We start from the raw sequence: 72,089 nt of genomic DNA, 5'->3' as shown, positions 1-72,089 counted from the left end.
TGTTCAGCTTTGGCAGCTTTACCTATATAGCTAAAATATACAATGACTGAGGAAGCCTAGTGACGAGTCCATAGCAACCAGTTTGTGTGTTGAATTAATTACCCAGTGTGCTTTGCTGAATGGTCTCAATGTTTTATTGTTTTATTTCAGGTGAATACTAGTTAATTAGAGGAGTAACTTAGTATTTGAAGTAATGCAGAAAGTGTGCATTTAGTTTCCATGCTTATTGTGTTTCCACAACAACGTTAGTGAGTAAATCTACTGAAATGGCCACCACACCATAACAGAGGAGTGTGATGTATAAGATGAGAAGGCAGAGGTTAAATCATGTAAGTCATGACTGTAAAAAATAAAAAGCATCTGTACATCTTTGCCAAGTGCTAACCGGTATAGAAGGCATCCATAAGTTGATGGAGAGGGTCATGCCTCTTTTCACAATCATTTTGGAGGGTCATAGAAAAAAAATGTACTGGCCAAGGGAGGGTCAAGTCTAATTTTATTAAAGATCCCAAAACTCCTCTGGTGGCTCTTTATATAAATAACGAACAGTCCTTAATAGGTTGATAACCTTTAAAGGCAAAAACACAAAAGATTTTATTCAAACATTTTCAAATTAAATATGTAATTTTATTGTAGTCATTGTAACCACATTATCAATAGCAATCGGAATTAACTAAGTTTAAGGAGAAACTTCTCCCAGCAAAATCAGACAAACACAGATAGGCTCAAGTTTCACCAACAATATGGCATTAATATATTAACTGAAAACGATACATTTCCAATACAATATGAAAGGAATCAATTGTCCATTAGATTGCCATCAATCATTGTTTCTCAAATAGCATTATTAAATCAGACAGACAATTCTCAAATTTCAACACAAATTAAAGCTGCAAGCAGTGTTGGACAGGCCCTTGTGCGCACGTCGGAGTTACTCGCGGACGCCCCTCCTTGCGACCGTGCATTTGCACGGCACTCAGACACCGCAAATCATCAGCAATGAAAGGGAACTCCCTCACACAAGACTCTACGTCAAATAGGTCATTAGTTATGAAAAGGGGCATGGCTAACGCATAGGGGGCGGGTCAAACCATCATCAATCAAAAAGGAACTCTCTGCTGAGTTCAATGATACCTCACACATAAAAAGGGCGTGGCCGGAGTACATGGGCATGGTTAAAGTATAGGGGGCGGCTCAGTATCACATGTAGACCACACATTCTAAGTTTCATGTAAATTGGATGATGTTTGTCATATAAGGCTGATTTCCTGTTGCCAGTGGGGGGCGCTATGACCAAAAGTCAATATTGGCCTGTATATGTCCTCAGGCCTGGACTCTTGTTGATTGTGGGAAATTTCAAGCAGATATGACAATGTACACTGTAGTTACAGCCACTTTCTCGCTCATCGCTAAACACTCAAAATGGCCGCCACGCCATGCCCACACCGTTTAATGAAAAGTTTTTTTTAATAACTTTTCATCTGTAAGGTGTTGAGATGGGACAGTCCATCGGATGAAATTTCTAGGAGGATTCGTTAAAGTATAGCACCTTGACTTTTAGGTCTACTTCCTGTTGCCACTAAGGGGTGCTATGACTTTGAGCCAATATCGGCCTGTAGATGTCGTCAGGGTTGGACTCTTATGAATCCTGAAAAGTTTCGAGCCAATTGGACAATGTAACCTCAACTTACACCCACTTCCTGTTTCGATGGCGAAACGCACAAAATGGCTTTCAATTCAAAATGGCGGACTTCCTGTTGGGTTTAGGGTATAGCTCCAATGAGTTTTTTTGTACGTCTTGACATGCTACATATGTGTACCAAGTTTCGTTAGTCTACGTTAAACGTACTGCAGGGGCTCAATTTTATCTTGCAAGGAAGTTGAAAAGGCTTTGTTGTTTACTGTCTCTTGACGCAACAACTACTCAAATGCTCCTTACTCGCATGAGGAAACCTTTGTCATTGCTTACTCACACAAACTGCTCTTCACTTAATTTTAAGGGTGAATTTGCAATATTTTGGCATTAGCTCAATATCTTTTGTGGACACAGAGCAATTCAATTCAACTTTATTTACAGTGTCAAATCACAGGAGTTATATCAGGGCATTTGACAGATAGAGTAGGTCTTGACCACACTCTATAATTTACAGATACCCAACAATTCCCCCCCAAGTGAAAGCATTTGGTGTGACAGTGGGAAAAAAAAGTCCTTTAAACCTCGGACAGACCCTGGCTCTTGGTGGGCGGCCATCTGCCGCTGCGAGAAATATGATGCATAATAGATATTTCAGTTGGTATGATAAATATTGGCAATTATAGTAAAAATATAGATACTATAACTATGACTATAAATAATAGTAGTAGCAGTGCAGGGCGTAGCAGGGTGTCAAGCAGGACCACGGTAGCAGCTGCAACGACGACCCGGGTGTCACCACGATCCAAGGAAATCTGCAAAGCAAGAAAACAAAAGGACTCTTGGGAATAAGCTCCCTGGAACTAAGTTAAAAACAAGCATTACTGGGACATGAATGCACACAGGCAGTCTGAAACTGTAGCAGCATAATTAAGAGCTGGTCAAAGGCAAACCTGCGCCAGCCTACAAAGGGTTGTTAGATGAATCCGACAACTATGAAGAGTCCTATTAGTCCTTTTAGAATTATCACATGTATTGAATGAAAACTGAAAGTAGTGGACGCCACTCCTAAAGGCAAACATTTGATATGATCACATTCCAGTCACATTTCACTGGTACTTATGAATGTGCCACTACATCCTCCATTGGCACTAAAAGCTGTCACTGAACATAAATCACTGAGGCGGAAAAGTTGCATGTGAAACTAATTCCTGGGAGACAGCCCTTTATCAAACTGTCACAGCATGTATGTGTAGTGGACATGTGTACACATGCATACAAAATCAGATGTTCCCAAACAGAACAAACTGTTATAATGGTATTCAGTCGTCTCTGTGTCCAGTACAGCACTATTGTCATTCATGAAGACACACAAACACTGATGGCATCACTGGGTCATGGTGGAACTTCATCCCTCTCTTCCTACCCTCCTCGGCTAAACTCATGTTCTGTCAGGATTAATGAGCTTGTTGAGGGTTGAGTGATGGATCAGAGCAGTGCTGCAGGGAGCCTGCTGGATCCAGCTCCACTGCTTAACAGCCACTAAAGGACTCCTGAATAATGAACAGAAACTCAATTTCACAATTTAGTTTTATTCATGCTGACTGAACACACTGTAACTCCACAGCTTCAAAATAACACTAACTCTATATAGCTCTTTTCACCAGTTTAAATCCACAATTGATCTTGTTGTGTTGTAATTACTTCCAAGTTGGTATTGTAGGGTGTTGGAATACAAGTAGAAGACATACTTTATTGATCACCCAAGGGGAATTTACATTACATACAGGCCAAAAAATACACACAAGCACAAACAGGACCTATACATGCATTAATGGAGAGATGACAGAGGGAAGGGACTGCTCATAAGTGGGTTTGGTGCCTTACTCAAGGGCACTTTGGCACTGCCAAGGTAAAGAACTGGCTCCTCTCCAGCTACCAGTCCACACTCCATACTTGGTCCAAACAGGGACTTCAACCTGCGACCTTCCCAAGCTAAGTCCCTACGGACAGAGCTACCCTCTTAAAGTCCTCTGGAGAATGCAGGCACATTCCACTACCTCTCACATGCTAAGCGAGCTAATCATCATCATGCATAATCAGAATTTGTGTGTGTGTGTGTGTGTGTGTGTGTGTGTGTGTGTGTGTGTGTGTGTGTGTGTGTGTGTGTGTGTGTGTGTGTGTGTGTGTGTGTGTGTGTGATAACCATCTTATCGCAGTGATTTCTGTGAACATGCATGCTTGTGTACATTTGTTGGGGCCTCCTCTGTTTTTGTGATCTTGTATCTGTATGTTTCCTGCTGCTTCAAGCAGCCAATATTCTTGTCTTCCCATATCAAACAAGTCAATGTCTATTCACTGTTCCAGGGCTGATTTATGGCCTACTATTGTTGTTCCTCTCTGATATTGTTGAATACTGCAGACTGTGATTGCCTCTTCAGACCCCTTGCCACTCCATACTCTGTACTGTCACTGCGGGGGCCCCCTGAGGACCTTACATACACTCTAATTGGTTTGGGAAGGATTTGTCAGCCTTTGAACTAAAGAGAGACAGAGCAAAGTGGAGAGTGAGGCAGAGAGATGGAAAGAAAGAGAAAGGGGAGAGGTGGAGACAGTGTTTGTGTGGATGGGTGTGTATATTTTCTGGGCAATTCTTTGTCTTTAATCCAAAGAAAACAACAAAAACACATGCAGGTATAACACTGACATGTAAACAGTATGCATTTTACTCTTGAATAAACATTATTGAAATGCGCAGTAATGCCTGTCGCATGCAAAGTAGCCCTCAAATTGGACAGATTGGGGTGGAGTGAAATGCATTCACATGCGGACACAGAAGGGGCAGATAAAACGTGTCAGCCAGACAGAAAACTGTCAATTAAAAATGATCTCTGAAAGCCGAAGCTATTTTGAAGTCAGACCTACTACTGCCCTCTCCCAATGTAAGTCTGATGAGCAGAGTAAGTTATATGAGACACACATTTCTGTTTTATCATTGGAACCCTTTTAAAGTAATATAGAGTAAAAGCACAATTTCGGAAAATTAGTCAAACACAGTAACACAACCGTCTTTAGCAGCATGCAGAAGACCTCTGAATGGGATTTCATAGACGAGGCGCCAACAGACATTTTGAGGGACAAGGCTGGTGAAATGCCACACAGTCATGCTCACTCTGTCTCCGAAAGTTCCCTGCTTCAATGAGCAGTGAACTGACCATTTTCAGAATGATCCAGTACCAACATTATACTGGATGTTCAGCTTCTGGTAGAATTTCCAGAATACAGTGAGATTCTTTGGGAGAGAACCTTTCGGAAGTCAGTAAGCTCAGTGAGCACTTTGGCTTCACTTCACTTGTAACCCCTTCACTTGGAACACCCTAACCCTAACCCTAACCCTTCACTATACCTAACCCTAACCCTGTCACAGTCTAAGTGTAAGCATACACTATGTACTATCAACCCAGTCTCACGGCAGTTTGTGAAATGGTCACGTTATTTAATCTATTGATTCGTGTACACGGGGACGTTTTTCTCGTTTTTTTCGTGGTGGCCAGCATGAACATGTAAACTAATGTATTTCAATGGGAAGCATATATTGTGATCACAGCACGACTACGGTAGCGAGCAGTATGAAATGCCGAAAATCCGCATAAGGAGGTTGGTTGGGGTGGTGGATGGGTCAGACAAGGACTTTCACCCCGGAGATCGTGTCCTGTGTGTGGCGTTTTGTTTGCCCGTTGTTCTAATCGATTGGGACTCAACTCTTCTCTTCAGAGAAAAAAGGGGGATGTTGGGACTAGCAGTTGTGTTAAACCTGACCCCCAAAAAGGCCTCAGAGCATCTGTCTCTGAAAGACAAAGACAAAGAGATTTTCAGCCTACATGGAAAATTCCAATCCATGTCTCCTCAGAAAAGGCATTTCACGGCAACAAGCAGCAAGTCACACGTAGGCGTTACTGCACAAAATGGCCACAGGTCAGAGAACTGTGATCTCCCATTGGTTCCTTGAACCTTAAAACAGCATGGAGCCAGGTCAGGGGACCTGATCTATAAATAGCCTGAGCACCCAAACATCCCGGTCTTCCATCTGCAACATCCGTTGCTACAGGGAGCGTGCAAGTGCTTGCGCTAAAAAAACTTCCATTTCTGAACAAAGTGGATTTAATTAAGGGGATCCTGGACACACGTCGTGTTTCAACGCTGCACTCTCTACAGCGACGTTCTCTAGAAGAAAATCGGACACGGACACCGTTGTTTCTTCAGGCTTGTTCCCCGCTGTTCTGTTTTTCCGTGGAAATCTACAGACTGATGGACAACATACAGTAAGGCTTAGTGTTCTGGGCAGAGATAGAACATAGTATGTGTATTAAAGGAGAATTCCGGCCAATTTTTACGTTAATCTTGATCGCTATAGCTATGCAAGTACTTTCGATAGAAAAAACCCTGACCCAAAGTGCAGGTAACACGGAGAAGCTGCAGCTATGTACTACAAGCGTCCCCTGAGCTAAAACGGCAGTGGTCGGGGCAAGTTTTAGAGTGCCTTTGTGCCTCTTAACAGACACAAAATGCAATTAATATGTCTGTGCCACATGAACAGGGCCCTTATGTGTCAACAAAATGCGTTTTCAACTCAGACACTGTTTAAATTCACCTTCCCTGGTCCTTCCCGATCCTGCCGGTAGCTAGCTTGCCCTGCTAGCTGATAGCCATTAGCCGTTAGCTGCTAGCTGCCGTCCAGTGAGTGTATTCAGACAGGCTTCTGTAATAATCATCCCAATAACAATCCACGGAGCAGTGGTGGTGTGGATATGTCCTCCAGAGGACAGGTCATGTCACGTCTTGAAGTGTATTCCCCCCTAAAATAAACAGTAGTGCGGTAGTAGCTATTAGCTGCTAGCTGCCCTCCGGTGAGTGTGTACAGCCAGATAGCCGTTAGCCGTTAGCTGCTAGCTGCTGTCCGGTGAGTGTATTCAGCCAGGCTTTTGTGATAATCATCCCAATAGCGGCGGTGGTGTGGCTATGTCCTCCAGTTACTGAAGGCTAGCTTTAGCTTGCGTTTGGAGCATCAAGTTCATCTGCCTGTTTCCCCTCTGTCTGTCTCGTTCTTTCCAACTCTTGTGAAGCTAGTTCTTCGTCTGTATACTCGGGTTCAAATAAATAAGGATGACCATTAAACTCAAAAGGCTCTTCCGTGTGTTGTATATCTGCTATATTCTCCATAGTTACGTTACTCCAAGCTTCTTCCCTTATAAACAACTCTGCTCTTCACACACTACGCTCCAATCTGCACACTACTGTTTACCTTTTCCTGCTACAACTGAATTCCCAGGAGACAACGCGATGCTACAGCTAAGCTTCAGTAACGCTATTACTGTGCAAGCCACAGACATCGTTTATCCCATTTCCATGTAGTTACATAGTCACTGATATGGTCATAACCACTACAGTGCTCAATTACCTATTTTGAGGGGGAAATAATCTAAATCTTTCGCTGCAAAGGCATGATCTGTCCTATGCAGGACATCCACCAGACCACCGGGCGCTCCGTGGATTGTTATTGGGATGATTATCACAGAAGCCTGGCTGAATGCACTCACCGGACGGCAGCTAGCAGCTAACGGCTAACGGCTATCTGGCTGTATACACTCACCGGAGGGCAGCTAGCAGCTAACAGCTACTACCGCACTACTGTACGCTTGTAGTACGTAGCTGCATGTTCTCCGTGTTACCTGCACTGATTCGGGTCGGGGTTTTTTCTATCAAAAGTGTTCGATTAATAATGTGCTACTGGTGCACGTCTGATTATTAATCTGTGATCGGGACCGTGTGTCCCATTATTTTCTTTGAATGTACTCTGATCACGGTGCATTTGTTGATATGTTGTGTTGAATATGTAGCTTGTTCAGACTGTAAATGCTATTTGTGCTTCTCACACTGCTGAGGAGTTTAGTTACCAGCAATTTCCACTGGATGCGTAACGGCTGCGGATCCGCTCCGGAACTTCGGCGGAGTCATTAGGTTTCCATTAAAGTCAATGTGTGTATTTCCACTGACTGCGGAATGGCTGCGTTCCGACTGCGTCCCAGCTCCGGCGGTCCGCAGCCCTCCGGAGCAGATACGCAGAGCTTCTATTTTTGCTGGACGCCGGAGAGCTCCGCAGCAATTCAGCACACGGCAGATAGTGTGGGACAGGAAGTCGAGCACAGAAACAAAAAAAAATCTGGTTAATTTTCAAAATAAAACACACCATGCTCACGGCGGCTCACATTTCCCTGCACTACATCTTGAAAACACAGCACAGAGTTGTTTCCCCTCTACTCCTCGCAGAGTGGTTCTATTCTACGTGAATTCGCGAGATATTGTGGGTCCTCTTGACTACAGCTGTAAGTCATGGCTGCAGCCGTGCCGCAACAAATCAGGACCTAGTGGGTATTGACGGACGGCGGAGCACGCAGCTGTTCCGCAGCGGAGCCGACCTGCAGCGGAGCCGGTCTGCAGACATTCCACATCCAGTGGAAATCTGGAGTTACTGTTCGGCGAGATAATAATCTCCGTCGGTCTGTCACAGCCGCGAGGCGACAAGAACGCCACCCCGCGGTCTGTGTAGACCGGCAGAGCCGTGTTATCTCCGCGGAGAATCAACTGTTTAGCGCACCAGAGTGGTTATAATGAACGTCCCCTCAGTCAGAAGAAATTCTCAGAGTCTGCTCTAATTTCACGTTAGTCCAGACCTGAGTGACTGAGAGGGCTGGTCATTATCGATAACTAAGATCTAAGTGTGTCTCTTTCTTTCCCCTTTCTTCTTTCACTAACCTCCATACACACACACACACACACACGCAAACACGTGTGTGAATAGCTAAACCGCTAGCCCATAGCAATTGATTTAAATGTACCGAAACACAGGATGAAATGTGTGTTATTGTGCATTGTGAAACATACAATATGCAGCAATTCTGTAATGATACAGTGCAGGTTGTGTAGGATGTTACAGGTGTCTGCCAGTCAGTTGCTTAGCCCTGAGAAAAGAGACCAAGTCCACGTGCTCTAGCCACAGCGGGGCGGGGGGGATGAGGGTGTGTGTGTGGGGTGGGGGGGGGATGGTGATGGATGGCAAAGCCCAGCTGAGCATATTGCTCCCTTAATAAAAGCTGCCCTGCAATCCACATGCAGCTAAGGGTGTATTTTCTCTCGGTGGCTCCCTCAGCCGTCCTCACTCCACCATCATTTTTAAGAGTGAAAACTGGTTTAAGTGTCAGAAAGAATGATGCCTCTCGTCAGACTGCGACTCACCTCTGAGCGCCATCCACAGCTAGATTCACATCAGGTGGCTCTTTATTGGTGCACGCTGTTGTCTTTTTTCGCTCCTGTTTTTTACCAAGGGCCCAGAACAAACAGGAAAGGCGGAAGACATCATCAAACTTTCACCTGGTGACTTCAGACCCAAAATGAAGTTTTAGTTTTTATTTGGCTGTTAGTAGACAGACAGAGCCACAGCATAGACTTGAAAATAATACATGGTGAGTTGGTGGTCATTACTTGAACAATGGCTGTAACCCTATTACTTCAAACCTCTAATATTGATTGTTGTGTCTATCATACTGTCTACTTTATTCCCTTATAATGCCCATATTTAATGCTGTCTTTTTTTTTTTAAACCTTATCCTTGCACTGCTATAGTTTTTATATTACTATGTTTACATTTTTCTCTTATATTGTCCATATTTAATGCTGGTCTCTAAACTTTATCCTTGCACTATTGGACTTATTTGCCCTACCACCATGACACACTCTCATAAAGCACCTTACCATGCTTATACATCCCTTAGTACATTCATGTGGATTTTTTATTTAGTATCTTTTCTTTTATTGTCCATATTATTCATGTGGATTTGTTATTTTATCATCCTGTGTATGATGTATGTATGTGTATGTTGTGTGTGATGTCTTTAAGCTACTGGGACCTTGAATGTCCCCTTGGGGATCAATAAAGTATCTATCTATCTATCTATCTATCTATCTATCTATCTATCTATCTATCTATCTATGAACCAGGAAGATTGAAATCATTCATAAACACAGAAGCTGGACCCTTCTTTATACGTGGAGAACTGAGATCTAGCTTGGTTTGATGGTTAATGATGTGACACACACCTGGACTTTTCACTTCTTCAAACCTGGAGCTGTTGTCACAGCAACAAGTTCTGCCCCCATTTCCCATTATGCTTAGGGCTAAACTGATTAGCTGAATACCTTTGCGGTTCATAACTGTTTTAGAATGTAAATGTTGCCTTTTCTTAGTCTCCAGTGTGTTTGTTCACTTCTCTCTCAACCTCTGCCGTACTACAACAATCAAAAAACAAAATAGTGCGTTCCATTTACCTCGGAACTTGGAAGCTGGGAGTGATGTCACACCAGAGTTGAATGCTTCCCATTTACAAGTCAGATTTTCATTGTTTTCATTAGCTCTAGCCAGGTTAGCCATTGTTAGCAATGCCAGTTGATAACCCATTACGCTGATTTTGTGCATACAAACAGCATAACAACATGTCTACAGATAGAAGTTGGACAGGACTGTGTGTACGACTGATTTAGTGAGACACAAATAACACAGAAGGGCTTATAACTGTATGTTACTACAGCTTTCACAACTGCTGATGCATGGAGCAGCCATGTTGGATTTTTAGCTTGGGATACTCTGTGGTCGTCCGAGTTCCGAGCTCGGAAAGCCCAGGTCAGGGGGCGTGTTTCCAAGTTTGACCTCGGAAAATCTGAGTTCCGAGTACAAATGGAATGCCCCAAAAGCAAAATGATATGACAGTATCACAGTAGCAGGCCTCCAGATGTTCTCATACACCCCAAAACAAGTTCTGGACTATTCACAAAGAAGAGAAGTAGTCACTGGCGATAAAAATCCTAAGCCTCACCTCCAAAAATTCTCACTAAATGACTAAAAAGGAAAAGACTCAGGTAAAAGCTAAATCTGAAACTAAGACAAAACCAACAAGTTCAGAAATACGGAGCAGTATGTCCTGTATGTCCCTTACGGGTTAACGTATTTCAAGATGGCGCATGAATATGGAGCGTCTACCCCAGTTCATGCAAAGGCAAATGTAAAATTTCAAGCCAAAAGGAATACTTGGAATTGATGGTGTTGGTAAATATTCATGAAAAAGGACAAGGTTGTGAATGGGCAACACAGATTTTGATAATGAACAACTAAACACGTTACACACTGGACCTTTAAAAAAGTCCCTTACATTGACTTTTAGTTTCACACGGGACATGAACACCGGTCGCCCTAGTGAAAGTCCTGTGTTTGTTTGATATATGTAAATATATTTAAAAAAAACAGTTCTGAAACAGAAAGATATGTTTTTAACATTTGACGGGAATTGTCAGAATTTGTGCAGGTTTTGACCCAAAAATGCAGAGAGTTAAGACGAGGAGGAAGCATAAGGTTTTCTAAAGGTTTAATTTAAATGGCTACAACAAAAAGTGTCCTGAAGCAAGGAGGTAAAAAAAATCAAAACACTAGGAACAAAACTACACAGGAAGGGACGCAGGGAATAATTCGGAACTACACAGGAAAAGTGTCATGTAATTACAATGATCAGACAACAGAGAAAGAAAGCACGGGGAGGGGGGGGAATGTTAAACAGTTCATTCCACATTTCTTTTGTTATGCTTACATTTTTTAGTTTTTCGTTTAACACCCCCCTGTAAAGCATGCCTATGGACACAGGAGAAACAGAAACTACAAAGTAAAACAGGAAACTGAAGCATGAAAATATGTAAGGAAACAAGGAACAACAAGGAAAACCAAACAGAGAACACAGAAAAAACTCGGGTAACACATAACCATGAAAGAAATAACGGGGAAACATTAACCCACAGGGAATGAATACAAAAAAACAGGAAAAATCACAACATAGAACCACAACTATGACAGGAATGTCTTATATAAACCGCCTGCACTTGGTAGTTACTATTAATTATATCTGAGTCAGTCTTATAATCATACGTTATTCTAAGGGCCTTTCATAATCTGTGTCAGCTAATTGGCTAGTTTTGTTGAATTTCTGGGTGATTCTATACGGATTATTACTTCAGCCTATTCATTTTTTGGGTTAGATACTGTGGCAAATTGTGATAAATAATAGTTTCTTTCATGTATGTTAACCAAAATAAAATTAATCATCATCATCATCATCATCATCATCATCATCAGGCAGATTTCATGTCATAGTTGGAATATGTTTAAGCTAGTACTTTAGCTTAAATGAACTTAGTATTGTATAAGAATACATATGAGTATACATTACAAGTCTTTTTAAAACTAGTGAATAAGTGATGTATTCATTGTGTATTTATTGCATAAGGAAAACAGACAAGAAAAGTAGCAATCAGGTAATGTCTGTTTTGTCTTCTTCTAGCCATTAAAAGAAAATCAAAACTTGTGTTACCAAGGGTTTTTTATATTGCCAGGTTTGGCTGTAAAATAAAGACACGGGCTTCCAATGCCGGAACCAAGACAGCATTGCACCTTCACTTTGTTCAACCACAACACAGTCAACCGTCAGAGAATACAACACTTTATCCACTTGTGTTTTTCCTGTCACAATAAAAGCTATATGTCTACTGTAACTTCCTCTTAACCTTCAACTGAGAGGTTCCACAATAAAATACCTTACACTTGTAAATTGTAAGTGATTACTCTTGATATACTGTGATGCAGAGGTGAAAAGAAATATTCTACTGAAGTAACAGTACTTTACTTTGATTAACTTTAATTAAAGTAAAATTACCAGTATAAAAGTCTACTCAAGTAAAAGTAAAAAGTATCTCATTTAAAAATTACTCAGAGAAACTGTTACTTATTTAACAGCACAGGGGAGATATACTTTTTTATATTTATACTTAATATGTCATTTTGTTATTATACTTTAATAAAATCGCAGTCTGTTGTGTCTTTTGTGCACAAAGCCATATTGGTTTCAGTTTTAGTTTGTTTTGCCAAAACAACATTAGAGAGCTTTTTTATTTTCCTTTTTTTTAAACTCAGTAACGGATGTGATTTAAAATGTAGCAAAGTAAAATACTTCAAACAAAACATACTTAAGTAAACATGAAAGTACATGTTTTAAAAACTACTTAAGTAAAAGTACACTAAAAAACTTCTCAATTACAGTAACATAAGTATTTAATTTGTTACTTTCCAACTCGGCTGTGATGGTCTCTGGTGATCCCAGATATTCAGTCAGTAGACGGTGCAGTTAGCAGAGGAGCGCTGGGTACACAGGAAGTCACTGGTGACCTCTTTATAACCTCTGGCTTCAGTTAGACCACTTCCTGTTCAGCAAATGACATGACATGACAACGAGAAACAGGTATGAGGAGCATCACTCCACAGATGAAGACAATAACTGGCAGAACTGTACAAAAATGAGTAAATGTGAATGTCATACTGTATGTTCAAATAATAACTTTTATTTATATCGCGCCTTTCACCAAACCCAAGGACACTTTACAGAATTACTGGGGCTAAGCTAAGCTAAGATAGGTTGTAGGCTGTGGTGAACAGGTGGTGTTTGAGGATTTTCTTTTTTTAAATATGTCCAGGGATGTAGCTTTGCACATATCTGCAGGAAGGGTGTTCCAGAGGGATTGGAATGCAACACTAACCCCTATTTTCCACTCGGCTCAAAAATCCACCGGACCACACCGGAGGTGCCACAGCCCCCGTGAGCAATCGCGGCCATTCAAGACAATAATTGATATTCCACCAGCCGCATCACGGCACGTCCCAGAAGCATGCGTGAAGTGGCTCTCTGCTCCGCTAAAGATACGCGAGCCACGGGCCGTTCAGACAGTCATGCAGGAAGGGAAACAGCGAGAGCATCCAGTCAATTACCAAAAGACCCCCCCCTCTAATTTTGTTTATGTCTCCTCTACAACACCACTGACAATGAGATATTCATCTTGATAGTGGAAAAACATAATAGACATCTCAGATTCTTTTTATCAGGACACCAGAAAAGAGAAGGCATGGAGTTTAACTGTAGGAGAACTTGGAGTGGAAGGTACATACTAGCTTAATAAACACCTGATTGTTCTGTAAAGTACTTGTAGAGACAATGAAATCTACGAGTTGGGCAGCAAGAAGCATTGCTTCTGAGCAATCCTGGTGTGGTATGGCGCGTGGCGGAGGACGGAACAAAACCGGAACACAGCCTGAATGCAGAGCAGATGCCCCCGGTGGAGAATCGGAGTAAAGGCTGTGTCTCTGAAGGTACAGAGTCTGATGTGGGGAATGGAGAGCAGGCCAGTATCTGAGGACCGCAGGTTTCGGGGTGGGGATGGAGGAGGTCGGAGAGGTACTGTGGGGCCAGGGCATGGAGGGATTTGTAGGTGAGAAGGATGATTTCATATGTGATGCGGGACTTGATTGGGAGCCAGTGAAGATGGATGAGGGTTGGGGTGATGTGCTGCAAGGTCTTGGTGTGGGTGAGGACCCTGGCGGCAGAATTTTGGACATACTGGAGCCTGTCTAGGGTTTTTCTGGGGACCCCAGGCAGGACTCCATTGCAGTACTCCAAACAGGAGGTAATGAAAGTATGAATGAGGGTTTCTGCACGGAGTCAGAGAGTGATGGTCGGAGTCTGGAGATGTTTTTAAGGTGAAAGAAGGCTGATTTGTTGAAGGATTTGATGTGAGTATGGAAAGAGAGGGTGGAGTCCAGGATTACATCAAGGTTGCGGACCTCAGAGGATGGGCAGATGGCGCACACTGATAAATGGTAGCCCTTTTCAGGTATGAAATATACTGCTGGCTTCATGAAGTTTTGAAATAATGTTTTTTGTCATTCAGACATAATTGAATTTTATGTAAATATCCCTTCATGGCTTCATTCTGACATGACAGCACCTTTACGGAAAGAGCTGTGTGTTTGCATGAAATAAGGCACCCGGTGGTAAAGAAGAAGTAGAGCAGTGATTCTGGAACGTATGTTGCCCTTGACGCCTTAATCAATGATCAATGAGGGAAAGCATAAGTTCTCACTTCTCACTAGTAAATCTCTAGATACATTTTCTCATCAGTTTCATCATTCATAAGATGAATGCCTACTTTTTTAATGTCCAACAGTGCACAAACAGAATGACAAGACATTCGTAATTGCCCCCATGCTTGCATGCACCTAAAGCATTTAGCCTGATATTCATTTATTTGTCCATGCAGTTGGTACAGCATGGAGTTGAAAATATAATTAGAAGACAGCTGGGACACAATCAGTCACTTATTGTTCAAGTTTTCCCACTGCGATACATCAACCAATGTGTCCCACTTAACCCCTAGTTGCTCCAGGTGTGCGACCTCTGACATATATAGCAATTGTAAGTCGCTTTGGATAAAAGTGTCAGCTAAAATGACACTTAACCCCTAGTTGCTCCAGGTGTGCGACCTCTGACATATATAGCAATTGTAAGTCGCTTTGGATAAAAGTGTCAGCTAAAATGACATGTAATGTACTGGCCAGTAAGGTAGCCATTATGGTAGCCATCCACAAATACAGTTGAGCTTAAAGATTTACTGTGCCTTCCACATGTATGTTTGACATTAAAACATGATGATATATGAATATGTCGCTTAGTATCATAGGGGACAATACAACGTATGTATAAAGGCTTTAGGTCACCCTACTAGGTACAACTCATTTCAGTTCATGGGCCACATCCCCCTAATTTGATCTCAAGTGGGCCAGACCAGTAAACCTCTCCAGAAAGATCAGAAACTTTATCTGCCACAGAGTTTCTTGTCAGCTTGATGTTGGCAAACGCAAGTTGCTTCTGCTACGACAGCGTTCTAAGGCCATTGTAGGAAAAAAGAATAATGTTACAGACCCGGCAGAGAGGGGTAATATTCTGAGAAAAACTAAGATTTCTAAAATTAAAGTTGTAAATTTAAAGAAAAAGATCTTGGATATTCTCTGAGATCAAAGTGGTCAATTTGGAATTGGAATTACTTACTTCTCTGCAATTTTCATTCTTTGCAAAGTCATCCAGTGGGCCAGATTGGACCCTTTGTTCACCCCACGGGCCATATGTTTGACACCCCTGCCCTTAACGTTATTGTAGGCCTAGTTTATTATCCAACTCAATTTTATACAATATATGTAGTAGGGGGTCCCTGCTCCATCTCTCATTCAGGTTAGGGGTCCTTGGCCTAAAAAACCCATAAAAAGACCCCTGGTGAATGGTTAGTAAAAGGCTGTCAATTGTTTTAATCACCATACTGTTGTCTGATCTTACCTTCTATGAGGTTGTAGAGGTTGCAGTAGTTGGTGCCGTGGTCTTTGATGGCATACCAGGTCTCAGAGACGGACATGGCCTACAGACAGATGTACAACTATATGTGTTACATAAAAGACAAAGCTGCACAGAAACAGATAGCATGAAAGGAAAAAAAATGTTACAGTAAGAGGTTGAGACAGAGAGTAAACCGATGGTGACAGAAATAGAGAGAAGAGAAAGTGGTACAGAGAGGACAAGGAGGAAGCATTGTTTCCCATTAGTTGTCAGTGGTTGAATGAAAATGGACAATTAGCTAGTTTAGTTGGATAATGAACAAGAGGAGAATGAACACCTACCGAAACCTGACAGCAAGTGAAGAAGTGATAGGAGACCAGCCGGAAGTTGATGTCGTCCACATACCTCTTAAAGGGCGTAGTGTGTTTAGCTGCTATAAAGTGGACCGAGGCAGACTGCAGCTGCAGAGACAAAACAACATATTTGCAGAAAAGTAAGAGTGTTACATTTCAAAAGAGAAGACATGCATGTAGTCCAAGGGCCCTATTTTAACAATCTAAGCACACGGCGTGAAGCGCATGGCGCAGGTGTGTTTAAGGCATGTCCAAATCTACTTTTACTAGTTTGACTGTGGAAAAAAGCGTCCCTGCACCAGGCGCATGGATCAAAAGGGTTGTACTTAGTGTCTTCATTAATTCATAGGTGTGTTTTGGGCGTAACATGCAATAAACCAATCAGAGTGTCATCTCCCATTCTCTTTAAAAGCCAGGCGCGTTTGTATCTTGGAGCATTGCTATTATGATGGCGGATTTGCACCGTAATATTTTTATTTCTAATCTTTTGCATGTGTGTGCTGCTGTGCTTCCCTGTGTGTGTGTAACAAGCGCATTTCACTAATTTGCTGTTAAAATAACAATGAAATGCTGCGCTATTGACTTTAGACCAGGTTTTTGTTGGTCAATGGCGCGATCACTTTCCGCTGCCTCAAGGCAGCAATACGCCAAGAATGCACCTGAACACACCTCCCTGTAAGACCAGCATGGCACACAGATGGGCGGAGGTGTGTTTGCTTTTTAAAAAACGCGGGCGCTGGATGGGAAATTGACAACTGCGTCGCTCTTAAACTAGCAAAGACACTTGCGTCGGGCTTTGCGTCAGGCTTTGTGCCACGCTGCACCAGGTGCAAGATAGGGCCCAAATGGTTCAAGGACAGCTTTCAATTGACTTTAGGCATGCCTTGGATAGGCGTTTTAGCCGAATTGTACAGGAACGCTAAGGGGTTAAAGAGCCTGTAACATTAAACTTTTATAATTTTTTGTTTTTTTTGTGTTTTTGGTTTAAACCCCCTTAACCAAGCTGACTTCTTCATCCCATCACAATGAGTGGATCCTTTCTGATTTTGACAATACATACATTACATCAGTTACGCTATTTCAATGCATGATAATTAATAATAATAATAATAATTATAATAATAATAATAATAATAATAATAATAATAATTGGTGACCATAGTAAAAGAACATGAGTCCAAAGAAAAAGGGAGTGAGAGAGACTAAATTAATTAAAAAGAAAAAGGTAGCACTTTATAATAACTATCCATAATTCATCATTTATTAAGCATTAGTTACCTATTAGTTAATGGTTTGGTCATTATTATGTATTTATTGTTCATACATAATTTATCATTAATACAGCATTTGTTCACACAGTTCTAAATGGTTTGTTCATAGTAAACAAGCCTATTAGCTAATGGTTTGTTAATCATTATTCATTTATTGTTCATACATAATTCATCATCAGTAAAGCATTTGTTCACATAGTTATAAATGGTTTGTTCATAATAAATAAGCCTATCTAAAAAAATACGTTTTGTAAGATTTATACTTAACAAATAATGAAACAACCATTTATAAATGAAATCATTTTCCCATTATAAACCAGTTGCAAACTATTACTAAATGCTTTGTTCATCATTTGTAAAGCATTGCTCCTATGTTAATTCTTATAAATAAAGCATTTGTATACACACTCATAAATGGTTTGTTCATAGTGAATAAAGCTCTCAATAATTATGTTTATAAATAGAAGTTTGACACTTAATAAGCATTGCAAAACCATTGGTAAATTAAATAATTTTCCCTTTATAAACTATCTACAAACTATTAGTAATTTCTTTGTTCATCATTTGTAAAGCATAGTTCCTACATTCATTCTAATCAGTAAAGCATTAGTAAATACAGTTAGTAAATGGTTGGTCTATAGTAAGTAAGCTCATGTAAAACATTTATCAGTTGATGTTTTTAATAATTCCTAAATGATGCATTAACCATTTGTAAATGAAGTCTTCTTACCATTATTAATTAGGTACTCAGGAATGTATAAGGTCGGTTAAAACTAGGAAGTTAATGATTAACAGACTATCTACACCTATATTTGTTCATGCGTTAAATAAAATGTTATGATTTAGAAAAAGGCCTAAACTAATAGCTGGGGTGTTAACACATCTGTTACAAATACTTACCAATAATGTAATCCATGACTAACTCATGAGTTACTACTGGTTAGTTAAGTATATTGTGTGAGCATCTAAAGTGAGCACTTTCTATGCTTTACAAAGCATTTATAAATGAGGTGCAAAGGCTAACAGAACCTGGACACACATGTATTGTTCTATTTGGACATGCCTTCAGAAATATGCCTATGGATAGTTAGTGTATTAATGCATCTTTAACAAGCACTTACCAACACATCAATTCATGATTAACTCATGAGTTACTACTGATTAGTTGACTACATGGCGTGAGCACATCTAAAAGTGAGGACTTATAAATGAGTTAAAAAGGCTAGCAGATACAACAGAAACACAAGTAAAAACAGTATTTGTAAACCCTATTACGATGTAGTAAGAATGTACATTCATGAAATAGTAGTAGTGTTATTTAGTTGATATCAGTGTGAATTTGGACCAGAACCAGAAGAAAACTAGATTGTTAAGAGCCAGAGAATTGAACATCAAAAAAGAGACTAGGAAACCAGGATGAAGTTTGAGAAGTGTATTAATATACACAGAAACATGGCATACACATATACAGATTAAACACAGGTATGAAAAATAACAACTAAAATAATAAAGTGTGCACATAAAAGAAACCCTTTTCAGTTCTATGAGCTCAATTGTTCTTTAATGACAAGAGTTCAGAGATGTTCAACATTGGGGCCCATATGAGTTTGGTTTCAGTTTGTCCTACCACCATGAAGAAGGAATCCAGGGCAATCTGTATAAGTTCAGAGTCTCGATCTTGTAGCTCGCCACCCAGCCAACTGAAACCCTGGAAGACTCTGAGATCTGAAGAGTCAATGTGATCCAATATCCCTCTCTGGACTGGACCTCCCGTGCGTAGCGCTTCTCAAATCTCCACCTTCTCCACTTGTAGATAAGGCCAAATCAGTTCTCTCAATTACTATTCAGTAAAAAAAAATTGCTTAGGCTACAATGAAAATAAAATGAGCTGATATTTCAGTTAACCCATATTGAAATATCTAAATCTCTATTCAGTTGTACAACCGTTCTTAAATTTCTTCTCTTAAGTATCAAAAGTATAGAAATCCCTTTCAGGTATCAAAAGTACATTTATATTAATAGGTAACCTTTATACAAAAAATACATTTCTAATTCAAGTTGTATGGGACCTACCTTAATAACATTAACACTTCTTAATGTAATTGCATAAATTGCATGTAAAAATCTCTCAAATTGTATTATTTTCCCATAACGTAAGCTACAGTGTTGTAATCTAGAGGCATTAAGACATGCGTGCTTATTTATCCCTCCCTGCACCGGTAATAGTAGAAAGAATGCACTAAAAATTAGCCTCTTTAAAGTTACTTCACCATAAACTCCAGTTAAACAATTAAACTCACAATTTGTACTAACATTCATTCAACAAAATACCCACAGCTAGCAATAGTGTTGAAAAGCAACATTACTTTCCATAACCAATAGATAGAATCATTAGCCTTTTCACAGGCAATACACAGTACTCCGCTAGCCTTTTGTGGCTACTTACCCTATTAGCATATGAATACAGCACCTTAGCTAACCCGTTAACTTTGCACTATTAGCACCGTTCTCTTTATACATCCATGATTAGCACCGATTAGCATCGATGCTAGTGAAACTCCTAGTGCTAAGGAATGACTCACCATTTTAATGGAATTCATTGCCTTTAACTCCGTGACGACAGTGGATTCAGGCACAGCTCCTTTGTTCTATTCACAACAAGGCATAGCCAGTATTAGATAGTATATAGTATGTAGAATTGATTTAATTCACTAAATACCGTTCTTCTTCTCTTACTGAGTGAATAACAGCAGTCTTATACGACATTCGATGCAGCGCCTAAAGGCATGTGAGAGGACGTAAATCTGGCGAGCTAACGTAGCTTAGTTGATAGCTGATTGGTCAGCTCACGGACCCAAGGTCACCCATTGGCTTATTTACAAGCCCATCAAAGTTAACAATAATGGCACCCATATATTTTATTTTATTTTGAGACATTCCTTTTGTTTTCCAAGTTATTAAAATGTGGTCAAAAGTAGTTGGTAAAAGCTATGGGAGAAAATAGCGGAAAATGTTTTAACTTTCACTTACCTTTGATGGGCTTGTAACTAAGCCAATGGGTGAACTTGGGTCCGTGAGCTGACTAATCAGCTATCATCTAGACTACGTTAGATCACTAGATTTACGTCTCCTCACGTCCCTTTTGGCGCTACATCGGAACATAGGCGGCAGTTATTCATTCGTTAAGAGAAAAAGAACGACATTTAGTGAATTAAATCAATTCTGCATACTATATACTATCTAATACTGGCTATGCCTTGTTGTGAATAGAACGAAAGAGAGCTGTGCCTGAATCCACTGTCGTCACGGAGTTAAAGGCAGTGAATTCCATTAAAATGGTGAGTCATTCTTAGCACTAGGCCTTGAGTTCGCTAGCATCCATGCTAATCGGTGCTAATCATGGATGTATTAAGTGAACGGTGCTAATAGTGCAAAGCTAACGGGTTAGCTAAGGTGCTGTATTCATATGCTAAAAGACTAGCGGAGTACTGTGTATTGCCTATGAAAAGGCTAATGATCTATTGGTTATGGAAAGTAATTTTGCTTTTCAACACTATTGCTAGCTGTGGGTATTTTGTTGAATGAATGTTAGTACAAGTTGTGAGTTTAATTGTTTAACTGGAGTTTATGGAGAAGTAACTTTAAAGAGGCTAATTTTTAGTGCATTCTTTCTACTGTTACCGGTGCAGGGAGGGATACATAAGCATGCATGTCTTAATGCCTCTAGATTAGAACACTGTAGCTTAAATTATGGGAAAATAATACAATTTGAGAGATTTTTACATGCAATTTATGCAATTATATTAAGAATAGTGTTAATGTTACCAAATCCCGTCTACGGAAAGCCGTTCCACTCCCTATTCAGCCCCATTGTACCGAATTTGATTGCAGTTCCACCAGAGTTCCACTGGGGGTGATCGCGGTCCAGTGCTAAATGAATGGGACTTTATGGAGCTAGACAACTAAATTTGTCTCTTTCGCCTGATTGTCGTTCAGGCTCAGATTTGATTGTAGTTTTTGCAAGTTCAACATGGATTATAGGTCAAAAGTTGAATGAATGAGTACTTGTGTCCTTTCGATTTCTTACAGGTTGAGTCGTTGTTGCCCATAACACGCTAGCATTCTGCTAATGAATGCTGATTGGTCAGTGAAGGACTGATTACGATCGGAGATCCCGCTTGACGGCATCCAAACCAGAACCAGAATGTCAGAGTGAATATTTCGGCGTGGTCTTTAAAACATTAGCAAACCTCTTTCTAGCACGTGTATTAACAGGGAGAGTCTAACCTGTCAGCTGTGTTGTATTAACAGGGATAGCCTAACCTGTCAGCTGTGTTGTCGAAGGAAGCGACTCAGAGCTTGCCGTAAAGCAGTATCTCTGGCCGTATATGTGTATGACGTCACTGACATTTTAAAAGGCTTTTTAGAACAAAAAAGCCACTTTAAAAAAAATCTAACACCCAGCAGTGTGTATTTTCTTAGCCTCCCCTTTCGAATGCGACATTCAAATTTCTAGACAAAAAATTACATCCTGAGAAAAGTGGATTTTGAGGGGTATTGCTCCATAGAGTCCCATTCATTCTGCACTGGTCTGTGAGCGCCCCCTATATGGAACTCTGGTGGAACTGCAACCAGTTCAGAAGCCGGAAGTAACGAGAGAGTGGAACTTCTTCCCTTATTAGAAATTCTTTGATGTTACTAAGGTAGGGCCCATACAACTTGAATTAGAAATATATTTTTTGTATAAAGGTTACCTATTAATATAAATTTACTTTTGATACCTGAAAGGGATTTATATACTTTTGATAGTTAAGAGAAGAAATTTCAGAACGGTTGTACAACTGAATAGAGATTTAGATATTTCAATATGGGTTAACTGAAATATCAGCTCATTTTATTTTCATTGTAGCCTAAGCAATTGATTTTATTACTGAATAGTAATTGAGAGAACTGATTTGGCCTTATCTACAGGTGGAGGAGGTGGAGATTTGAGAAGCGCTACGCACGGGAGGTCCGGTCCAGAGAGGGATATTGGATCACATTGACTCTTCAGATCTCAGAGTCTTCCAGGGTTTAGAGATTCCCAGTTCAGTTGGCTGGGTGGCGAGCTACAGGATCGAGACTCTGTACAGATTGCCCTGGATTCCTTCTTCATGGTGGTAGGACAAACGGAAACCAAACTCATATGGGCCCCAACGTTGAACATCTCTGAACTCTTGTCATCAAAGAACTATTGAGCTCATAGAACTGAAAATGGTTTCTTTTATGTGCGCACTTTATTATTTCAGTTGTTATTTTTCATGCCTGTGTTTTATCTGTATATGTGTATGCCATGTTTCTGTGTATATTAATACACTTCTCAAACTTCATCCTGGTTTCCTAGTCTCTTTATTGATGTTCAATTCTCTGGCTCTTAACAATCTAGTTTTCTTCTGGTTCTGGTCCAAATTCACACTGATATCAACTAAATAACACTACTACGAGCTATTTCATGAATGTACATTCTTACTACATTGTAATAAGGTTTACAGATACTGTTTTTACTTGTGTTTCTGTTGTATCTGCTAGCCTTTGCAACTCATTTATAAATGCTTTGTAAAGCATAGCAAGTCCTCACTTTAGATGGGCTCACGCCATGTAGTCAACTAATCAGTAGTAACTTATGAGTTAATCATGAATTGATGTGTTGGTAAGTGCTTGTTAAAGATGCATTAACACACTAACTATCCATAGGCATATTTCTGAAGGCATGTCCAAATAGAACAATACATGTGTGTGTCCAGGTTCTGTTAGCCTTTGCACCTCATTTATAAATGCTTTGTAAAGCATAGAAAGTACTCACTTTAGATGGGCTCACACAATATACTTAACTAATCATCAGTAACTCCTGAATTAGTCATGGATTACATTATTGGTAAGTATTTGTAACAGATGTGTTAACACCCCAGCTATTAGTTTAGGCCTTTTTCTTAATCATAACATTTTATTTAAGACATGAACAAATGTACAGGTACTCAGGTAGGTACTCAGGAACGTAAAACCTTTTACGTTCCTGAGTACCTAGTTGATAATGGTAAAATTACTTCAATTACAAATGGTTAATGCATCATTTTGGAATTATTAAAAAATAAACTGATAAACATTTTACATGAGCTTACTTACTATAGACCAACCATTTACTAACTGTATTTACAAATGCTTTACTGATTAGAATAAATGTAGGAACTATGATTTAGAAATGATAAACAAAGAAATTACTAATGGTTTGTAGATAGTTTATAAAGGGAAAATTATTTAAATTACCAATGGTTTTTGCAATACTTAGAAAGTGTCAAACCTCTATTTATAAACATAATTATTGAGAGTTTTATTTACTATGAACAAACCATGTATGAGTGTGTATACAAATGCTTTATTTATGAGAATTAACATAGGAGCAATGCTTTACAAATGATGAACAAAGCATTTAGTAATAGTTTGCAACTGGTTTATAATGGGAAAATGATTTCATTTATAAATGGTTGTTTCATTATTTGTTAAGTATAAACATATTTTTCAAGATAGGCTTATTTACTATGAACAAACCAATTATAACTATGTGAACAAATACTTTACTCATGATGAACTATGTATGAACAATTAATAAGTAATAATGAGAAAACCATTAACTAATAGTTAACTAATGCTTAATAAATGATGAATTATGGATAGTTATTATAAAGTGCTACCAAAAAAAAATCGGATTCTAAAATAGCTACCATGAACCAACACAAACTTGTGGTGTTCAATTAAATGGACTGGAGTGCAGCAAACTAATTTGCAACTAACCAATTCCTACAAAGGAAAAATAAAAGCCAGCGCTAGAGCAAGCGCAGTCTGTATGCAATTTTTCATCGCTTATAATGACTGTATGCATGTATTGCTCAGTAAACCAAGGAGGTGTAGTAAGAGTGGTTTTCTTTGGCATGATGGAGTCCCCACGTTCTCTGGTATGCTGAGGAATTTGATGAATAAAAGTTGTCTAAATGATTCTTGCAATTCTGTAATTGTACAACTGTAAATGTCTGATCTTAAGATCAGTGCTATATATGCTATACCAGTCACCTATGTGGGAGCATTGTTATAGCTGTCTTTTTTTAATTTGTGTTGGTGGTTTTGCTTTTATTGTGTTGTATGCTTTTGAAATCTAAATTGTAAATTAATTGTAAATGTAACAATAAAGCTATCATATCATTATCACAGACGCAGGATCATTGTTTGTGTATTAGTTGGCAGAGGAGCAAACACACAGAACAAATCATAAAATAACTTTTGTGTCAAAGAAAAACCTCTTTCAGTTTGCATCCCATTGTTTCTGCTTTTATGCAGCAACTGCAACACCTCTGCCTGGAAGACCCTGCAGCGGGTGAGGGAACAGCCAAAAGATCATTGCCTGCCCCCTGCCTTCCATTTAGGACATTTAGAAAGAAAAAAAAATCCTCTCACCCCATCCCACTGCCGTCTGGAAAAAGGTTCAGCAGCATCCGGGACAGAAGCACAAGACTGTCTGAACCACTTCTTCCCATAATGCTGCTATAGGTTACTTAACTCTTTACTCCCCCCTGGAGAGCACTGCGGACTCATAAGGCAGATGTATGCTTCTGCATTAAATTGATGCTGTGGCTACGTACATAGGTATGTGGCGATACCGACCCTACGCCATAGTCTGACGTGCACCTCTCAAAAAATTAACATGCACGTCACTCGGCCGTGGCTTAGTAGTGTTGCACTATGACTCTAGAATCATAGTGGAACCTAGGAACCAATAATCAGTCGGGGGGTGGGCCCACGGAAGAATTCCGTGAAATGAACACGGCCCACGGAAGTGAAATGAACACTGCCCCTTAAGTTAAGGAAAAGGTCGTGGGTGGGCTTACGTTTCCATGACACGCGGGATGGTTGGGTTTAGGAAAACAATAACGGGACGCGGGACAACAACAGGACGGTTGGGTTTAGTAAAAGAAAAAAAGCAACGGTTGGGTTTAGGAAACGTGACACGCGGGACACTATCCCCGGTCTCCTGGGTTAAAGTCCTGTGTTTGACCCATCCACCACCCCAACCAACCTCCCTATGCAGATTTTCGGGCATTAATACTACTCGCTACCGTAGTCGCTCCTAATGCTACGTCATCTTCTCATTGACTTTACATTGGAATTGTTTTCCGTGGTGGCCACACAGAATTTTCAGACATTCCGTGCCACCACCACGTAATGCGGTGTTAACAGTTTGTGATAATTTCACAGAATTCTGTGAGACCAGGCTGACCTGAAAACACACACACACACACACACACACACACACACACACACACACACACACACACACACACACACACACACACACACACACCTTGTAAAGGCACCTCTGTCCCCCCATGGTGCAGCCAGCCATGGTTCTCCACTTCTTAATCTGTGAGACCAGGGATTCATAAACCACTTGGCATGGTATCCCAAAGTACCTGCATGAGAGAAAGAAGCACAGTCCACTGTTTAGGTCCATGTGTTGGTTGCCTTGAAACAACTCAAGTGGGCATTGTAAATGAAATGGTGCCATCTAGTGGACATTAGTTGTGAGTGCTGTTCTTTAATAATATGACAGCTTTCTGCTGTCTTTATAACGAAGCGTTTGAAAGGCTGACCTATCATTACTGCTTTTTTTACAGCAGAATTTTAGTGATACTACGGTACTTGGCTGTGCTCAACATAATTTTCAACATTTTGTTTTTTATTGAACTTAATGAATGAAATAAAATCCAAATCTAAAAAAGCTGCACAATTATATCATTTCATAGCACATAGGAGCTTTGTCAGTTTTTGTGTAACTTCTCTTAAGGCAGGTTATCTAAAAAGGTTATGTCAAGATGGCCTGAGCCAATTAAAAAGTGTGTAAAAGTGAGACCAACGCTCTTCATTATGAGGATTACTGTCTCAGTCCAGTCTATGTTCAGGGCTGAAGCTCAGCTGAAGGATATTTTCCATTCACAATGGAAATGACATATCAGTGGCCTGCTCTTTGATTTGACTGGCTGGTTCATTTAATTACATAATAATAAGATGATCACATGACTTCATGTTTTTTCCCAAAATATCCCCAAATGCATTCACAATTGTTATGACTGGGCACATCAGAAATGTCCAAATAAGTTCAGTTGATATAGAAATGAAACAACATGTGTAAAATAAAATAAAGTTCAATATATTGTGTTTATGTTCAGAACGTGTCAGATAGGAGTTGATTTTACTGTAACACAATGATAATTTCTTTTGCAAGTTCCATTTTGCTCATGAGATTAGATTGTCGGGCAATACACATGGCCTCAAGTGGCTTTTGTAGGCCACTGTCCCTACACAATGTGAGTTGTGCATGTGTAGAACGGCCGCCATCTGTGACAGCTAGCTACGTCAACACCACGTGGACAAACGGTGAAAAGAAAGGGTCTATATTTATATATATACACATACATACATACATACATACATACATACAGACATAGGTATATAAATATAGGCCTCTATATATATGTTTTATTTTCCTTTTGTTTTTTTATGGGCAGTTGGTAGTTGTGCTGTTGGTGTTTAGCCGCTACAGAGCTCCGCGACACCGGTTACAGAGCTCTGTTGTCAGTCTTGCCTGGGCCCAGGACGAGATAATCTTAGATGGCACCTACCCCCGCGCCCAGATCTCTCTTTTTCCCTTGCTCTTCCTCTCTTCTGCTCTTCCTCTCCTGTTCCTCTCCTCTGATCTTCCTCTCCTCTCCTCTCTTCTTCTCTCCTCACATCTCTCGCTGAAATTAAGTGTGTGATCAGTCTCCGATCCATCCTGCTCAGACCCTCCGCTCTGGGGCAGCGGGCCGCGAAATTTTTTTTTTCAGAATGATACGGGAAGAACCCACCCTACTCTCTGAATGGCTAGTACTCGTTGCCTACTCTGGTGGGATTGGTTATGTTTAGGCAAGAGGAGTGGGATTTATGGTTAGGGTAAGAAAGTCAGGTTTAGCCAATCAGGGATGAGTTCCCGAATGAATATTCATGAGTCTTCCCCTACCATCCTGCAAAAAAAAAAAACTCTCTCTTTTCTCTCTCACCGGTAGCCTCACTCTGTCCCTCTGTTGCGGGGCAGTGGGCCCCTCCCGCATCACTCTCTCTGTCACCTGACTGCAGCTGGATCTCTCTCCTCTCTGACGGAGCTACCAAACTCAACTGTTTCTGTCAAAGATAACGTGTTGTGTCAGGCTTTTATACAAGCTAATGGACGTTAACATTAGAGCTGGCCTGTTAGGTTACGATACAAGGCTCGTAAACCTTGGCTGCGCTGTTTCTTACCTTGCTCTACGTTACTAGTTCCAGCCTTACCGTCACCACCTTTTTCTAAATATTTGTTTAGGGCCTCTACAGGTGCTGGTCATATAATTAGAATATCATGAAAAAGTTGATTTATTTCAGTAATTCTATTCAAAAAGTGAAACTTGTATAATGTATACATTCATTCCACATAGACTGATATATTTCACGTGTTTATTTCTTTTAATTTTGATGATTATAACTGACAACTAATGAAAACACCAAATTCAGAATCTCAGAAAATTAGAATATTGTGACAAGGTTTAATATTGAACACCTGGTGCCACACTCTAATCAACTAATTAACTCAAAACACCTGCAAAGGCCTTTAAATGGTCTTTCAGTCTAGTTCTGTAGGCTACACAATCATGGGGAAGACTGCTGACTTGCTGTCCAAAGACGACCATTGACACCTTGCACAAGGAGGGCAAGACACAAAAGGTCATTGCTAAAGAGGCTGGCTGTTCACAGAGCTCTGTGTCCAAGCACATTAATAGAGAGGCGAAGGGAAGGAAAAGATGTGGTATAAAAAAGTGTACAAGCAATAGGGATAACCGCACCCTGGAGAGGATTGTGAAACAAAACCCATTAAAAAATGTGGAGGAGATTCACAAAGAGTGGACTGCAGCTGGAGTCAGTGCTTCAAGAACCACCATGCACAGACGTATGCAAGACATGGGTTTCAGCTGTTGCATTCCTTGTGTCAAGCCACTCTTGAACAAAACACAGCGTCAGAAGCGTCTCGCCTGGGCTAAAGACAAAAAGGACTGGACTGCTGCTGAGTGGTCCAAAGTTATGTTCTCTGATGAAAGTAAATTTTGCATTTCCTTTGGAAGTCAAGGTCCCAGAGTCTGGAGGAAGAGAGGAGAGGCACAGAATCCACGTTGCTTGAAGTCCAGTGTAAAGTTTCCACAGTCAGTAATGGTTTGGGGTGCCATGTCATCTGCTGGTGTTGGTCCACTGTGTTTTCTGAGGTCCAGGGTCAACGCAGCTGTCTACCAGAACGTTTTAGAGCACTTCATGCTTCCTGCTGCTGACCAACTTTATGGAGATGCAGATTTCATTTTCCAACAGGACTTGGCACCTGCACACAGTGCCAAAGCTACCAGTACCTGGTTTAAGGACCATGGTATCCCTGTTCTTAATTGGCCAGCAAACTCGCCTGACCTTAACCCTATAGAAAATCTATGGGGTATTGTGAAGAGGATGATGCGATGCGCCAGACCCAACAATGCAGAAGAGCTGAAGGCCACTATCAGAGCAACCTGGGGTCTCCTAACACCTGAGCAGTTCCACAGACTGATCGACTCCATGCCACGCCGCAATGCTGCAGTAAATCGGGCAAAAGGAGCCCCAACTAAGTATTGAGTGCTGTACATGCTCATACTTTTCATGTTCATACTTTTCAGTTGGCCAACATTTCTAAAAATCCTTTTTTGTATTGGTCTTAAGTAATATTCTAATTTTCGAAGATACTGAATTTGGGATTTTCATTAGTTGTCAGTTATAATCATCACAATTAAAAGAAATGAACATTTGAAATATATCACTCTGTGTGTGATGAATGAATATAATATACGAATTTCACTTTTTGAATGGAATTACTGACATAAATCAACTTTTTCATGATATTCTAATTATATGACCAGCACCGGTATTTTCTTCTTCTCTTCTTCTCTTTTCTTTCCTTTTCTGAGCACCGGACTTGTGCTGACCGGACATTTTGAGTGTACTGAACTTCAAATCAAATGACAACATCAAATTTTGATCAGTGGCCAAACCATTTTTGTGTTGGGGGTGGGGGGGTTCTTGACCACTATTTCAAGGACAATTAGGAAGAAAACAAATAAAAAGCCTTTATGTAACGCAAATATTACATATGTTTTCCACAAATAGGCCTTTTTTTTTATTTATAATTATTCCATAATTTAGGGTTACGGTTAGGGTAACCCTACCCTGGGCCCAGGACAACAGACCCGTTTGTCCCCCCCTATCGGCGGGCGTGTCTGTCGTATCAGCGGCAGTTGATAGTTGTGTTCAGCCACCAATCGGTGACTGTGAGCCGGCTACAAGCACTGCCAGATGATGGTCCTTTCAGGGGCCATAGTAGTTAAGTTTAGCCAGAAAAAGTGTGCATAATTCTGCCACGACAGTTAATTTGAGGCACCAAAATTACCGTGGTTTGGATTAAAACACAAGAGGAAGAAACACGCATTTCCTGGGTGAAAGGACTTGTTTTCGCACTTCGTCCAAGTAGTGTTGCCGTATCTAGCTGTCAAAAATGGCGGCCGTTCAGCACATGCGCGACTCACATCGAGTAAAGCCCCTGACACACCAACCCGGTGGCTGACCGTCGGCAGAAAAGGCAGTGGGACTGATCAGTCTGCTCCCCCAGGTCCAAAAAGTACCTCGGAACAGACCGAAGCGACGCCGTCTTGAGCATAGGTTCTGCGCATGATACAAAAAGTAAAAACCGGAAATGACGACCGCGTCACGTGGGTCTGGCTTCTCCAGCGGCTTGTTCGAAATACGATCTATTATTTTACGAAAATAGTTCACTGAAACGTGTTTCTGAAAACATTTTAAGCGAGAATAGGCCATACAGTTGCTGAATCTGTCTTCATTTCAGATCGACAAAGGTCAGTCAGTCAAGGTTTGTCACTCATCCCGCTCGTTATTTCCGGGTTAGCACTCCACCAATCAGATTGGTGGAGTGAGTCCGACTGTCCGCCCTCCGACCCAGCAAGTCAGGTCGGCCAAAATGAAGGCTGACAGATGACGGTACGGAACACACCAAACAGACTCGAGTCACCGACCTCGCCAGACTGTCTGACGGACGATTATCGGGTTGGTGTGTCAGGGGCTTAAGGGACTCACATTGTGTCTTGACAGCCATAACTTCCAGTTGCACACTGGAAATATCAAAATCTAATTGCCATGGAGTTTGCTGGCATACATCCTGCCTTGAAATGACCTCCTGATCTTCCCTGTTATGCCACTCAATGGACAAACTGGCTGCAAGAAAAGCAGCAACCAGCAAAGATCAGCATGTATGGTAAACATTTGAGAAGTCACTGTAAATTCTCTCAACACCAAGTAAAATACTGAAAGTTAAAAAGTGACAGGTAAAACCTGTCTGTCACTTTTTACACTCATTAATTAATGCATTAACCACAGGTGTTATGTAACATTATAATAAGCCAAATACAGTAAAACTGTTATGGAAATAACCTTTATCCACACTAATGGAATGACATCTAACAGAATATTTGCTAAATATCACTAGAACCTGAACCAAAACCTCTGGTACAAACTAATCAAATACTCGTCATTTTAAGCTTGACAAAGGCAGAACTTACTACAGGGCTAGCATTGTATTGCAAGGCATTCCTGTTGATTAGTGCGCTGCAGTAGTGCTTAGTATGAACTGAGCAAACTGGCACAGAAAGTATCTATTCAATTCATTTCACCAATACAGAGTGGAGTACAAAGGCATTCTAAAAACAGTGGCTTAAATTCATTCTAGCCATGAAACAAAAAGCCAATACCAAGAGAACATTAATACTTTAGTACATTTAATAATCACCTGTTTGCAGATGCGATTTAATGAATTATTATATGATCACGATTTGTGCAGAAGTAGGCAATATTAAGTAGTTGTATGAAACCAAAACAAAAACCAAACATAACACATCTACCAAAGTACATTAGAAATAAAGCATACCATTCTACTTTGCACTGAGCATGGAGCGGTCCGGCACAACAAAGCTCAGAGGCGCCAACTGTCAGGAGCACTGCGACAAACCAACGGACTGGATGCATTTTGCTCCAAAATGCCCCAGCAAGGTTTCGCCAGGATTTAATACTCATACTGACAACAGCTCAGCTGACTGAGAGACAGAAAATCACAGGATGGTCATGTGCTTTCCTGAAAAGGAAACCGCCTTAATTCAATTTACTTCAGAGGCAGGGCGTAATTTTGGGTCTAACATTGGGGGGGGGGGGTTGAGATCTCCAACTATCTAGGGAGGTCCAAAAGGCGACAAAGGTCAGAAAGAGCCCCAAAGAATTTGAAAAAAAAACAAAAAAATGCGATAAAAACGTCAAATAAGTGTCCAAAAACATTGAAAAGCAACAACAAATAAGGAAAAAGCCCAGTTTTGATTATCAGTAAAGCACATGACCATTGCCAAAATTCTACGCCCCCCCCCATCCCTCCCGTAAATTTCAAATTTGCTTCAGAGGAAGAAACAATAAAGAGAGGCTGCAAAGATGTGGCAGTATGTGATAGAGCAGAAGAGATCCACACGTTTCCCACCTACATGGTATACAGTGTGCCAATGTCTTTGAGACAAAAAACTTCTACGTAATCAAAGAAATGACAGAATATAAAGAAACATTTACTGCAGCAGTCATTTAGCCTGTTCCAGTATACACACCCCAAAAGAGCATACAGTTTCATTTCTGCTTGGTTGCTGAGCACTCTCAACAGTCGTGTCTCTACAAAAGACGATATGTCCCACCCCATCTCACATTTATACCTCAGTAACTGGAATAAGTAATAATGATGCAGAGTGATCCCAGTTAAACTCTTCCACCCTGTCAGCTCTGGACAGACTGCTGTCTTTTACTCATGGGTGAGCACAGTAATGAAAGTATTAACATGGCAAAAACTACCCGAGCACATGACAATCACATCAATGGCCAGACTTGTAGAGTTTATTGACATGCTTCTGTTTCATCGAAAATTTTCGAAGCATTTTCTGTAATTTCTGCTGCTTTTTTCAACTTTTCCGTTGCTTTGTTTTTACACTTTTGTTGCTTTTTTCGACTTTTGTCGCATTTTGTCGACATAAAGCCCTAAAAAGGTCAGAAAAAAACTTCCTTAGCCAACTAAGAGTTTAGCAAATCAAGCAAAACAAAGATTATAAACATTTTTAAAAGCAAATTTATTGTGAACCTAAATTGATATGCGGGCCAGATCAAAATGTGTGAGCGGCCGGGTTCGGCCCGCGGGCCTTGAATTTGACACCTCTGTGCTAGATTTATAAATTAATTTACAGTAGATATGCATCTTGCAAAAATGACAAAAAGGACACCCTCTTCTGTGTTTATAAATTATACATCCATGCTCAATTCGCCAATATTCAACCAGCCCTGAGTACTACCGTATACAATATGCAGATGAATACCACAAATGCCTGGAGATCCCTGTTTAGCGTGGACTGTTGCCGTGTGGACGAGGCAATCTTGGTTTGTGGTCTACATAAGAATCCTAAGAAGGCGGGCTAGGGAAAACAGACACTCTCACAAGATGCTGCCTGGTCGATGAAAGACTGGTATTGCAGAGAATCCACATGTTACACCCTTTCAACCAGAGAGCAATGTAAGTAAACTTCTAAACCACTGGCTTCATTTCAGGCAGTCAAATGAGTTGATCTACATTATGTCCCTCAGTCCATTTAACTAATATCTTTTATCTCACTGTTTTGCACTCATTAGCTTCTTAACTGTAAAACCATGTCTACAACACACAGGGGGTGACCTGGTTGGACTTTTCCTACACAAAAGAGGTATATAGACGAGGTGGCTGCCAAACACATCCTAACGATCTCCTAACGACTGCTAACACTCTAACAATTCCTCACGATTCTTAACAAGTCCTAACATATCCGAACGAGGTCCTAACACAGATCCCAACATTGCTAACAATTGCTGCCTCAACGCACGGTTGTCGGATTGGTGAGTGACCTTAGCCATCATACAGCGTAAGGTTGTCATGCGAATCTTGTCGCTGATTGGATGGCCACCTTTCAGAGAGACTTTTCTTGACGCAGGTATCATTCTACGGTACGTACGTGTTATGATAATAGTAGACTTCAGGGTGAATGTTTAAGTCTATGAGACAGTAGGTTTTGCTAGCTACTTTAGATTAACGTGGTAAACAACGTTGAAAGGGAAATGTAACGACTGAGATAACGTTAACGTTAGCCCTATACGTTAAGCTGGCCACTGTTGTGAACTTTTCTAATTAAACTGCGATACATTTAGTCTCTTTCTTTCTGTTACATTAACACATTAGGATTGTACTACGGTATTTATTTGTGTAAGGTTAATTATTAGATTACTACTACTAGACTACTAACGTAAGCTAGCCGTTTGTTTGTTTGTTTGTATGTTTGATCTGTTTATGTCGTCGTCGTTTAAGAGATTTTTCTACAATAAGTGGTGGTCATCTTAAGCTATGTTTTGTGTCGTTGACCTGACGTGAAAACTGTTAAGGCTTGAGGTGATTTTGTGTGCTTTTTTGACCTCAGGATTAACTTTCTGACTAAAATAAATTGTAAATGAATTACTGTTACCAATGAACATATTTGTCATTTCATAGGGTAATGCAGCGTATTGGTGATTGTCCTCTGACCCCCCTGAAAGGTCAAATTACTGTCCCCAAACAAGACATATTTGGGAAAAGGATCCCCTGCAAGTGTTGATACCACCAGGTAAGCGATGCCATTGAATCATTAAACCTGTGATGTGATGCAAATATACTGGAGAATGGTTTCTCCTCTTTTTTTCAGTGTGAGTATGTAATTATTTGGGTGCAGAGTATTGTTAGGCTTAGGGGAAATGTACTTTAAATGTAAACCCAGTTGTGTTTTTCCCAGTCAGCAGAGAAGGTCAGCTGAGTGCTCCATAGGCCAGTGCTGCAGCTGTAACAAATGAGAGTTCACAGGCCAGTGCAGGCGCAGCAGCTCCAGGTTCGCAGGCCAGTGCAGCAGCTGGGAAAGCTCCTTCTCCACAGGCCAGTGCTGCAGCTGGAACAAGTGAGAGTTTACAGGCCAGTGCAGGTGCAGCAGCTACAGGTTTTCAGGCCAGTGCAGCAGCTGGGAAAGCTGTTAAAGTTCCAGGACCACAAACAGGTGTCAGAAAGGTCCGGCTCTGTGCAGGATGAGCGAGGGGAAGTCTGTCACGTGCTCGCTGTGTAGTCTGGAGGTGATGTGCGAGAACTACACGCAGCACCTGTCACACTACCACGTCCAGGAGCAGTGTGAGCAGTGTGGTGCAAAAGCCCGGGGGACTGTTGGATTGTCACAGCAGAGGAATGTCACCTTTTGACCTGTCCAACAGATCTCCCAGATGTTACTGCTCCTACCACTGCCATAGCCCAAGAGACGACACCGGCAACACAGTGACCCACCCGATGTTCCTGATCCTGTTCCTGCTCCTCCTACAGCCCATGAGACGTCACCAGCACCACCACGACACCCACTCACTCTGCAGCCTCCTGAGGTAAACTGGGTGAGTTTTCTACCAAAGCAGTTCACAGAGTCATCCAGCCAGCTGACCAGGAGTGGATCGCCCACATTTAATATAATAGTACTGGACAGCTGAAACAAAATCTGTCTCAGAACTGGTTTCATCCCCCCAGCCCCACCAAATCCACCTCACCTCCTGATCCACATAATTATTCCGCCAGCGGATGTTCCTGTGGGCTCCAATACAGATGTGGGGCATCCCTCTGAAATGCACCTAGTGTAATAGGAAGATGCACCATTCTGGCATTTACACTAAAGTCAGGGAGGTAATTGACATTGATTCAAAGTATTACCTGGTGGGTGGAGACTATCCAAGGTGCAGCAAATGCATGATTCCCGTCTGCCCTTGGAGCATTGACATTTTAAAACAGCTTGATCCCTCCCACGGTTACAAATTCCCAGCTGTCCTCACAACCCAATTGGCACTGGACAGGAGGTGTGTTGCGATGTTACACCCAAGAACATTAGGGAACAGCTCCAGCTATTTACAGCAAGCCTTGCAGGAGATACACAGTGAGGAGTGGGCTAGGCGGACCATCAACTACCTCACTGATTGTGAGATCCACAAAACGTCCTGTGTCCACCACCAGTCTGAAACTGTGTATCAGCCACCACCACCCTTCAGTCCTCTGCCCCTGGCCCAGTGGTTTGAGACGGTTCATGCCAATGACATTCTGAGTCACTTGACGAGTTGAAGGGTGTCATCACTTCAACGTTTGGTAGAATCTTGAAACTGGACTCTACTAAGAAGGTAAATGTAAACCTATGTTAACTTGATTTCATTCTGTTTGTTAGCATAGCTGATGATTTCTGAGACATTATTTTTTTTTCAGATCACAAAAAAACTGGTGGCATTAAGGGCACAGCCACATGGATGTCAAATATCGGCAATGAATTTGGGCAAGTGCTGAATTCTGTGCTGACCACTGGTGGGGGGCTGGCCTTGATGACCTTTGTCAAGGCATCGTCCAAAGGTACAGAGATGCTGGTGAGTCACAGCCAGATGCCATATACAGTATGTGGACAGAGACTGCTGCAGTGAGACAGGTGTGTTGCCTTCAATTTGTGTTGTGATGTGTCTTATGAATTACATTTGCTAAAACAATAGTTTTGGCAGGAGATCAATGCAGTTGGAACTGGAAACAAATAGAGATGCATTTATTTACTGGCTGTTGCTTATTGTTATAGGGGTGGGTCTAGTTCTCACTTGGTTTCGGCCATGGATGTCAACGGTGAGACTGGATATTTTCCATTTTATGAGGCAGTTCACCAAGGGTCTTACAACGGAGCACCATCCACTGTATGGCACGTTTTGCTCAAAGTTATCCACTTGTATCTTTGAGTGGGACAAAGAGGACATTCACCGCCTCAAAGGGGCCAAGAGGGCAGAATTTAAAAAAACACCAGGGTCACATACCCACTGACTTTCAGGTGTTATCCAGCATCACATCCAGTGAGCTGGTCAAGCACTGCCGCAGGAGAAGGAGGTTGAGGAGACTCGCGTTCTGATCAAGCAACTGCTGGATTCCGTATAGGAGTCCAGCAGTGAGCCCCCCAAGAAGCGGAAAACCAAAGAAAGCTACCACTATTAGTGTAAAATATGTGTTCAGTCAAAGAGCAAACTTACTGGCCCTACATAGTTACGTCGGAAATGGTACTGTCCTGCATCTGGACAGACCATTACAGAGTGGAAGAGCTCATTATAGAATACATATGTACAGTTGTGTTCAGAATAATAGCAGTGTGTTTAAAAAAGTGAATAATGCTCAAAAATCCTTAGAATAGCTTTTAATTCCATAATATCAATGTATTGGGAACACTGCACATTCAATTCCAAATCAAAACATGACCAAAATTGATCAAGTTTGTGTTATACCTTTACAGAAAGTGTTTTTCTTTACAAACTAAAACATTTACTGTATAAACTGAAAAATGTCTCAAGGGTTTGCTTTACTTTGAATCATGCACTTATATTTAGTTGCATAACCATTATTTCTGAGAACTGCTTCACATCTGTGTTGCATGGAGTCGACCAACTTCTGGCACCTGTGAACAGGTATTCCAGCCAAGGACGATTGAACTACATTCCACAATTCCTCTGCATTACTGGGTTTTGCCTCAGAAACAGCATTTGTGATGTCACCCCACAAGTTTTCTATGGGATTGAAGTCTGGGGATTGGGCTGGCCACTCCATAACATCAATCTTGTTCATCTGGAACCAAGACTTTGCTCGCTTACTGGTGTGTTTTGGGTCATTGTCTTGTTGAAAGACCCATTTCAAAAGGCATTTCCTCTTCAGCATAAGGCAACATGACCTCTTCAAGTATTTTGATGTATTGAAACTGATCCATGATCCCTGGTATGCGATAAATAGGCCCAACACCACAGTATGAGAAACAACCCCATAACATGATTTTTGCACCACCATGCTTTACTGTCTTCACAGTGTACTGTGGCTTGAATTCAGTGCATGGGGGTCATCGGACAAACTGTCTGCGGCCCCTAGACCCAAAAAGAACAATTTTTCTCTCATCAGTCCACAGAATGTTGCACCATTTCTCCTTTGGCCAGTCAATGTGTCCTTTGGCAAATTTCAACCTATTCAGTACATGTCTTTTTTTCAGCAATGGGACTTTGCAGGGGCTTCTAGCTGATAGCTTTGCTTCACATAGCCATCTTCTGATCGTAACAGTACTCACAGGTAACTTTAAGACTTCTTTGATTTTCCTGGAGCTGATCATTTGTTGAGCCTTTGCCATTTTGGCTATTCTTCGATCCATTCGAATGGTAGTTGACCGTTTTTTCCCACATTGTTCAGGCTTTGGATGCCATTTCAAGGCATTTGAAATTATTTTGGATGAGCAGCCTATAATTTTCTGCACTTCTTTATATGTTTTCCCCTCTCCAATCAACTTTTTAATCAAAGTCTGCTGTTCCTCAGAGCAATGTCTGGAACGACCCATTTTGCTGAGTATTTCAGTGTGAAATGCACTATAACCAGCATGCACAACATTTGCTTCTTTCCTTCCTTAAATATGGGCCATAATTGACACCTGCTTCTTCACAGAATCAATCACCTCACTAAGTGAACACAACACTGCTATTATTTTGAACATGCCTCTTTCAATTACAGATTCAATTACACAGAATGAGCAGCATGCATGTCATGATTGTTGGGTCTGTTGGTTTTCTATGACTCTACAACACTTACTAGTAAATTATTTGCGATGTAGAAATATCACTTCTACAAAAAAAATTTGATTTATGAGTTTAGTGATGTTGGTCTGCTATTATTTTGAACACAACTGTATATAGTTGTTTTTATAGTTGTTTTTATAATTGTGCTGTACTTTGATGTTCCATAACAAGCTCATACATTGTGTTATTTTTATTGAAAGTGTTTGTGTTATCTTTGTTATGTTTATCTATGTTTATGTTACATTTTGTTACATTACATTTTTTTGGAGTCCTTTGTGTTGTTTAAAAAAAAAAAAAAACACACATTTGGTGTTGGTGTTATAAAAACTCCGGGAACCATCACCTTATCGTGATGGAGAGGTTTGTGTGTCCCTATGAACCTGAGGGCTGTGTTGTCTGGAGCTTTGTGCTCCTGGTAGGGTCTCCCATGGCAAAGTGGTCTCAGGTGAGGGGCCAGACAAAGAATGGTTCAAAAACCCTATGAGAAATCGAGGAAGAGATAGAGTGACCTTGCCCGGAGGAAGCCCGGGGCCCCCGTCTGGAGCCAGGCCCAGATGGAGGGCCCGTCAGTGAGCGCCTGATGGCCGGGTTTGCCACGGAGCCCGGCCAGGCACAGCCCGAAAAAGCTACGTGGCACCTCTCTCTCCATCCCATGGGCCCACCACCTGTGGGAGGAACCGCTGGGGTTGGGTGCGCTGCCACATGGGTGGCGGTGAAGGTCAGGTGAAGGTCAGGGGCCTCGACGGACCAGACCCGGGCAGCAGAGGCTGGCTCTGGGGACGTGGAATAAGGACATGTCCCCAGTGATCGCCATGCACCAAGTGTTTTTAGCTCCAGTAGAAGAACTAATCTCCATTTAAACTAACACGCCCTGAGGACACTAATTGTTGAAGCTTTGTTGATGGAATTCTTTCCCATTCTTGCTTGATGTACGACTTCAGTTGCTCAACAGTATGCATGCCATGGGCACTAACACTCCCCCCATACCATCATAGCTGCTGGCTTTTGAACTTTGCGCTGATACAATTTGGATGGTCCTTTTCTGCTTTGGCCGAAGGACCTGACGTCGATGATTTCCAAAAACAATTTGAAATGTGGACTGGTCAGACCACAGCACACTTTTCCACTTTGCGTCAGTCCATCTCAGATGAGCTCGGGCCCAGAGAAGCCGGCGGAGTTTCTGATGTGTTGTTGATACAGTATATGGTTTTCGCTTTGGATGAGTTTTAACTTGTACTTGTAGATGTAGTGACGAACTGTGTTAACTGACAATGGTTTTCCAATGTTCTTGAGCCCACGTGGTAATATCCTTTACATAATGATGTCGGTTTTGAATGCAGTGCCGCCTGAGGGATCGAAGGTCACGGGCATTCAATGTTGGTTTCCGGCCTTGCCTCCTCTTTTGAATCTTTTGATGATGTTATGGACTGTATATCTATATGTATATGACTGTAGATGATGAAATCCCCAAATCACCCCATCCACCCCATCCATACTTGTAAATGCCTTTTGGGGATGCTCCTTTTATACCCACTCATGACCAATTAACCTGTTCACCTGTGGAATATTCAAAACAGGTGTTTTTTCCCCAGTCTTTTGTTACCCCTGTCCTAGTTTATATCCTTGACATTCCACTTCCGGGATTGCTCCGGTGCTGCAGGAAATTACGCCTGATGAATGCATTTTCCGTTTCTTTCCGCTTTCTTTGTGTTGGATTTTTAAATTCAGTGGATTTATGAGGACTATGGTTAACTGCTCCTCAGATCTCTACAGGGTAAATCCAGACAGCTAGCTAGACTATCTGTCCAATCTGAGTTTTCTCTCTCACGGCTATTTTGCAGCGGCTCTTTGCGCCGCCCATGAGGATTCTGATTGATCTGAGTTTAAAGAAATGCCATTGAACCTATTCCATTACGTTGACATCACTATGGAGATAATACACGTATATTACATATACACATGAAATACAATGATATGCACAGACTAATTATTCAGAAGTGTGAGAATCGTTGAAAATAAATATTGTTCAGAGCTGCCTTAAAAGAAACATGAAAATGAAAGGAGACAAATGAGTGGAGTGAGTTCTGTGGAGAGTCGAAGGGAGGCGGAGAGGTAGAGAGGGGAGATGAACAAGGAGGTTGACAAATCAACTGGCTTTAGCATATGAGTGATACGTGATATATGAGTAGAGATCATAGAATAGCAGACCACAAGGGAGAAAGAAACACATACTGTAGCTGCTGCGTCAGCTGTGAATGATTTAGGTAGGAGAGCAACAGAAGAGAGACAGAATGAGAGAGTGGCTATTGTGAGGGCTCTTACAGGGCCACAGTGGCCTTGATGGATGAAAACCTGGGAGGAGGAGGCGGAGGAGGAAGACGAGGAGAAGGAGGAGGGGGGGATGAGGCCAGCATTCCTTCTGAATACGACTGCTGAAAGCTCTGCAGCACCTGCAGCCTCCGGTGGGACTACAGGCACTGCCAGGGTTACAGCCACTCAGAGGGGAACAGCCTCTGGGTTCACTCCTCTCCTGGGGAAACAGTGCTCTGCTCTCCTCACTTATCTACTGACAGACTGAGAGCAGAGGAGTGTGCATCAAGAGCCACAATGACAGAGCCAACGTCTAAAAAACAGGGATTTAAAAAGTGTCGCAGTGCCACTTTCAGCATCGATGGCTTCAGCTTCACCATCGGTAAGAGACTGTTTTTTACAGAGTGCTATGATGTGTGAGTGTGTGTGTGTGTGTGTGTGTGTGTGTGTGTGTGTGTGTGTGTGTGTGTGTGTGAGAGAGAGGTTTTGCTTGGTGCTATTGTGTTGCTGAACACATGGTGTTCTTTATTTAAGGCATAATATGTAATGAGTACCTGGTCGCGAACTATAAACACAGCGTTCGAAGTTGGCCCTTTTCCTTTATTTATATTTGCAATGAAGGTGCTCACTCTCCTGGTACATTTTCCATTGTCTGCAGCAAAGTGTCCTTATTCAAATCCGTAACATGACCTTTGATGTCATATGAATGTGAGATCTAGTTGAATGTGAATCAGCCTATATACTGGGGCCCACTAGGTCTGTTGTTTCCTGGCTTGGGGAACCAAACACACACACACACACACACACACACACACACAGTTTTTAAGCGGAGTTTTGAGCCAAAGGTGATCTCCGTGCAGCAAGTGTTTTTAGCTCCAGTAGAAGAACTAATCTCCATTTAAACTAACACGCCCAAACCTCATATCTCATTAACATTCTGGTATACTGGGCATAAACAGGCGGCAGCATGTGTACTCCGCCTGTTGCTGGTAGTTGCCATGGTAATGTTAGTTGGTTTTCTCCGAGAACGAGACGTCATAAATCAGGCGGAGAAACGTTGGCGTCAGTGTCGGTGTTGCCAAAGGTCTCCGTTTGCAGCTGTTGAGACTGCAACACAACCCCGCAGATTCCAAACCAAAACGGGTCAGAAGTGTTTCCAAACGTCTCCGGTTTAGGGGCTCGGAAACTCCAGAGCAGTGTGAATGCGAGTTGTAAACATAGCAAAAGATATTTGTTGTTGAACCAAAATGTAGCAATGTAAATGTAGCCGGAATCTGTGTACGCAGAATTCCGCAGAACTTTCCGCAGAACTTTCCGCAGAACTTTCCGCAGAACTTTCCGCAGAACTTTCCACTTCTCCAAAAGGATGAAGGACATCCACTAGCTCCAGAATCTGCTTCCCCTCTCTAGTTGTGAATACGGTCTCTTTGTTTTTAAGAACTGTGGACAGTTTTAGGTGGTCACAGTTTAGCACTGATTTAAGTTGCCTCAGTGTGGAATTCCAGCATGTGGTAACAGAGGTAGGGATTCCACGCTGTCCAAACTCCTTCTTAGATTTATCCTTGAAAGAGATGCTGATGTTGAGCAAGGAGCCAACTGAAGAGTATGTGCAAAACATTGAAGTTGTGTATGGGTTTTTGCTCTCAAGGAATTATCAAGCCTCTCTTGCTCTTCCACTGTCAGAATTATCAAGGTAATCTTCTTCACCTACCAGTCCTGGAAAACGTGTAGTGAAAGCTTTTTTCATGTTTGCGCCATTGTCACAGATGATGTCAACCTTTTTCCTGATCTCGTACTCTTCACAAATTCTCCCGTCGTCTCCATCGTTTGGTCTAAGGTCATAAAACTCAGTCCCAGTCAGTCTTTTTCCCATCTGGACGTTCAGACAAAATCAAACATGTTTGATATTATCTTAAGTTTAAAGTCTTGGTGGTGAAGTTAAATCATGTGAACATTGTCAACAACCAATGGGTGCTCTCCCTCCAGCACCAAACAGGAAGCAGCAAACGGCTAGAGACAGTGGTGTTTATGGTTGCTATGGCGGCGCACTCAACCCTAAAGAGGGAAAGTTGCAGATTTGAAGTCTGAGTCATCCACGGGAGATAAACACAGACCTCTGGGTCCTGGAGACATTCATCTGCATGTACGGCAGAACAGAAAATCTGCAAACTTTCCCTTTAAGTTACCAGCTAACGCTAGCCATAGCTAACTAGCTTGGTTACATTTTTCTAAACAAATCTAATTTAGTTGTAGTCTTGCAATGTGACCCTGCAAGATCCCCAGTCTTTACATGTTATGACAGTCTTTAACGTTAGATGTGAGATGATTTTCTTCAGATGAAAGTCTGTTCAAGTCTTCTAGTGTACATGGTAGGCATATGCTATTTAAGAGCTCATTTGTCCCTGTTACCATTGGTGTCATTACATCGATTGGTGTGTTTTATTTCCGTATGAATACGGATATTAGTATTAGTACATATGTATATTATGTTGTGTATCCTGTGTATAAACAGCTCTCTTTTATTCTCTGCTAAACAAATCACCCCTCCCCCACCACACACACACACACACACACACACACACACACACACACACACACACACACACACACACACACACACACAGACACACACACACACACACAATAAAGTTTACTTTTCCATAACCTTAACCTCAGAATGCATGTACAACAGAAGGCCATGTCATTCTACAGTGTGTGTGTGTGTGTGTGTGTGTGTGTGTTTACTGACTGCTGTCTCTATGGGAACCAGAAGAGATTGGGAAAAGACTGATATAATTTTGACTAGTGCAACTAAATGTGTGTGTCGTCAGTTGTTAGGGTGCTGAGCTCAGGGAGTCATTATCACTAATGAAGTGGCTGTTCTTTCCGCCTTCTCTGCCTGATTCCATCCCCCAATCACTTACACGCACGCACACACACACACACACACACACACACACACACACCACACAAATGTACATTTATATACTCTTGTTTACATATGTATTCTTTTGTATGCATGTGCAACATCATTTTAGTTACTTAATTGGTTAATCCTAATCTGAATTGGTTGGAGCTATGGTATCCTTTGTGTAAAGTATCACAGAAAAGCATGGCTACTGAATTAACCTGATGAAACATTTTAGGATTTCTAGTTACTACTACTAGTAGTAATAATAGTACTGAGTGCAGCTTTAATTTGTGAATTCAGTCACACATGGTCCTGCACATTCTTCGGGTACTCTGGTTTACGCATTAAACTTTTGCACAGGTTAATGTTGCATAGAGGTATCCTGGAGTAAGGTGACTAAACGTAATGCACTAGTAAAGGTGCCAGTTACCCAACGTCACTGTAACAGGTGCAACAGGAGAGTATGAGGGATGTCAATCAAACACAGTCCATACACTGTAGTCTGTACACACCTGTGGTGCAGAACCATGTCTGTTTGAGGCCTTTAAACATCTGTAAAACAAAAGAAATTCAAATTCTCTTTACAGTTGCAAATGAGGCGGGGGAAAGCAACCGCCATCCACTGGCCCGCTTTGCACGTGAGTTCAACAAAGAACTTCTTTCTATCATTTTTCTATTACAAGTTAATTTAATGTCTGGGGTGGCACATTCACATTAAAACAATGATTTCCTATAAAATCATGGCAACAATCATTAGGCTATTTGAATAGCTTAGTGTCCTATGCAAAAAAGTATGTTTAAAGCCTTTAAGCTGCGGTCTAGGGTCTTCAATATACTGCTATTTTCATGGGGGGCAATTGGATGTGTTCTAAATACTGAGGGGGGGCATGTCCAGACCTATGCCTATGGGTAAAAGAAACATGGAAAAGCAAGCAAAGGATGTTTGTTTGCATGGAAATTGTTCAGGCTCACAGTCCCAGAATGCACTATCCACTGCCGTCACAGCCGCCATTGGCATCACTGAACCCAAAGGAATTCAGATTGACCCGCGCAGCGCCGCGGAGATCCTGGCTGATGAGCTGCCAACACCTGATGCACCCGATGCCATGGAGAAGACTGCTATCAGGTCACACACACGCACGCACATAAAAACAACATGTACAGCTCATACAACTCCTAAAGAAACACAAAGTTATAAACATAAGGCCTTTGTTTTTCCTCAACATTATTTATATATTCTATGTTAATGTGTCCTGTACAGTTGCCATATTAAGTCGTGATGAAGGGAATTGTGTTGTAGCCTAACACCGCCGGGATTAAGAGTAATCAAAGGCACTATAATGGCGTTTTTCCATTACATGATACCTGCTCGTCTCGCCTCGACACACTGTGCATCCGTTTTCCATTGCAGATTTTAGTACTGCCTCAGCATGGCTGATCGTTATATGCCGGCTCGACGCAAACACCAGCACACAAGTATAAACATCAGGCCACTTGAGCTTGTTTTACAGTTCTGTGGAGAGCTTTCGCCGTATACTATGTAAGTGGCCTGATGTTTATACTTGTGCGATGGTGCGTGCGTCGAGCCGTCCATGCTGTGTGTGTACGTAGGCTATGGCGAAAGCTCTGCCTGGAGCCTCCGCAGAACTGTAAAACAAGTGGCGCCGCAGGAAACTGCCTTGACCTAACGCGACACACACACACAGAACGTGGAAGGTGTGTTGTTGTTGCCACAGCCAGAACACACATTTAGTTTCAAAACAGCTGGCTAAACTATTTAAAAATAGCGGGTTTGTTCAGGACACCCCCGTCTGTCGCTTTCACGTCACCTTTTCGGCTCGCCTCAGCTCACTTGGAACCTCGACTGAGGTGGTACTAAAAAAATGACCTGTTAGCAGGTACCAGGTACTTTTTTTCGTAATGGAAAACCAAAAAAGGTGAGTAGAGTCGAGGCGAGTCGAGCAGGTACCACGTAATGGAAAAGCGACTTAAAACTCTACAGCCATGCTAGCAGCTCTGTGGCAGTGTTTTATGCTGAATGCAGAATGCTTATATGCTTACAATGACAATTAGGACAATTTGGATGTTTTTGCAGGTCTAGGTCTATGTTTTAGTTTTTTTCCGATTGCTAAACAACACTGGTCACAACTGAAGCCACATGTGCAAAACTCTAACTACAGTCTGCATTACCAACAGTCACCTGAGCTAAATAGTTCAGTAGTACCTGGACATATTGGTGTCTTTGCTCTTTTACCTGTTCACTGTTTCTCTCGGTACAGTGTATAACTGCTTCATTCTTATTTGGTGTTTCTTTATTTGCAAAAAAAGGCTTTCTAAGGTTTTCTATATATATATATACACACAGTATATGTTCACTAACTAGTCTAAAACAAGACACCTGCTTAGGCTTTCAGCTGAAAATGCAATCAGCAGTGTTTGATAGGCACCGGGCTGAAATCTTTGAATGTGTGGTTAACAGTTTTGACAGCAGTGTGTTAGCATTTGAACAAAGTGCTGTAAATCCAGTGTTGTCCATGTTGTGGTTAAAGTCACGGGGTAAGTGTGTAGAGTTTTGAAAACTGTGTTCAAGCAATGAAAAATGAAATAGAGTTTGGTCCACATGAACTGCTGCTATGCAGACTGTAGTTAACGTTTTGCACATGTGGCTCCAGTTGTGCCCACTGTCATTTAGCAATCGAAAAAAAACTGTAACTAGTGCTATCCGAATGAAGCTTCATTAACCATTAGTTGTGTTTGTCAACTCCATTAGATGGGGCTATTGTTTTACAGAAAAAGGCTCAAGAAATGGCAATTCAGCGTGCTTTTAACCATTTGTTGAACAAAGAGCCATCTAGTGTGTTCAGAAAATAAAGAAAATGCTTCATGAAGCTTCATTTGGCTATCACTAATTTGAACAATGGCGCAGGATTGCCGTTTCTTAAGCAAGAGACGAAAAAGTCAAGACATCCTTAAAGTCATAGGAATCCATCCTCTGTAGACAATAGATGTCTGAGATGTCTACGTTTTAATTCAGTAATTGTTGAGAATTTTTAGTCTAGACCAAAGTGGCGTAATGACCGACAGACGGACATTGTCGTTCCTAGAGCCATGACACTAGAATGGCTAAAAAAGTTTGGTTCAAAGGTGTCTATTTATTTATAAAATCTTTTTTCGCAGGTTGCGATGTCTCATAAAGCAGCTGGAGAGGGGGGAAGCATCTGTGGCAGACCTGAAGAAAAACCTGGAGTACACCGCCTCGGTCCTTGAATCTCTATACAATGAGGAGACTAGGCAAGACGATTTCACCTCAGTTCTGCTTTTATCAAACCACACTTACACCGTACATAGGGTACAAGCGGCTGACATGGGTTTCCATAGGAGGGTGGCTGGCGTCTCCCTTACGATAGGGGGAGAAGCTCAGTCATCCGTGAGGAACTCGGGGTAGAGCCGCTGCTCCTTTGCGTCGAAAGGAGCCAGTTGAGGTGCCCTGGGGGCATCTGTTAAGGATGCATCCAGGCATCTGTTAAGGATGCATCCAGGCACGTCCATCTGGGAGGAGGCCTCGGGGAAGACCCAGGACTAGGTGGATGGATTATATCTCCACCCTGGCCTGGGAACGCCTCGGGATCCCCCCAGTAGGAGCTGGTAAATGTGGCTCAGGAAAGGGAAGTTTGGTGTCCCCTGCTTGAGCTGGTGTCCCCTGCTGGAGCTGCTGCCCCCGCGACCCAACACCGGATAAGCGGACGAAGATGGATGGATGGTTAACTGCTCCTCAGATCTCTGCAGGGTAAATCCAGACAGCTAGCTAGACTGTCTGTCCAATCTGAGTTTTCTCTCGCACAACTAAAACAACTTTTAAAACGTACACGTTACACTAAAATAAGTTCCTTCCCGAGGCTATTTAGCAGAGGCACTGTGGCGCCGTCCGGCACTTAGCGCTGCCCAAGACGACAGTGATTGGTTTAAAAAAATGCCAATGAAGCAGAGCACGTTTTTCTCTGATCCCAGAATGCTGTGTGGATTTACCAGACCTTCCTCCGCGACGCTGTGGAGGAAGGACTGGCAATGCGAGACTACTGTACTGCCAATACGTACAAGCTAATTACAGGTTTTGTGTCGAAAATATTAATCTTCAAACTAGGACCTATAAAAAAAAAAAATATATATATATATATATATATATAAAAAAAATTAAAATATATATATATATTTTCTTTTTTTTTCTTCTTTTTTTTCTTTAGAAGTAGTAGTAGAAGTACAATGATGGTGGTATTACTTAAGTAAAAACACACGTTCCCATAAACTGTACTTAAGTACAGTGCTTGACGATGTGTACTTATGGACTTTCCACCACTGGTTTGGTGTAACAGATTGTTGTTAAATATACACTGATGCAGGCTTCCTACATTAAGGGATAGTGGCGACACTCAGTGGAGCAAGGGCGTAGGCTTGTTTCAACTTTGGGAAGGACACATAATAACTAATAAAGATTAGGACTTATATACTTATATTACACACAAACCATTGCTCACCTAAAGCTCCAAGCAGCTCAGCTCCTCAGTATTTATGACACTCATGACTGCATGAAGATGATTTATGATACAGTTATGTAGAACCTATTGAGGAAACAAACTCAGTCACACTTTAAAAAAAAAAAGTTACTGTGTCAGTTGCCTAGCAACTCTGCTTTCAGGGTTAAACACCAAACATAAAACACAAAATCATGAGTGTGATATGAGTGCTGCATTAATTCGAAGAATGTTGACAAATCCATACCTGTTACAAATAATGAGAAATGTATCTTAACCAAAAAGGAAGGTTTAATCTTTGAATTACACTTAATTGTTCAACTCATTGAACAACAACAAAGGCAGAACAGATAATCAAGACAAAAAACACTTTATTTCCTGATGAAGTTAAATCGTTAATCAATAGCTTTGGAGAGAGTGAATTAAATAAGCAGAGCAACAGCCAATCATTTGTATGTTAACGTAAAGTAACCTGCCGAAATGATACATTGTATGCAGGGCTTCAAATAACCACCCGCCAAATGTGGATAAAAATATAACTTGGCGGGTAACATTGTAAAGTTAGTATCCAGTTTGTCCGGTGATAAGGAAGCAAACAACTCTGCGTCTGTTAGAATCGGCCAGTTGCAGAAACAATGCAACAAGTCAGAAATTTGGGGGGTTTTGTCTTTGGCTTGGAAACATGTTATTTATCTGGCAACACTGCTTGTAGAACTAATCCTACATTTCCAATAAATACTATGTTGTGTCGTACGACTGTTGGGTAAACACCTACTGTGCAGTATCGATTACGAGCTACGCTAAAACGGAGACAAATGGAACGGCGCACAACAAACGAGTAGTTGAAATTAAAGTAACGTTAGTTAGGAAAAAAAACTAAAACAAACATGGCTAGTGGAAAATCTGACGGCTAGTAATTTGAAAAATCTACTACCCATGTTGGCCGGTGATCAAAAAAGTTCATTTAAAGCCCTGATTGTATGAGTTTTTTTGTTCGTTTGTGTGAATGAGCCTCTCCCTGCAGACGGCTGGCAAATCCCGAAGATGAGCTAAGTGACATCCAGTCAGACTCGGTGCCGTCAGAGGTTCGCGACTGGCTGGCTTCCACTTTTACCCGGCAGAGGGGTCTGATGCTGCGCCGTAACGAAGACAAGCCGCGCTTCCGCAGCATCGTCCATGCAGTGCAGGCTGGCATCTTTGTGGAGAGGTTTGATTTTGTTTGGTTTACTTGATGTAACTGATTTAATCATGAATGATTATAAATAAATGTGGTTTTCCCATTAAGCCACTGCTTAATTATTGAATGGTATCCTCAGAAATTAGATTAGTAAAAAAAGTCAATCACAGTTGAAAGTGCAGTTTACATACAGTACATGACAGGGTTTAATCCACATCTAGTGTTTCAAGAGCGTTTAAAATGCAGTGTGCCATCCACACTGAAATGTGATAACAGCAAACCAATTAATTGCTGGTAGCAATCAACAAAACTGCATTTCGTCACCAACCAGTAAGAAGAATGGTTGGTCATTTTGATAAACTTGGCCGACTACTCTGGTAAGTCTCATAAGGATTAAACTCTATTCTGTCATGCAGACTCTCAGAGCGACTGCTTATGATACAACTTGTGATACTAAAGCTGACATTGCCACACACTAGCTAATCGTCAGTACCAGCGATACTAGCGAGTGTAGCATTCAGTGTGTGTTGGCTTGTGTTGACATTGTTTTGTGCTGTGTCTTATATATCTCCTTGACAGGATGTACCGACGAAGCTCCAACATAGCTGGTCTTAATTATCCCCAAAATGTCATCACTGTGCTCAAGGTATTCCTTTGTGTATGTATGTTTGTTTGTGTATGGTGAAAAGCGTGTAATATATTAAAGGGGAACTATTATAAAGCATTTTCAGGTTTATACTTGTATTTTGTGTTTGTACTAGAACTTTAATGTTTAAAAAACATTTTATCTTTCTCATACTGCCCATGGCTGCTGCACCTGTATTCACGCTCTGTAGGAGCGCCTGTCTCTTTAATCCCTCCTTTCTTTAAACCATTAAAATCATTACAGAAAATTCCTTCATATTAACACAGTATATTAGCCCGCATTTCTATGGACTTTTCTAACAGTGTAGCAATTAACAGATGAACGACCATATTGATATTCATGTGCTAATGAAACTTGTTTGTTATGCATTTGTTCTAGCATGTGGACATGTGGTCATTTGATGTGTTTGCACTGAATGATGCTAGTGGAGACCACGCTCTGAAATTTGTCTTCTATGACCTGCTCACCAGATATGGCTTGATCAATCGTTTCAAGGTATGCTAATAAACTCCTATTGCCTTTATCAGTTACTGAAGAATTGTGATTGTGCATGATCTTTATTCCATTTCCAGATATTGTTTGTAATGTGTCAAAGTGGAAACTAGATGGTAATCTCTTTTATTGATTAATGGTAATAAAACTCCTCCTCAGTGGAGTCGAAGAAGAAAAGAGATTAAAGAGCTTGCAGAAGAACGGTTTGATCTTTTGAACTAAGAATGTACAAAATAAGGTTGAACAGCAAGGTCTTCATTCTGTGGAGGTACCTCTGACTTTGTACAGAGCTTACAAATGTGTGCAATGTACTCTCACCTTGGTGACACAAACATTAAATTGATTTTACACAGCAAACTGTTTTTATAGATTTTCAGGAGTACAACTGCATATGTAAAAAAAAATAAAGAGTATGAGCTTGAGGCTACATTAGCCGCTACAAGCATAACACACCTGAATCACCAACTAAGCATGTTAGTGGTCGAGTTGAATTGTGGGTAGTCTATATCGACAACGTTTCATTTACGGGATAGTTCCAGTGCCACTGGAGGTTCTGCCAGATGTCCCTCATTTCAACATGGTATCATGACTTTGCGCAAACATACACACCACTTTCCTAAAGCCAAATGGCATGTTATCTGTACGCATTTTGAGCTATCCACGTGTATGTCTACGCTGTATACAGCGGATGTAAACACACACCACGTGGCAACGCCACGTGGTGTGTGTTCGCGAGAACGTGCCGTGCTATCGCGAGAACAACGTCACACGCGTGTAAAAAAAAGAAAAAAGGTTGGGTTTAGGAACACTAAAAAATGACAAAAACACGACGGTGACTAACTTCACACACTTAGGGAACAATAAACGGTTGGGTTTAGGAAAAGAACATTGGGGAAGGCTTTATTAATAAGGGTTAATGGTTGTTAAACACCACACGCGGGACATGATCCCGGCTCTCCTGGGTGAAAGTCCTGTGTTTGACCCACCCAACACCCAGCACCCAACCACCTCTGTTCTTTCATACTACTCGCTATGGCGATAATTCACACGTAATGTAGGTCAATGGAGGCCAAACGGCGTTGATAAACACGCTAAAAAACGATTATGCGTCTTCATAACACGCAAAAATGGCATACAAATTGGCGTGTCATACATACGCCACTTAGTGAGATCAGTCTGCTCATTTTCGGCCGGATGTCCGTCCCCTTCCTCTTTCTTTGTGTTGTAATTTTAAACTCGGGTAAATTTATGAGGGCGTTTGGTGTTTTTTGCCCCCATAGTCAAGGCGACTTGCAATGGTTATGTTTAGGGTTAAGGTTAGGGTTAGCTGCCTGGAAGGCGACGTTGGAGGCAAAAAACACCATTGAGCATTTATGAGGACTATGGTTAACTGCTTCTCAGATCTCTGCAGGGTAAATCCAGACAGCTAGCTAGACTATCTGTCCAATCTGAGTTTTCTGTTGCACGACTGAAACTACTTTTGAACGTACACGTTCCACCAAAACAAGTTCCTGCCCGAGGCTATTTTGGAGCGGCACCATACGGGTAGCTACGGACGTGGTTTAGGTGTGTGTGATGACCACCACTATTAATTCAAAACAACAATTGCGGACATAGACATATGGTTCGTCAAATCACGTGCCAGGTATTTTTTTAAAGTGCGTGCCCTTTCCCAAACCATGTCCAATGACGGCCTCATACATACATCTGTGTTAACAAACCATCTGGTGCGTCAGGTTAGACAGTTGCTGCCTTGTCCACAAATGCACGTTCTGAAACAATTGAGCATACGCATTTATGATTTTTATTGCAAATGCTTTGCTGCGTAGTTACACGCAACTCCGGTTATAGGAATGCAATGCCTTATCAGTGGAGTACTCATTTACCAGTCTTACTTTATGGACTCCGAAAAGGTCAAATCATTTTGAAGTAATTTAATAATATTCAGAACAAGACTTGTTGTATTTCACCTTTTGTAAGCTTGTGAAGAAACGTCTGGATGCGAAATAATTCATAGTTTTTGCCTACACAACTTGGAATAACCGGATTAAATAATATTAATACTGCAGTTTTGCAATTTGCTTTTTTGCTTCATTGTTGTTTCCTCTATTGCAGGTCCCTATTTCTGCTCTCATATCATTTCTGGACTCGTTGGAGGCGGGTTACAGCAAATACAAGAATCCCTACCACAACTTGATGCATGCTGCTGATGTCACACAAACCATCCATTACCTGCTCCTCAAGACTGGCCTAGTTGTAAGTCTTGGTTTGGGTTAATGATAATAAAGTGCAAACTTTATCAAATGTAAGTGCAGATTTTCTCAGTGAATTCTACCAGCCACTGAGTAGGCAGAGATTTTCATAACTTAAAATTCAAAAACAATTCAACAAGACAGTGTCTCTAAAACTTGGGGCGGTATAAATAGAGTAGTTTAATAGTGATGTCATTAGAGTTATCTCAGCTTGGAGTTAGTGACTATAAATTAATGAAAGCCTGCATGACAAACTAGAGGAGTGAAGTTTGATAGATATGGGTGTTTACCAGGCAGGTAGGGTCTAGTTTATATCGACCTTGTTTCATTTCAGGGATTCAGGGATTTCCATTTCGGGAAATTCCGCCGGATGTCCATCACCTTCCTCTTCCTTTGTGTTGGCGTTCTAAACTCTGGTGGATTTATGAGGACTATGGTTAACTGCTCCTCAGATCTCTGCAGGATAAATCCAGACAGCTACCTAGACTATCTGTCCAACTTGAGTTTTCTGTTGCACGACTAAAACTACTTTGCTCCGTACGGTGCTTTGCGCCGCCGATGACAATTGTGATTGGTTTAAAGAAATGGCAATAAACCAGAGCACGTTTTTCTCCTATCCCGGAATGCTCTATGGACTAGCCAGACCCTCCTTTGCAGCGATGTGGAGTCAGGTCTGGCAATGCGAGACTAGGTAGGGTCTGATGAAAAGACTATCGAGTTGCCTTATGGCAAGCTTGACCCACATTAGGGACTAAAAATCAGTATATCTGGGTTTAAGATACAGGTTTAGGATACTTTTGTTTGTTGTGACTTTCATTTTTACAATGTGGTGTTGTGACAGCAAAGGAAGAACAAAAGGAAGAAAGAACATGAACAAGAGTTGACCTTTTGTTGTTTTTTTCCTTTCCCCCACAGCACTGGCTTACTGAGTTGGAGATCTTTGCCATCATTTTTGCAGCTGCCATCCATGACTTTGAACATACAGGGACCACTAATAACTTCCATATTCAGACCAGGTAATTATCACTCAATGTCATTTTATCATTTAATCACTGCAGTTGCTGAGGACATTGAGGACAGCTTAGAAAAGCTTCATGATTAGAACGTCAAGAGACATGTAGAGGGTAAATGCTAAAAAGTTTCTAATTATTAAGTATTTAACCCAAACCTAACCCAACTATCGCCTTGGGGACCTATTCACTATTTAAACCCAAACCAGCCATCGCCTTGTATATAATATTTTCTTGCATCATCATTTTTCATTCATTACTATTATTATTATTATTTAAATTTTCATTTTAAGCCTTCCAATGAATGTAGCTGTGTGGGATTTGCAGGTCAGACACAGCCATGTTGTACAATGACCGAGCTGTTCTGGAGAACTACCACGTCAGTGCTGCCTATCGCCTTCTGCAGGGTGATGATGAAATGAACATCCTTACTAACCTTTCCAAAGATGACTGGAGGTGAGACAGCCGACGTTGATGTGTCTTTGTTTTTACAGGTGTTTCGTCCTAAGCGCCCAGAGCCCCAGGAGGGGACATGGCGAGAAAAAAAAACTTAATTCATGCCCTCGACTTAATACATTTTCATTTCGAAACAGTTGCGGTTTGAGACCATTTCAAATGGAGGGGCCAGGCTGGGGCCACATGCGATTTTAGGGGTACCAAATATATTAAGCACGCGTTTTACATAGGTCTGGGTGTATAGAAGACTAATATTACACACATAACAATACACACAAGAATACTCATTCAGAGTTAACCTACATTTTATATATCACTGCACATTAATAATATCCCCTCTTTGGGGATAAAGGTGGGGTCAAAAATGTATGAAAATATTTACCACAGTTAGGGGGGGCTAGAGGGGGGGGGTCGAGGCTTATAATTACGGGGGCACTGGCCACCCTTGCCCCCCTAACCCTCACCCAGTCTGATACTGAAATGACAGCTGACAGCAGCAGAAAATGACTTCATATCTTGATCAGAGATTATTTTTCGCAGTTTTGAACGTAAAGGGTGCAATGGTCTCAGCTCGGTTATGTTAAGACACAAAAACTACTTAGTTATGTTTAGAAAAAAGATTGTGGTTTATGCGGATATTGGTGCTCATATTTTTCTTCACCGTGCTTCATGCTTTGCTCCCGTCATAATGAATACGACCAATAGAGGGCCCCGCCACTAGAAACGTGAATATAGGTCATAATTGCTGATTGAACAAACTTCTAGGAGTGATTTTTCCAGTGTTCCAAGTTTTGTGCAGATCAGATGCATGGCCTAGGAGGAGTTCGAAAATTTTGCACATTTTCGCGATTTTGCGGAAAAACTTCTTCATGGAAATGCGTGTGGCCTATATTATGTGCTTCAGCTCGATTCAAGGAATGTGTAAATTTAAGGTTTTTAAATGTGCGATGTGTAATATGTGAGTTTTGCCAAACCGTGTCTACGTTGATTATAGCGCCACCTAGTGGTCCACATGTGTATTTGGTCTTTGAAGCATTGTAAATTTACCCTATTAATTTCAAGTTTTTCACTTTAAAGTAAGAGGCCAATCCAAAAAAATCTTTGCAATAGGCCACACCCATTTTTTGACTATTCAGTATACCATTGTAGGCGTTGCCTCAGAAGTGTCCCTAGTTGGTACCCTCCAAATTATGTAAAAATCGGATGAGCCCTTCATGAGATATAAACTTTTGGCATTTGTAGCGCCCCCTATGGGCCAATCTCAGAGTGTCATGCCAAACGTATATGTAAAGTTTCGCGTTGAAAGTTCCTGATTGCACTTTTGCTAAGCAATTAATCAATTCTGAAGGGAACATGAATGTTCATGGCAATCCATCCAACAGCTGTTGAGATATTTCACTCTCATTGACTCCTTCAGAGAGCTGCGGACACTGGTAGTGGAGATGGTGTTGGCCACGGACATGTCCTGCCACTTCCAGCAAATCAAAGCCATGAAAAGCGTCCTGCAGCAGCCTGAGGCGTGAGTACTGTATTTCACTTCTGAGTCAGAGTCGGTTTTGTTGACATTCACCAAAGTTATAAACCGGCCTCGGGTCCTTCACACATCTCAACACCTTATAATTAACATTATGATTTTTTCAGCAATCACTACAGGGAAAATGTCTGTGGTGTAGCAAGTCAATATCTTTGTAGTGGTGTTATTTTAGCTGAATACAATCTGATTTGACTTGCACTGACTTTTTCCATGAGTTGAGTGAAAATTGTCCTTGCCTGAGAAAAATGATTTGTTGGGCCTCTAAATATACCTTGATTATATGTTTAAACAAATATTACTAATACTAATAATTACTATATCAGTGATTTTACAGTACTTCAAAAGGTCACATTTTATTGAGTATGAATGTGTTACTATGTCATTTTGTATTGTCATTTTTATATGGAAATTTGGACCATATATATATATATTTTATTTTTCAACCTGGATCCTATTTTGTCATGTTTCTGTGTAAGTGACTGATGGGAACAACAATCTTTGACATTGGTCCAGTTTTTTATGCACATTCAATTTACGTCCACTACCGACATGCTCAGATAGCAAGATTGGCAACTGCTACTAGCATGGTGATCCATTTTCAAGCAAGTTCTTACACACTTCCTGAAAACTGATTTTATGAATTTTTGTGTCCAAATAATTAGTCTTTAGGGTTCATTTTTTTAAGCCTTTATTACTTTAAAGAAAAAACTGACTGGGGCGCCTAGGTAGCTCACCCAGTGAGGCATGCGCCCCATGTACAGAGAATTCTTGCCGTAGCAGCAGAGGGTTCAATTCCGACCTGCAGCCCTTTGCTTCATGTCATTCCCCCTCTCTCTCCCCTTTTACGTCCAAGCTGTCCTATCCAATAAATGCCTTAAATTTAATCGTAAAAAAGAAAGAACTGCAGGGTATCACATGATTACATCACATGATTACATTACATTACATTTACATTTACAGCTTACTTTACGCTTCAACCATGTGGGTATAACAACAAAAATTGCAAGAATCATGTAAGAACATCAACTTCATCAAGCTCTTTTTAGGTGTTGGACAGAAGTGTGTTGTGTCATTGACAGCAGCCCAGCAGTGACTAACTGGTTTGTATTTCCAGAATTGACAAACCGAAGGCCTTATCCCTGCTGCTGCACACTGCTGACATCAGCCACCCTGCCAAAAACTGGGACATCCATCACCGCTGGACTACATTGCTGCTGGAGGAGTTCTTCAGACAGGTAGCCACCAAAACCCTTGTCACCAATTTCCTGCTCTACTGGCCTGTTAATCAAGCAATAGTCTATATCAACGAGGTCAGACTTCCTCCGCAGCGCTGTGGAGGAAAGTCTGGCAATGCAAGACTAGTGAACCTGTGACCCTGGGGTGATAGCACATTGTGATGCTGAATTTGTTTTCAGGGTGATAAAGAAGCAGAGCTGGGTCTACCTTTCTCCCCTCTCTGCGACCGCAAATCCACCCTGGTGGCCCAGTCCCAGATTGGTAAGGTATACAAATAACACACAAATACAGTTCATTTATATGTAGTCCTGATGGGTCATAGTGTTTGTGTATCTACTAAATTATGAACAGCGATGTTTAGCAATTGTACAGTTCAGGTTTCAAAATGACAGTACTAGTTTATCCGTTTACTGTGTCCCTTGAGAATTGATCCTGCATTTTGTGGATTCAGTTATGTGACCATAACCATAATTCCAATCTCGGAACCCATCAGCTCTCCGTCTTATGGTAATTTAACCTCTGGAGTCAGCCAATTTTTTGGGTGGTTCATTGTAGCCAGCGGATATCTGGGCTAAGGCGGGCTCTTACGTGTGCCAGGTCGGATTGGCAACTTGGGACGTGAGAATGGAGTTGGAGTTGAGACGAAATCTTTATAAACAGACTTTTTTTAAAAGCTAATAAAAAGCTTAATCTTCATCAGACGATAGCCAACTAGTTCCGAGATTGCATTTCGACCAACGGGGCCTGCCTCTTTTGCTCTCCACACAGACTGTTTACTTGCATGCAACCAAAGCCCACTACAAACATAATTGGTCAATACTACTTAAACGTATCAGCAAAATGAACATCTGCGTGCTCAGACCAATCTAAAATGGCATAACCCACATTTGGGAAACATTAATTTGATGTTTACTTTGTTTTTTTTGGTTTGACCCATGTCATATCCGCTCACATGGCGGGCTCAAACGACGTTTTTTGAACATGTAAACATGTTCTAGTAGAAACCAAAAATACAAGTATGAACCTGCAAATGAGCATAAGAGGTCTCCTTTACATTAGGAGCAACAGTGAGCTTATCTGGAAACAGGAAGGCCTTTTAACAAAAGGGAGGCTTTTGCTAAAATATGATCAACTTTACTAAATTAGAATAATTACGGGAAATGGAAAACACTGAGACATTACTGTCTCAGATGGTTTTTCTCTCATCTCAAGTCAACTACAGATGCAGCCTTAAGGTATCTAATGATCTCCTGGTATTAACAAGAACAAGCAGAAGGTACAAAGTGATCGTTGGAACTGTTTCCCACAGGATTCATTGACTTCATTGTGGAGCCAACATTCACTGTGTTGACGGAAATGACCGAGAAGATTGTGACGCCGCTTATTGAGGAGGCATCTCGCTCTGGATTGTCTGGCTTCAGACGCTCTAGGTGACAAAAAAAAATCTGCATGTTCTGCATGACATTCCTGACACTTGCACACACGTTTTTAGACAATACTGACATTATCCTGAACAAAATACGCAATCGCAAAGTCACTATGTAATTTTGGGCCAGGTATATTATGGACAGGAGTGTCGGACCGGGGGTGGAATTTGGGACTCAGTACCTAGGGCCCTCATGTGAGCAGTTCCCAAAAATATGCTAGAATGAAAAGCTGTGGATGTGGGGAGGGGCCCATAGAGAATTCCTTTCTACACGGCCAGAATTTTGTCTTATTGTGGAACTTTATCATTGATAAAAAAAAAAAATACAGTATCATACCATCTGAATCTGTTGTGTGTATTGCCATGCCCTGCCACTCTATTCCTTATCAATAACATTATTTTCCTGCATGAAAAAGACTGGCTGGACTTAGGGTGTGCCAGTTCATTATTAAAGGCCCTGCACACCCCAGAATCTACACTCAATGGATTTCACTAGTGATGTCCAAATGAAGCTTCATGAACCATTAGTTGTATTTGTTGACCCCACTAAATGGCGCTCTTGTGTGTGTGTGTGTGTGTGTGTGTGTGTGTGTGTGTGTGTGTGTGTCTACACTGTCCACAGTTTCAACAGTATCAGTGGCAGTGGCAGTGATGAAAAGAAGTCCAGTGTGAAGAGTACAGGCTCAGAGGCCAGCTGCTGTCTGACCACAGTGGACTTCAAGAGCTTCAAGTCCACATGGAACCAAGACATTCATCGCAACAGGGAGACATGGAAGGCCCAGGCAGCCAAAGGTAGCTTCCGCACTTACCTCTTAATATCTCTGACTCTTTCCAATATTAGCCTGGGATCGGAGTTTCAAGTTTTTAAGCATGTAAGCTCTGAGTTAGGGCAGGCCTGCCCTATCTCCACAGCGCTGTGGAGTAAAGTCTGGCTACACAAACAGATGCATTCTGGGATAGGTGAAAAATAAACTCTCTGGCTCTGCAAAATAGTCTCTGAAAGGAACTTGTTTTGGCGAAACGTTTGCACCCCGAAAAAGATAATGCCATATACAATATTAAATGAAGTCAACTGTTGACACAATACAGTAATATGAGCTATGTAAATTGCAGGGTAAATCCAGACTATCTGTCCAATCTGAGTTTTCTGTTGCACAACTAAAACTACTTTTGAACGTACAAGTGTTCCACCAAAACAAGTTCCTTACTAAGGCTATTTTGCAGAGGCACCGTGGCGCTGTCCGGAGCTTAGCATCGCCAAAGATGATTGTGATTGGTTTAAAGAAATGCCAATAAACCAGAGCACGTTTTTCTCCCATTCCCAAATGCTGTGTGGACCTTCCCCCGCGGCGCTGTGGAGGAAGGTCTGGCAATGCGAGATTAAACGTACCCTAACTTCTCCTTACGGTTAATTTAGTGCACGCTACATTGAGTGATGGATAAAAGAGCAACAAGAGCAATATTATAGAGAACATTCTACCATTCTAAAGTGTGTGTGTGTGTGTGTGTGTGTGTGTGTGTGCTGGTAGACCTGGAGGAAAAGGGTAAGAAGGCAAAGGAAGGCAGTCAGGAAGAGAAGGACACAGAAGAGGATAAACAGTCACGGGGACCCAACACAGGACAGGAGGAGATGAAAACAGATGTGGAAGGACAGGAGGACGTGCAGAACAGGAGGCAACAGGAGGAGCGAAAGCCTAAAGAGGAGGGGCACAATAATCCCAATGGAGCTGCAGGATCCCCGCTGGTATCAGGCCCAAAGAACACAAACAAGAAGAAGCCTGACGGCCACACAGAGAAGCAGTGGCGGTGGCAGGATGGTACGCATCCCAATGACCTTTTCACTTTCAATCCTGCTGTGATGTGTGAAGGGAACCATTACACACCGTGAACTAGGGCTGCACAATATATCGTTTTTTTCATTGTCATCGTGATATCAACTGGCGCAATGAACACATCGCAAAAGGCTGCGTCAAATCATGAAAGACACTCCGAGATTTTTTGTGTTAGTTGAAAGAAAATATCAGCAGAAAACTGCACTTTAGAACGTCATTCTTTTTTAGTGGGGCTTTTAATTGAATTCAATGTTCAATTTGTTTAGTAAAAGAATGTTGGAAATTATTTCCTTTCAGAATACTGAAAGCAGCAGAAAGGCAGAACTGAGAATACTTTAATGTTTTTATTTATTACAAGTAATATCGTTATCGCGATATTCAACAACGTTATTGCATATTTTCCTCATATTGTGCAGCCCTACTGTGAACATAACTAAGTAAATTAACTCAAGTGCTTTGCTTAGGTACAATTTTAAAAAGGTACCTGTACTTGAGTATTTTACATTTATTCTGATTATACTTCTACTTCACTACATTTACACGATTTTTTTTTTACTTTTAAATTACTAAAATGTATTTGACAGATGTAGTTACTAGTTACTGTGCTGATAAGGATTTCACATGTACAAGTCCATTTTGGTGATACTTTTGTAGTTTTGATCCTGTCCAGTGTTTGGTTAGTGTCGAAAATCCAAAAATAAAAAACTGTGATATTGCTAGTTTTTGTTGCTACCACTGCAATCACAAGCTTTTCACCTTGTGAAGTTGCTTTTTTTTTTAAAGAAACTACTTCCTGGTAGTGATGTCCAAATGAACCATTGGTTGTATTTGTTGACCCCACTAGATGGCGCTCTCTGTAAAAAAAAAAGAAAAAAAAAAGACTCAAGCAATGGCAATTCAGTGTGCCTTCAACCCTTAAAAATATGGTTCATGAAGCTTTATTTGGACATCAATACCCTTTGGCATTGGTAGCAAGTCAGAACACGCTCCGCAGGAAAAAATAATACAATAATAATAAGGAAAAATAATATAATATATATATATATATATATATAATATAATAAATAATAAAAAATAAATAATCTGAGGACTTCTAATGTGGTTTGAACAGTCAAAATGTTATCTGTCTCTAATGCTCCTTGGTTGCATTTACAAGGCTTTGAAACTAAACCTGATAGCTATGTGATCCACCCAAGATGCATGGCTTGTGTATGGGGAATAAACCTGGCTTTTGAGATTTTGTAGATTTTTAGAAAGCTGCACAAGTTGCAAGAAGTTGTTCGAGTTAAAATACAATTTCATATGGCCCCCATTCACACAGACACAGCTCAAAGAATAGAAAGTGATTCCACACTAACTTAGATGTTGCTCTCTCTGCAGGCCCTCAGCCTGACTTCCCTCTGATCCATCACTGCAAGAGACCCAGCTACTCTGCCAGCTCCTTCCGGCGGGTCAGGTCAAAGGTCACTGAGATGCGGCCCATCGATGCCAGGGGGAAAGCCAGGCGACTGCAGTGCATATCCCTGCGTCGCCGAAAGTGACCTTATACAGGGTTTCTGCGGGGGTCTTAAAAAGGCTTAAAAAGTCTAGCATTTGTAAATCAAAATTTTAGGCCTTACATTTGCTGAAGTATTGTGGTATAGGTCTTAAATAATTTTAAACAGGTCTTAATTTTCCTATGTCTATTACTTCTTTCTTTGGCTAGTCCAATTATAATTTTGCTGTATTATGACTACAAACAAGACCAACATGCAACTTATATTGAAGACAATCAGCGTTTGTGTTATTGGCGCCAGTACCACAGACATGAAACCGATTTTATTCTTCAGCTATGGGGAAGTGCAAGTTAGTTGATGCTGTGATAAAGGTCTTAAAAAGTCTTCAATTTGACTGGGTGTAACCTGTACAAACTCTGTTATAGTATAGAGTGTGACATCAGCGTGGTGTCACGTCAATCGTCAGTCTTTGTTTATATTTTGCATATTGTAGGCTGATCTTCTGCTTGATTTAATCTTGTATAGGTAACTGTTGCTGCATCATCACCACCACCTGCTTTTGGTGACATCTCTCCCCTTAATCACTGCCAACTCCTTTGTGTGGAGCAACCACTTCTTTTAAATCTCATCTCAAACTATTAAGTTTTCTTTTGCAAAATACATTTTTATCAATAATTCTTATTTCTATTTTTTTGTTTGATTAATTAAAGGTTCATTGATACAAAAATGTTTTGTGTTATACTATTTAATATTAGTAGGTAGAGGTGACAGAAAGTTGGGTTACACTTTACTTGAAGGTAGCTACATAAGAGTGACATGACACTGTCATGAATGTGTCATAAGCATTATAAACAATGTTTATGACATAACGCTTCTGTCATTAAGTGTCATTCAGTTTTTGTCATGACAAGTTATGGTGAGGGTTAGGGTTAGGGTTCATGTGTCATGACAGTATCATGTTTTCATGACAGTGTCATGTCACTCTTATGTAGATACCTTCAAGTAAAGTGTTACCGAAAGTTGTCATTTCCACGTAAAGGGGAGCTCCACACATTTTGCATATCATCTTTTAACAGGTCTTGGGAAGTACGACTGCATATGTGAAAAAAGTTGAAAACAACCTGGGAGGTGTGGAGTTAGAAAGAAATGAGCTTACCAGGCCTCTGTAGTCCACTCCTCATCTCTGCCAGGCAACATTAGCCACAACTAGTATGACCACCCAAATGTCCGACTGGATGGTCAGTAAAAGAAAAGATGCAGGTGTGCTGAGGCATGGGACTCCAACTAGAAATCAACCAAAACTTTGATGTTGGCAGAAACCAACACTCACTAGTAAAGCAAAGTCCTCTTCTAATAGTGTATATGAGAGCGTTTCAGTAGTGTATATGAGAGCGTTTCAGTAGTGTATATGAGAGCGTTTCAGAAGTGCATATGAAAGCGCTTCAGTAGTGTATATAAGAGCATTTTAGTATTGTATAGAAGAGTGTTTAAGTAGTGCATATAAGAGCCTTTTAGTATGTATATGAAAGTGTTTCAGTAGGGTATATGAGAACATTTCACTAGTGTATATGAGAGCATTTCAATAGTGTGTGAGAGCATTTCATGTGTGTTTGAGGTTTCAGTATATTATGTTAGTGTATAATTTTTCAGTAGTGTATGTGAAAGCCTTTTAGTAGAGTGTGTGAGAGCATTTCACTTATATGTGTATGAGGTAATTGTGAATAATGTCCCAGACGGCTTCTCAGCAATAGGAGTAGATGCGTGATGTGAACACTTCAGTAAAACACATCCTTGTGAGATAAGTATAAATAAACTAATCCGACTAAACTGAACTGTGATATGTGTGTTTTTTTTTTCCACACATACAAGTGAAAATGCTCTTATATACACTATTGAAAAGCTCGCACACATACAAATGAAACGCTCTTATATACACTACTGAAAAGCTCTTACACATACAAGTGAAACGCTCTCACATACACTACTGAAAAGCTCTCACACATACAAGTGAAACGCTCTCACACATACAAGTGAAACGCTCTTATATACACTACTGAAAAGCTCTCACACATACAAGGGAAACGCTCTCACACATACAAGTGAAACGCTCTTATATACACTACTGAAAAGCTCTCCACATACAAGTGAAACGCTCTTATATACACTACTGAAAAGCTCTTACACATACAAGTGAAACGCTTTTATATATATATATACACATTAAGATGATCAGTAGTGCACATGCGCGAAAGCTGCATGCTGCCTGTTACGTTACTCCAGCCTTTGAGTTTGCTTTTTTTAACTTCTTAACTTTTATTCTCTTTTTGTTCATTCTTATTTTTTCACTGTAACTCCGTGAAGTCCTGCCCTCTCTAACAATGTTGTTTGAGAGAGTTTTTGTGTTTTATTTCATGTTTTAATGCCGCTTCCACCGGGACACTAGGGTGGCCATTTCCTTCACATCAAAAAGGAGGACACTTTATATTACATCACATACACAGGGACACGCAAACAGATATTTGTTTGATATGATCCCATTTAAAATTTGTATATGTTAAAATTATCGGCATCAATAATAATAATTAATGAATATATATAATATTTATATATAATAACAATGTGCTATAATTATTGTGCAATACCATTCCATATTCACTGTGCAATCTATTGCCCATGTGCAACTGCTGCTGCTGCTACTATTTGTGTTATCTGTTGTTTGTGGATTCTTACTGTTTTTTTTCTTGTACATACTGTTTTTATTTTTTATTTATTATTTTCCTATTTCCTATTTCTCTATCCACTTTGCTGCTGTAACATTGGAATTTTCCCATTGTGGGACAAATAAAGGAATATCTTATCTTATCTTTTCCACCAGATTACATAAAGGTGCATACACATACCACATAGCTAATAATAAATATACAAGATACAGCTCATGACAACATGCCCTTCTAATTCAGATTACATAGGTCTAATAAACATACAAACATACAGAAACTGTTCTTAATGTTTTTATCTGAATAGATAAAGGGTAAAAAAATAGAGCACCTTCTGTTTCAGATGTATAGGCTTTGCCTATATATATATAAGTATGAGCATTTTCAGAATTTCAGTCCAACAACCGAAGTTAGTTAACGTTACGTTCTCTGTCGCTGAGAGCTTGATTGACAGCCTGGTGGTAGCAACTGCGGTGAGCGCGTGTAGTGGCGAATCAACACATGGCTCATTTGAATATTAAAATCAACATTTTCAGTAGTGTATATAAGAGCGTTTCACTTGTATGTGTGAGAGCATTTCAGTAGTGTGTGCGAGCGAATAATCTTCCAGTTGTTTATGTGAGAGTGTTTCAGTAGTGTATGTAAGAGCATTTCACATGTGTTTGTGAGAGGTAATTCTGAATAATGACCCTGACGGCCCCTCATATAATCTGCGCTGCTCCTGGGGGAATAAAGGGGGATGTTTTTGTGGAAAAATACCAACAAAATCCCAACCCATTTTATAAACATAATTCTATCTTTATGACAATATAGGAATGTGCACAATATGTAGTCCAGGAGGGAAAGTAGTAATAGTAATGCCGGAATAATTCAATCATTCAAATCAGAATTTTAAATGGCGTGGGGGCTATTGTGGTTCTAGCGTTAAGGGTCTTTATGCTGAATGATGGGGTTCAGCGCTACATCAATCCCAGGGTATGAATTTTAGTTGCATACACTACAGCTATTGATCTTTGCACAATCTTTGTTTTAATAATATCGTTACAGCCTATACACTAACTCATCTGTTTTTGATGTTAATTTATTTTGCAGATGGTACAGTCAGCCAGTTCCATTACTCTTATGTCTTTTTCATTGATAAAATAATGTCCTAGCCTACAAGTAGCAACGCGGCTAGATCCAGAAATGCTCCACCTCCACCTGTTGCCACAACTTCATCTGCTCCGCAAGAGCAGAAAGGGAGAAGAAAACAAGAAGGGGGGTGCGCGTAACAGTGAGTATTTTTACACGCACACTTATATTTCCCTATTATTCCAAATTTGAAACATGTCATAAACAGCATATTCCGTTTGGATATTCTGAACAAGGCCTTTTTTCCCTGAATTTAGCATTTTCAGATATGCTGGTATCATTCAGGTTTTAAAACCACTCTTTGGACGTGTTTACAATTACTCAATCAGGGTTTTTACCGCAGTTTGTGACAGTTTACGGCCTCTTGCCTGTTTCTGGCTCACGTCAGCTCTGTGCGTTGCTATGATTGTTGTACACTGTGGAGGTGGGCGTGGTCTGCAATCAGCTGCAGTGGAGACAGGTGTGGGGATGGCTCATGAGAGCAGTGTCAGGTGAGTTAATTGTCTCAGCTGACTGTTGTCGGACTAATTACACACGCCCTTTATATGCAGTAGGGTGCTGGACGTTCATTTTTGTTGGATTCCGGCACATGTGGGTAGCCTATTGAGGGAACTGAGATAGCCGACAAAATGGCTAATAAATATGATAATATGCTAGACATTAGGATGGGACGAGCGGAAGTGAAATCAATCATTCATTAAAGAGTTGATATTAAATGGCAGGAAATCTGGAACAAAAATACAAAGGGTAGAGAGAATTACAAAATTCATAAAGCGGTTAGGGTGAGAAGATATAAAGGAAAAGAAGATGTCACGTTTACTCGGTTAAGGTTAGGGCACACAGGGTTAATAAGTACATTGTTCTTATTGAAAAAGGCAGAATCAGAAAATTGTGAAGGATGTGGAAGTAGGGAAACGGTAGAACAAGTGTTCCCGGAAGTGGAACGCGACGGATATAGACTACACTCGCATTAACCGCGCAATCACATAAAATGGAACCCGTAACAGCTGTATGTCCTGTAGCCTTAAAGATGTCATTATTACACAGCCTCTCAGTCAGAAGTACACACATCCCATGTGTAGCTAGCTGTCAATTCTGTGTGTGTGTGTGTGTGTGTGTGTGTGTGTGTGTGTGTGTGTGTGTGTGTGTGTGTGTGTGTGTGTGTGTGTGTGTGTGTGTGTGTGGGGGGGGGGTGTGTGTGTGTGTGGGGGGTGTGTGTGTGTGGGGGGGGGGTGGGGCCGGTGAACCAAAGAAAATGAAATGTTTTGTTCAAAACATTTAATAAGACTGAACATGTATTGACAACATAATAAAAGTGAGGCTAAATAAAGTCTTTATTCCTTCAAATCTTTCTCCTCATCTTCTGAGTGGACCATCTGCTTCTCGGCTTTCAGCAGTCTCACTCCTAAAGAGAAGGAAAACACAGGTTGTCAGCTCGAAACTAAGAAACCAGTTCCCTGTGAGGTTTGCTTGGGGAGGGTTGACAGGTGCAGTCAGACAATCAAACAGGTTCGACACAAATCGGCAGGTTAGTTCAACTTAGAGCTGGGCAATATTGGAAAAATCGAATATCACGATATTTTTGACCAAATACATCGATGTCGATATCGCGGTCAATATTTTTAGGGTTGAAAGGGTTGTGCTTTCACAAAATATTAACACAATGAGATTTTAGATAAATAATTCCAAATAATGTGGATACAATGACTAAGTGGGTAAATGCAAATAATAAAACAGCTACAACAGTCCGGCAAGTTCAGAAAATGACATCACTTTACTGTAATGTAGCCTTTAAAACCAGGAAATGACAACACTTGTGTTACGATGTTACGATATCCAAAATCTAAGAATATACCTAGCCTCATACATCAATGCCGATATGATACAGATATATTGTCAAGCCTTAGTTCAACTTGTTTGACACAAAACTAAAGGTGACCCAAACTTAGAAAGCCACTTCCTGCTTCAACTGTGAATGACTGTACATGTTGTAGTTGCTGATATTTTCCTATGCAGTGAGTGATGATTAGCAAAATTCACGCACTTTCAGTTTGGGGCTTAAATGAAGTGACTTAGATCATGTGAATAAACAGTCTGATCGTTTCTTGACCTGAAGGACTTTGCTGAAGTGATTTTGCCATGTCCCCAGGCCAAATCTCACTAATTACCTTGGCGGGTGCAATGTCATCATAACTAATAGGTAGTGGTGTCCAAATGGAGCTTCATCAACTATTAGTTGTATTTGTTGAGCCCAATAGATGGCGCTCTTGGTTTAAAAATAAAAAGGCCCAAGGAAGCGTTTCATTGTGGTTTCAACCCTTTGTTGAACAGAGATCACCATCTAGTGGGCTCAGAAAATAAAGAAAATGGTTCATGAAGCTTAATGAGGCAGCCCCCCCGCTCTCTCCTCATGTGCAACAGCACAGGGCGCGGGGGGCGGTGTAGGTACGAGAGGGGACGGGAGAAAGATGCCCCTAAGCTGGCCTGGCCCTGGGCAAGCCAGCCTTCTTTAAGAATTCTTTATCGATCTTTCTCCCTCCCTTTGTAAAATTTATTTTTTCTACTTCAAATATAGGCTACCTAAGTAATAATTATAATGTAATATAAATTCCTGTAGTGAGTGTGTGATTATTTGGCCAAAGATTTATTTTTCTATCTACCTTGCTGACATACCACTAAGTTTTATGCAAATTATTGCTTAATGATGTCACCAATATGCAAAAGCCCATATAGCGTAATCTAGTTACTCTTAGCGACTTTTAGAGCTAGTGCTAGCTACTTTAATTGGAAAAGAGTTGGCAACACTGCAAAGTGCGTGTTCAAATTAATACAAATGAAAGGAAATAATTTCCAACATTCTTCTATTGAACAAATTAAACATTGAATTGAATATTAAAGGCAGCACTCAATAAAGAATGCATTTTAAAGTGCGGTTTTCTGCTGATATTTTCTTTCAACTAGGACAAAAAAATCTCTTGAGTGTCTTTCGCGATATGTCACAGCTTTTGTGATGTGTTTATTGCACAAGTTGATATTGCGATGACAATAAAAAACAATGTATTGTGCCGCCCTACTTTGAACACCACACCAAAACCACTCACAGCATCCACTGGGAAGAGTTCAAAGGTCCTCGACTAGGGGTACATCCCATGGCCCTTATGTAATAGCTCCTGGGTCCTCACTCCTCGAACCTAGGCTGAACCGGAAGTTGTTCTGTCGGAGTTTAACTTGATGAGTACAAAGTTATAATTACAGCTAAAAACCATAGCTCAAATTACACGCATTTGACCTAAGTTGTAATAAACCTAGAATCATACTTTAAATACAAAATAAACAGAAGCATACTGTAGATTGTGTGATGTCTTTTTGTTTCAATGAAAATCAACAAGTTCAGAGGAGCATGTACCCTCTCTGAAGGCCGTCTCAAAGCTCTTATTTCTGCCCCGAGGATTGAGGAGTGAAGAGCGAGCATTGAGGAGGGGTCATCGAGGAGCTATAGCCGAGGATACACGAGAGCAGCCTTCCTGGAAGCCGCACAGCTGAAGGAGTTGCTAACTCTGCCCAAACAGCTGACGAATTCATGTGACGTCTCATCCCTCAAACACATTTGCTCGTTGCCTCTTTCCTCCTGTGATTTCCTCGCGTCTCTCCCCTGCCTCCGCGGTGGGAGGGACTAAGACACGAGGAAGGGAGGCAAGTGGAGGATTTGAGGATGCAATTTAAGCAACATGAGATGCAGCTCACGAGTCAGAGTGCTCTCCTCATATACTGCCAACAGTTATCACGCGACCAAAGTTCCATACTTAGATCACAAGATGACAACTGATGACAACCATAAGATGTGGTTGAAAGCCCCAGTAAAAGCTTATAAGTGAAGCCTGATTTAAGATTATTTTGTCCTAGTATACCCAATGTATAAAATGCTCAAATCATAACCCCCTTCTTTGCTTAACCATGGCAAAGAGTTTTCTAATGTTAACAAATTACGTATTTTACCCCAAACCATTCTCTTTTCCTAACTTTAACAAATATTTTTGTCTAAACCTATTTAAAGCTTAACTGTGGTGCCCATAAGGGTTGGTTTGGAAGGTAATCACAAACCTATATAAATAGATGTAATATTGTAGACACAAAGCTTCAAAAGGCAGCACAGATCCCTGTTAATAATAATCACAAAATACATGTACCATTCTTAGGTGACACAGACCTGGTATATGTGGATGAGAGTTGAGGACAGGTGTGTCTTTTCTGCGAGGTTTCTTCTTCTGATCTGCCTCCTGATTCTGTGCGCAAAGGGCCTCCTCTTCATCGTCCTTCATCTCTGACTTCCTGTCCACCAGGCTCTCCCGCACCTCCTTGTCTGTCACACAGCCAGACAAACTGTTAACATTGTCAATCAACTCCGTAGAAGAGACAGACTTTTACAAAAGAAGGGACCTTAAATAACAGCTCTGTTTTTATTCACACCTGTTAGTGGATGAAACAATGCAAATATTTTAAGGTGGTCGTTCTGTCTAGAACAGCTAACGCCGTCTAAGACGGCATTTCTGCTTATTTTTTTGTTCTAAAACACAGACTTGATCCGTTGCTTTTTAGAGGGTCAGTTCATCCAGATCACAACAAAACTAAAGCTATTTTCCCATTTACTCTACTGCATCAAGCCATGCAACTAGCTATTAGTTTCAGCTTGGTTTTGTTTGTTTGTTGTTGTCATTTTAAGCCGATCCATGATCCACTAGCCGACCCTACCCACTATTTTTTGTTGCTAGTAATAGTAGTAATAAAATTCAGACCATTACGTTAAATACAATGTCATGTGATTAAAACAACCACAGCGGTCACCTGCCCGCCCATTTCTAAACAGCTTCCAAAGAGGGCTTCTTAGATTGTTTAGTGTTAACAAACTATCTGGCGCGTCAGGTTATCTAAGTCCACCTTAAGGCTAACTTAAGGTGGGCTGACCTTTTAAGGTGGACCAGCGATTCTCATTTTAGTCACAAGCTGCTCAGCTGTACTTAGTGTGAGATGTTCTGACAACTAGAGAAAAGCACATTTTCTATTGATTATAGTTGTTAGACCAGACATTTGTAGCACTTGCTCCTCCCTCATTATATAGGCTATACAATAAACAATTTAACGTATTACTGCGAAAATTAAAATAACAAATCTTCTCATGTCTATATTTGTCTCCAAATGATATACAGATAAGTGTATTGCATAGCATTGGTATTGATATCGGTATTGATAAAATCCTAACAACACCCATCCCTAACTGGCAGAGTTGCAATTTGTCTGTAAGGATTTGTATTATAATTTAAAGTTTAAATTTGAAACATATGACTATTATTTGAAAAAAATGGCCAGAGCTCTGTGCTTACAGTGTTTGCTCTCCTGTGTCATCAGTCGCTGTTCAGGCTCCAGGGTCGACCTCATACAGCCAGTCGTCATCTCTGAGGCCCTCGGGGCTTTCTAAACAGATCACATAACACACACACACACACACACACACACACACACACACACACACACACACACACACATATGCACAATCACAATCCATTATTCATTAGTGGACCTTATGACACTAACAAAGGATAACGCACTTTAGGGCTGTGTGCGTGCGTGCGTGGGTGTCTACCTCTCTGACACATCTGCTTTACTTTTAGGCGAAACTGCATCAACACAAGCTTTGATCAAATCACCACATTCACACGGGAGTTCTTTGTCTCTGCGAGCTTCATCATTGCCTTATATACCTCGCTTTTATACCTTTAAACATTTAACATGTCCAAATACAATACAATAACACATGTTTTAGCATTTTGTCAAGTAGATCCAATTGTATGTGATTTTCTGAATGGATAAGGAAGAGACAACCAGAAGAACTAAAAAAAGAAAGAAAAGCGGTAAAGTGATAAAGAACATGGCTGCAAATAAATAACAGAAGCAACAAAAGGGAAAACAAAAGCATGAAAAAACTCGAGCTAAAAGAGGAATACACATACAAATTAAGACAAAAAAAACAAACAGCTCTGCCAAAGAAAGAATGAAAGTGTGTTCTTACCTCAGTCTCAGCAGTGTCAGACTGACGGGCTGGAGCAGTGTCCCTCTGGGTTATAAAGCTTGGAGGAGGAGCATCCTCTCTCCTCTGCAGCTACTATCTGCCCAACCCCACCCCCCACAGGCAGGAGAGCTACGGAAGGGCTGCTAAATATCAATAGATGTCTTAGCTACTCCCAAGAGAATGGCCGTCTGAATGCACCCTCATATTATACTTCATGTGTTCATGAAATATGCGACACATATTGTTATGTACGTTTCCAACTGTTATATTCCGAAAAGAAGTTCCACATCGTTCTAATTAGCTTGTTTATTGGTGAGAATGCTGATGGCATTCACAACCTATGTTCTGCTACTCCTTCCACATTTTTCAAAATAGAAACTTCATTCAAACATCAAAATGTTCAGCTCAATTA

General features: G+C 40.9%; 2 protein-coding genes across 2 annotated transcripts; one reads left to right on the top strand and one right to left on the bottom strand.

Moving 5' to 3' along the window:
- Positions 1-41,065: 41,065 nt before the first annotated feature.
- On the top strand, positions 41,066-61,810 carry pde1ca (phosphodiesterase 1C, calmodulin-dependent a). The gene is made up of 17 exons (XM_078280593.1): positions 41,066-41,150; positions 44,267-44,317; positions 44,646-44,805; positions 46,857-46,970; positions 49,233-49,415; positions 49,965-50,031; positions 50,410-50,526; positions 52,639-52,779; positions 53,691-53,791; positions 54,113-54,241; positions 55,659-55,760; positions 56,890-57,010; positions 57,191-57,272; positions 58,321-58,441; positions 59,060-59,229; positions 59,967-60,254; positions 61,650-61,810. The coding sequence occupies exons 1-17, from the start codon at positions 41,066-41,068 to the stop codon at positions 61,808-61,810; spliced, it is 2,193 nt and encodes a 730-aa protein (XP_078136719.1).
- Positions 61,811-66,903: 5,093 nt separating this feature from the next.
- Positions 66,904-71,693, bottom strand: ppp1r17 (protein phosphatase 1 regulatory subunit 17). Its single transcript, XM_078280092.1, has 4 exons — positions 71,678-71,693; positions 70,992-71,082; positions 69,821-69,973; positions 66,904-67,018 (listed from the first exon to the last, which is right to left on the bottom strand). Exons 2-4 carry the CDS (start codon positions 71,059-71,061, stop codon positions 66,948-66,950), a joined length of 294 nt encoding a protein of 97 aa, XP_078136218.1. The 5' UTR covers positions 71,062-71,082; positions 71,678-71,693; the 3' UTR covers positions 66,904-66,947.
- Positions 71,694-72,089: the final 396 nt, after the last annotated feature.

Source organism: Sander vitreus, chromosome 22 (assembly GCF_031162955.1).
Source record: "Sander vitreus isolate 19-12246 chromosome 22, sanVit1, whole genome shotgun sequence".
Classification (NCBI taxonomy): Eukaryota; Metazoa; Chordata; class Actinopteri; order Perciformes; family Percidae; genus Sander; species Sander vitreus.
The sequence above is the reverse complement of the archived record's forward strand: the minus strand, read 5'-3'. Positions and strand labels throughout refer to the sequence as shown.

Coding starts and splice junctions, on each gene's coding strand:
- ppp1r17 (XM_078280092.1), bottom strand. CDS start 71,061: ATGACGACTGGCTGTATGAGGTCGACCCTGGAGCCTGAACAGCGACTG. Junction 69,974..70,991: donor GACACAGGAGAGCAAACACT/GTAAGCACAGAG, acceptor GCTGTGTGACAG/ACAAGGAGGTGCGGGAGAGC. Junction 67,019..69,820: donor CTCTCATCCACATATACCAG/GTCTGTGTCACC, acceptor CCTTCTCTTTAG/GAGTGAGACTGCTGAAAGCC.
- pde1ca (XM_078280593.1), top strand. CDS start 41,066: ATGACAGAGCCAACGTCTAAAAAACAGGGATTTAAAAAGTGTCGCAGT. Junction 44,318..44,645: donor TCCACTGGCCCGCTTTGCAC/GTGAGTTCAACA, acceptor GAAATTGTTCAG/GCTCACAGTCCCAGAATGCA. Junction 46,971..49,232: donor CTATACAATGAGGAGACTAG/GCAAGACGATTT, acceptor CTCTCCCTGCAG/ACGGCTGGCAAATCCCGAAG.